At 36.8% G+C, this 72,089-nt stretch overlaps 1 protein-coding gene across 14 annotated transcripts; it reads left to right on the forward strand.

Moving 5' to 3' along the window:
* Nucleotides 1–1,703: 1,703 nt before the first annotated feature.
* Nucleotides 1,704–38,655, forward strand: LOC138330428 (troponin T, skeletal muscle-like). 14 transcript variants are annotated; one of them, XM_069278039.1, is made up of 16 exons: nt 1,704–1,762; nt 1,987–2,048; nt 20,290–20,336; nt 22,233–22,250; nt 24,751–24,789; nt 26,188–26,223; nt 27,530–27,566; nt 27,859–27,975; nt 30,586–30,672; nt 33,770–33,910; nt 34,221–34,430; nt 34,806–34,850; nt 35,177–35,202; nt 35,757–35,793; nt 36,731–36,991; nt 38,045–38,655. In XM_069278039.1, exons 3-15 carry the CDS (start codon nt 20,314–20,316, stop codon nt 36,950–36,952), a joined length of 1,038 nt encoding a protein of 345 aa, XP_069134140.1. In that variant the 5' UTR covers nt 1,704–1,762; nt 1,987–2,048; nt 20,290–20,313; the 3' UTR covers nt 36,953–36,991; nt 38,045–38,655. The 14 variants fall into 14 exon arrangements, 13 of the variants coding, with proteins under 13 accessions (XP_069134140.1, XP_069134150.1, XP_069134147.1 ...); XM_069278038.1 differs by lacking the exon at nt 1,704–1,762 and having other exon boundaries at nt 1,887–2,048; XR_011209567.1 differs by lacking the exons at nt 1,704–1,762; nt 1,987–2,048 and adding an exon at nt 17,257–17,415 and having other exon boundaries at nt 36,731–37,102.
* Nucleotides 38,656–72,089: the final 33,434 nt, after the last annotated feature.

Raw genomic sequence — 72,089 nt, forward strand, 5'->3', positions numbered from 1 at the left:
TGACATGTGAGATGTTTGGTGACATGTGAGGTGTTTGGTGACATGTGAGGTGTTTGCTGACTTGTGAGATGTTTGTTGACATGTGGGGTGTTTGTTGACATGTGAGATGTTTGGTGTCATGTGAGATGTTTGATGACTTGTTGGATGTTTGGTGACTTGTGGGATGTTTGATGACTTGTTGGATGTTTGGTGACATGTGGGATGTTTGATGACTTGTTGGATGTTTGGTGACTTGTTGGATGTTTGATGACTTGTTGGATGTTTGGTGATAAGTAAGATGTTTGGTAACATGTGGGATGTTTTCTGACTTGTGAGATGTTTGGTGACATGTGAGATGTTTGGTGTCATGTGGGATGTTTGGTGACATGTGGGGTGTTTGATAACTTGTTGGATGTTTGGTGACATGTGGAGTATTTGGTGACATGTGGGATGTTTGATGAATTGTGGGATGTTTGGTGACATGTGAGATGTTTGGTGACATGTGAGGTGTTTGGTGACATGTGAGGTGTTTGCTGACTTGTGAGATGTTTGTTGACATGTGGGGTGTTTGTTGACATGTGAGATGTTTGGTGTCATGTGAGATGTTTGATGACTTGTTGGATGTTTGGTGACTTGTGGGATGTTTGATGACTTGTTGGATGTTTGGTGATAAGTAAGATGTTTGGTGTCATGTGGGATGTTTGCTGACTTGTGAGATGTTTGGTGACATGTGAGATGTTTGGTGTCATGTGGGATGTTTGGTGACATGTGGGGTGTTTGATAACTTGTTGGATGTTTGGTGACATGTGGGGTGTTTGATGACTTGTTGGATGTTTGGTGTTATGTGGGATGTTTGATCACTTGTGAGATGTTTGGTGATAAGTGAGATGTTTGGTGTCATGCGTCATGTTGGATACTTGTCTGATGAAGGTTGACAGAGTAAACATGGTACTAGTCATGGAAATGTCACATATTAGAAATTCACTTGTTGTGAAACATAAAACAGAAAACAAGATAACTAATAGTACTAAGATCAGAGTAAAGATATCCTTGGAAACTACTTACTAATATCACAGAGTTAATGTATCCTTGATGTGTATTGTGGTATTATATCGCTGTGAAATCTAATGAGGGAGTTTTCTTGTGGTCATTTTTTGTCTCCATGAATTTCAGATTGGAAATGTTTAAAATCTTAAACATTTTGTTAGTAAAAAGGATTGTGTTTCAAAGAAGACAAAAATCGTTTTAATAGATTATTTTTAACAGAAATTGTAAATTGAAAAGGAAGTTTAAAAACTTTTGGAAAATATAACTAATTTCTGCCATTAACATAAAATGATATGTTTGAAAGCTTCTACCCAAACATCATTAAGAGACAAATCTCTATTTCAAAAATTGATGTTTTCATTAATTTTTTTAAAATAGCTAATTTTGCTTGAATTGATGAGTTAATGTTAAAGAGTTGTAGACACTTTTTAATTATTGCATGTTGTGTATTACAGACCTGCGGAGGTGATCCCCCCTATCTACTGTGAGGGGCCTACACCAGTCTGTGCTATCATACAGACTCCCCCTCTGAGGGGCTATAAATAGATGGGAGATGAGGTGCTCTCCGATTACTGGCTTGCTTTATAAGGAAGTGTCTGCTTCACCAGGCTGCCACCTATATGTGGAGAACAGGGGAACACAGCCTTCACTTCTTCTGGATCTGCGGAACAAACCATTCTCACCTGAGGAGGAGCAGGTTGGAAATATCCTGTTGTAATATCACTTTCATAATCAGGTATTTATATTATTTCTAACCATGAATTTTAATATTGACTGTTTAGAAATGATTTTTCATACTTTATAGTAAATTTTCTTTCAGTTTAGAACATTTGTGATAGTGTTTGTCCAAATGAACTTTGAATTAACCTGTGGCCCCCATTATTTGAGATTGGTACTTGAAGAATTGGTCTGAGGTTGCTAATGTAAAAGATGAGTCCATGCAACTGATTTCTTCTTCAGTCTACATTCCAGCTGCAGGCTTAACTCTCTCTGGCGGCCATTTTTGTTTTCGACATTTCTAGGTAGGAGATATTTCTATTTTTATTGAATGTGATGTTACCTTTCCTTCCTGCTGTAACTTGTCCGCCTGCAGACACAATTGAACCTCTCCCAACCCTGCCCCACCCAAACTCTCACAAACTTTTATATCAAATACTCAGTAAAATTATAGAGATGCATGCAGAGTTTAAAGAAATCTTTCAAACTTAGATGTTGTATTCACATGAGATTAGTACAAAGTGGACTTATGTTCAAATTATTGATTAATGTTCAGATACATGGGTTATAGGTTTGTGATGGAATGCATTTTGACGGTCAAAGTCATTTATGAATGACTGAATTTTCTTTGAATATTGTCAAACCATTTTCATAAATAATGTTAATTTTTATCACATGACCATGTCGATATACACCAAAGCCACTAGTGTGTGACTGTGTGTGATTGGTTGTTCATTAATCATTAATTAGAATAAAAAACCCGAAATCACAACTTCCTGTATATAGAATTATGTATTATAACTTTACTTTATTAACAATTTACCTATTATGATTGTCAGAATGATTGGCGACATTTCGACATGATTGAATATTGTAATGATACTTATTGAATAACACAGATAATTTGAATAGAATTTCTGAATTTCATACACCTGTATATATCAGGACAACCAATGTAAGGATTTCATGAAAATCAGATCATTTTTTTAATCAAGTGATTATCTTAATATTATCTTCTAAATGTCATTATGTTATCTGGACTTCTAAATGTCATTATGATATCTGGACTTCTAAATGTCATTTTTCAGATTATCTTTTATCTTGACAATTGAATATGCGATTGTTTTCTCTGAACTTCTGAATGACATTATGTTATCTGGACTTCTGAATAACATTATTTATCTGGACTTCTGAATGACATTATTTATCTGGACTTCTGAATGACATTATTTATCTGGACTTCTGAATGACATTATTTTATCTGGACTTCTGAATGACATTATTTTATCTGGACTTCTGAATGACATTATTTATCTGGACTTCTAAATGACATTATTTTATCTGGACTTCTGAATGACATTATTTTATCTGGATTTCTGAATGTTGTTATTTAATATGGACTTCTGGCTGACATTATTTCATCTGGATTTCTGAATGACATTATTTTATCTGGATTTCTGAATATTGTTATTTAATCTGGACTTCTGGCTGACATTATTTCATCTGGATTTCTGAATGACATTCTGTTATCTGGACTTCTGAATGACATTATTTTATATGGACTTCTGAATGACATTATTTTATCTGGACTTCTGAATGACATTATTTTTTCTGGACTTCTGAATGTCGTTATTTAATCTGAACTTCTAGCTGACATTATTTTATCTGGACTTCTGAATGACATTATTTTATCTGGATTTCTGAATGACATTATTTTATTTGGACTTCTGAATGACATTATTCTATCTGGACTTCTCAATGACATTATTTATCTGGACTTCTAAATGACATAATTTTATCTGGATTTCTGAATGACATTATTTTATCTGGATTTCTGAATGTCGTTATTTAATCTGGACTTCTGGCTGACATTATTTTATCTGGATTTCTGAATGACATTATTTAAACTGAACTTCTGAATGACATTATGTTATCTGGACTTCGGAATAACATTATTTATCAGGACTTCTGGCTGACATTATTTTATCTGAACTTCTGAATGACGTTATTTTATCTGGACTTCTGAATGACATTATGTTATTTGGACTTCTGAATAACATTATTTATCTGGACTTCTCAATGACATTATTTTATCTGGACTTCTGAATGACGTTATTTTATCTGGACTTCTGAATGACATTATGTTATCTGGACTTCTGAATAACATTATTTATCTGGACTTCTGGCTGACATTATTTTATCTGAACTTCTGAATGTTGTTATTTTATCTGGAGTTCTGAATGACATTATGTTATTTGGACTTCTAGCTGACATTATTTTATCTGGACTTCTGAATGACATTATACAATTATCGACCTATTTTCAGGTGGATACGGTGAGTTATCAACCCGAGTAAGTGATATATCCTGAGGCCAGAGGCCGAGGGTTATATCATTTTCGAGGGTTAATAACTCACCGTATCCACCTGAAAATAGGTCGATAACTGTTTTATTATATGACATTTACAGGATATTAATTAACCATGTTCTTCAAAAAGACTTAACTACAATAAACAGGATGATTTTTGCAAATGTTCCTTTTACAAAACTTCCGCCAAATATGTTGCCGACTATGTACAATGACGTCACAATAGATTAATCCGACGTCTTTGAATAAGGAAACTCCCGTAACGCTATATTTGGGTACGACTCGACGTCAAAAGTGATTATGACGTCATATCTAAAGGGAGTTTCCCTCGATCTATTTTTGACACAGGTTACTGGACTCGCGAGAGGTATCTGGACTGAGTCCAGTAACCTCGCGTGCTTTTCGCCGCCGATTTCGGGGTTGATATCGCAGTTGATGAATACTTCTGAGAAACGTATCAGCCAATCAAAATACAGCAAAAACACCAGTCATATAATAATATTTTATTTGGACTTCTGAATGACATTATTTTATTTGGAATTCTGAATGACATTATTTTATTTGGACTTCTGAATGTCATTATTTTATCTGGACTTCTGAATGACATTATTATATCTGAACTTATGAATATTATTATTTTATGTGGACTTCTGAATTACATTATTTGTTTGGACTTCTGAATATCCTCCAGGTCAAATAAGAGTGAAATTTAAGTTTACCTGAATCGCCCTATAGCTATGTGCAGTATATAGTATTAGGTTGTTTAAACTCCACGGCCAGTGTGACAAATGACTCTCAAACAGGTGGACACAACGCTAATTAGATTATCGGCCAGCACTTTTAAACCTATCCCAAGGAGACATACATTTTTGTTCACAGAATCAAATTTTACTATTATTGTCTGAACATTAGAGAGAAGTTCAGTGAATACACCAAGTGTCGCCTTGTGTAAACCTCTAACATTGTTTTTGTAGTTTGAATGCCACATTATGTGTATCTGGACCTAATTACTCCGTAAACAATCACACACAATGTTGTTGTTTCCTAGTTTATTGAATTGATAATATGATTCATATTTTGCCAGTGTGTAATCCTAATGTAGAACACAAATTTATACATAGAAATGTGATTTCGGTAGCAGGAGAAGAGATAAAATATTAGTCAGACTGGGGCTTGAACACTGGACCTGTGAACACTAGCCGGATGATCTACCGATGATCTGTCACTGGTCACAGATAATCAGCCCAGTCCACTGGAATTCTCTGACACACAACTAGCTCTAGCTAAAAATGTATTTGACATAGATTTAATCTGTATTCTACGTCTGCTTTTACTAATCAATATACATGGGTTTCTATTCCTCATGGAAATACAAAAGAGGTGTGTAACAATTACTGACTTCTACCAAGGTTAACATAAGATATTTCTATCCTTATTTAGAGGTAAAAATAGCAGTGAATTGGGATTGCTGTTGTTATTGGCAGGATTGTGACTTTTAATGAGATATTTCATCTGCTACGTGCCACAGTCAGGTACATGTGGGCGTATGTGCTCAACATCTGTTTGTCTGTGCGTGTGTGCACACTGTGTAGATTATAGAGGATAGGGTGAAGGAGAATATGAAGGACATTTCTCTATTTTCAAGGCATTTTCTTAATTGATATAAACAACCATTAAGGTTCATTCTGATTTGGTTGATATTGTTATGTAGAAGAACAGGGAAAATACACATTCCTGTCGAGTGCTTCAACCAGGAATTGAACCCAGGTCTCCGGCGTGGAAATCTACGGTTCTACCAACTGAGCCAAAGAAGTATGCTCTGTCGGCTGAGTGACAGAGACCATATTAACCACACCGACCCGCTCCTTTTACACTTGTACACTACTCCCCCTGTTTTTCTTGAGATTTACTTAATCTCAACTCTTTAACCATCTTCCATGGGTTATTTAGTTGGGTAACAATCTAGAAGAACAGGGAAAATACACATATGATTCCTGTCGAGTGCCCCGAGCAGGAATTAAACCTGGGTCTCCGGTTTGAAAAACTGTGGCTCTGCTGACTTAGAATAAGAAGCATGCTCTGTCAGCTGAGTGACAGAGACCATGTTTTAACTCCTTTTACAGATACAGGATTTTGTGTTAATGTCCTGTGATATAACAATGTAGTTGGCAACAATAGGTATTCAATTTTTGGGGTTGGAATCTCAACAATAGGTATTGGATATTTGGGATTGGAATCAGATGAATTAGATTCATCTGACTAGTACAGTGTTAAATAATTATAAGTCACTCAGTGACTTGTACATGGTATTAAATAAGTCACTCTGTGACTTGAACATGGTGTTAAATAAGTTTCTCATTGACTATTACATAATGTAAGTGACCCAGTGACTTGTACAATGTATTAAATAAGTCACTCAGTGACCTGTGCATATGGCTTGTACACTGTGTTAGATAAGTCACTCAAAGGCTTGTACATAGTGTTAAATAAGTCATTCTGTGACTTGTACATAGTATTAAATAAGTGACTTGTACATAGTGTTAAATAAGTCATTCTGTGACTTGTACATAGTATTAAATAAGTCACTCTGTGACTTGTACATTGTCACTCTGTAACTTGTAAATAGTGTTAAATAAGTGACTTAGTGACTTCTACATAATGATAATAAGTCACTCTGTGACTTGTACATTGTGTTAAATAAATCTCTCTGTGACTTGTACATAGTGTTAAATAAGTCACTCTGTGACTTGTACAGTGTCGTTCTGTGACTTGGTATTAAATAAGTCACTCTGTGACTTGTACATAGTGTTAAATAAGTCACTCTATGACTTGTACAGTGTCGTTCTGTGACTTGGTATTAAATAAGTCACTCTGTGACTTGTACATAGTGTTGAATAAGTCACTCTATGACTTGTACATAGTGTTGAATAAAGTCACTCTGTGACTTTTGGATCAGTTTATATGTTGTACATACATGCAGTGTTAAATGTGGTTTCTGTGGCTGGGCTTTTGGTTCAGTTTCTAGGAATATTGGTTTATGATGACCATGCTGGTTCCTGGTCAGGGTGTTCAGTAGGAATGTGTTTATACGACACACGACCAAAAGCTGGAGTAATAACCTTCACAGTCTTACATTGTAGTCTATCTGATCCCCATGTGTACCTCATTATCATCTATTTAGCTCAATCAGTGGGTAAGTTGGACCACATTCCTACTTCTAACACACACTAGTACTGATGGCTTCTGTGCCTAGCTGTTCATTAAGATATTGGACAGGGAATGTCTTAGGTCATAGTGGTGTTAACATGTGTTAATGCTGGTTAGGTTTGTGGCCTTTCTAGGGCTGTCAGAGGAGTCCCCAAGTCTTCCATTCCCATCATAGGGATTGGTCATCTCCAACATGTCCATAGGGTGATTGGTACATCTCCAACATGTGTCCATAGGGTGATTGGTCATCTCCAACATGTCCATAGGGTGATTGGTCATCTCCAACATGTCCAAAGGGTGATTGGTCATCTCCAACATGTCCATAGGGTGATGGTCATCTCAACATGTCCATAGGGTGATTGGTCATCTCCAACATGTCCATAGTGTGATTGGTCATCTCCAACATGTCCATAGGGTGATTGGTCATCTCCAACATGTCCATAGTGTGATTGGTCATCTACAACATGTCCATAGGGTGATTGGTCATCTCCAACATGTCCATAGGGTGATTGGTCATCTCCAACATGTCCATAGGGTGATTGGTCATCTCCAACATGTCCATAGGGTAAATGGCCATGGTCATCTCCAACATGTCCATAGGGGGATTGGTCATCTCCAACATGTCCATAGGGTGATTGGTCATCTCCAACATGTCCATAGGGGGATTGGTCATCTCCAACATGTCCATAGGGTGATTGGTCATCTCCAACATGTCCATAGGGTGATTGGTCATCTCCAACATGTCCATAGGGTAAATGGCCATGGTCATCTCCAACATGTCCATAGGGGGATTGGTCATCTCCAACATGTCCATAGGGTGATTGGTCATCTCCAACATGTCCATAGGGTGATTGGTCATCTCCAACATGTCCATAGGGTGATTGGTCATCTCCAACATGTCCATAGGGTGATTGGTCATCTCCAACATGTCCATAGGGTGATGGCATGGTCATCTCCAACATGTCCATAGGGGGATTGGTCATCTCCAACATGTCCATAGGTAAATGGCCATGGTCATCTCCAACATGTCCATAGGGTGATTGGTCATCTCCAACATGTCCATAGGGTGATTGGTCATCTCCAACATGTCCATAGGGTGATTGGTCATCTCCAACATGTCCATAGGGTGATTGGTCATCTCCAACATGTCCATAGGGTGATTGGTCATCTCCAACATGTCCATAGGGTGATTGGTCATCTCCAACATGTCCATAGGGGGATTGGTCATCTCCAACATGTCCATAGGGTGATTGGTCATCTCCAACATGTCCATAGAGTGATTGGTCATCTCCAACATGTCCATAAGGGGATAGGTCATCTCCAACATGTCCATAAGGGGATTGGTCATCTCCAACATGTCCATAGAGTGATTGGTCATCTCCAACGTGTCCACAGGGGGATTGGTCATCTCCAACATGTCCATAGGTTGATTGGTCATCTCCAACATGTCCATAGGGTGATTGGTCATCTCCAACATGTCCATAGGTTAATTGGTCATCTCCAACATGTCCATAGGGTGATTGGTCATCTCCAACATGTCCATAGGGGATTGGTCATCTCCAACATGTCCATAGGTTAATTGGTCATCTCCAACATGTCCATATATTGGTCATCTCCAACATGTCCATAGGGTGATTGGTCATCTCCACATGTCCAAGGGGATTGGTCATCTCCATGTCCACAGGGGGATTGGTCATCTCCAACATGTCCATAGGGTATTGGTCATCTCCACATGTCCATAGGGGGATTGGTCATCTCCAACATGTCCATAGAGTAATTGGTCATCTCCAACATGTCCACAGGGGGATTGGTCATCTCCAACATGTCCATAGGTTAATTGGTCATCTCCAACATGTCCATAGGGTGATTGGTCATCTCCAACATGTCCATAAGGGGATAGGTCATCTCCAACATGTCCATAGGGGGATTGGTCATCTCCAACATGTCCATAAGGTGATAGGTCATCTCCAACATGTCCATAGGGGGATAGGTCATCTCCAACATGTCCATAGGTTAATTTGTCATCTCCAACATGTCCATAGGGTGATAGGTCATCTCCAACATGACCATAGAGGGATTGGTCATCTCCAACATGTCCATAGGTGGGGTGGGGGTAGTGGTGGGGGTAGGGGTAGGGGTGGGGGTAGGGGTGGGCGTGGGGGTGGGGGTTGAGTTCAGCCAGGGACAGGGCAGGTTATCCTAGCTGTAGACAGATGGTAGGCCCTCCTCCCTTGGTACAGGACAGATGAGATGCTTGTGTAAACATGTGTTACTACTGCTGCACACATGCTGGGCACACACATGTGTGATAGGCAAGTTAGGAGTCAAAGCTACACTAAATCTATAGACTTTTCCTCTAGTGGAAAATAGAAAAATCACATTTCAATTCAAAATCAACATAAAATAAACTAGCACAATGATAAAAAATTAGAAAAATCACATTTTAATTCAAAATCAACATTAAATAAACGATAAATTAGGTATTAACATGAAGTAACATTCTGTATTCCTCCTTATTGTAGATTCTCTTCAGGTGTAAATCCCATAGATAAAACAATGTTTTACAACTGTTGATGTTTATTACCATTGTATCCCACGATACATGAAATAACATAAATTTTATGCACCTTGGACACTCATTATGGTGAATATGGCAATTATATGTTTGGTAGGCTTATTGTACTACTTATTGTGCTTTTAAGCTTATTCATTTGAAATTAACAATGTTGCTTTCGGGACATTTGCAGATTTGTAGGTATAAATCATAAAAGTTGCAGCCAACCTAATATTTTGTGTACAAGACTTGAAGATACTTTGATATATCAAAGATTTTCTGTTCACTAATCTAAAGTGTTTGTGTTATATAATTTGTATACATGCTGAATGTTTGTGCAGCCATCAAAATGATGTATGTAAATAATGTAGTGTTTTACTCTGACTCCCAGATTGTGTATATTTTACTTAGTACATAGACAGCGGGTTCTAGCAGGTTCTGGAATGAAACAACACATACCTCACCAGATACATGGCATCTACTGGTAAACACTGTACAAAAATACACCCCAAACATTCGGTCAATTCTGTCTGTGGGGAAAACATTGTAAGAACTGTTGAGTAAGAAATATTTGTCTCAGCTAAGTGACATGAGGTAGATTTAAAGGTAACATCTGTGTGACCTTTTACCTGTTTTGACCCGGAGGGTGAGGGTGAGGGTGGGGGTGGGGGTGGGATGGGGTGTCGGTGGGGTGGGGGTGGGGGTGGGGGGTGGGGGTGGGGGTGGGGTGGGGGTGGGGGTAGGAGGGGGGGCTTAGATGATAAATACATTTTGCTGATTACAATTTACATGTAGTATAACTCTGATATCTGAACTCATCTGTAAAAACTGTAATCATTTCATATAACTTACTACCCATAACATTTCCCAATGATAATGGATGTACACTCAACTTCAGCTGATGGTATGTCCACCTACACAGGGGCTTGGTAATTGATATGTAATCATATTGGTTATGATTAGGAAAGTTGTGCCCAATCCCTGTGGAAGTGGAGGAAGCCAGATGAGGACTCCTGTACTGTATATTGTACCACATGCATAGCCAATTAACCAATATATCAGTTATATCTGTTGGGGGTCCCCCCTGGGGGAGGTAACAGTTATATACATGTATGTTGGGGGCCCCCCTGGGGGAGATGCAGGACTGATGTAACAGTTTTATCTGATGGGGGTCCCCCCCCCCCCCCCGGCGGGGGAGATGCAAGACTGTTGTAACAGTTATATATGTTGAGGGTCCCCCTGGGGGAGATTCAGTGATACTGTTTCACACCCTCAAAGTACCCACCATTGGATGAACCAGATGTGTTGGTTACCATGGAAACTGGCTTCTGGAGGTTATACAATATGGCTAACTTATGTAAACTGACCACTACTTTGTTCTAGACTGACCACCATTGACCAGCTCCTTGGGTGTTTGGTTTTGTGTTGAAAGTTATCAATAAAATTGAAGTTCAAAAGGGAGTTTATCTTGTATTAAGAAAATTTAGTTGGAAAATTCATATCAGAATCTTCTGATCTGATTGCTAGTACACTTAATATATCAAACGAAGAAGAAAATCATTTTATTGTCCAAACTAAATGTAATAAAAATTATTTTTGGAGTGAATACAAAGATTCCAAACTAGGGTAAGATAATCTAGTGTCACTTGAGAAATACTGGTGGGCAGTCTGTTAGAGAGAGATGGGATCGGCTGCATGCTGATGGTATGAGGCATGGGGTATAACACATGTTAGCTGACTGGCGTGCCTAATTCTGGAATCCTTACATTTATAGTAGTGTTGATTGATTTCTCACTATCCCACATTTTAACTAAACCTTTTTTTTCAGAAATGAGTTTTATAAAAAGATCTGTTATGTCCCTATAAACAAGGTTCTAGCTATCTCTGTACAGTTATTTATCATAGAGGGACTGCAAATTACCAGATTACACATATATAGATTTGTACTGATCTTTGTATTTATACATGTATGTAATTTGTTACAACTGCTTGTGCTAAATCTTCAGATAAGGTTGATACATGGTTTTATCATCCTGTGGAAAAAATATATACTGAGTTTCAGGAACAGAGCTACACTATTATGTAGTATAGAAAATTAATTGGTATGAATCATCAACTGATATTGTTCAATATCAGAAAGACTTTCTTAGATATGAAAATTATTATTCAAATTGAGCCTAAATCGACTTTGATCAGTTATACATGTACTGGATTCTAAACTTTAAAGCTAGGGGGAGATAATTGTTTAGTAAAATGTAGCTGAAACTAGGGGAGATAATTATGTAGTAAAATTTGTCTCAAACTAGGGGGAAGTAATTGTCTAGTAAAATATATCTAAAACTAGGGGGAGACAATCTTGTTGTAAAATGTAGCTCAAACTAGGGGAGATAATTGTGTAGTAAAATTTGTCTCAAACTATGGGGAGATAATTGTGTAGTAAAATGTATCTCAATCTAGGGGGAGGTAATATATAGCCTACCAAATCTGTACACTTACACTAAAAGCCAGTGTAGATAAATATGGTATAAGAGATGTAGTGGTCCACATTCCACTGACATGCTGGGTGTAGAGTTAAAGCAGAGTTTGTTATCACCAGTTCCAGTAACATTACACATAGCACTGATAACAGATTGCTGGAGTCTGGATGAATGATCCCATGTTATCTCCACTGCAGTGGTTCCACCTCTATTAATGCCAATGGTGAATTTTGTCTAGCTTTGCAGAAACTTGCTACATATGTGTGTGATAAGTGCATCTGATGAGTTTATAACCTGTTTTTCAATGTCTAACTCTTTTTTGGTATGAGACTTGCAATTTTCAGTGCCTTGTAAAGACGTTTCTCACAGTACATGAGCAAGATTCTCACAATATTGAACATATTTTTCATACCAAGGCATACAAAACCTTTTCTGTTTTAGACAAGTATTTTGATTATACTGAAAATTATTGCATATTACCATAGTTTACGTGACGAATATGGCATCATTCAAAATTTCACGATTTGAAAAGTGCCTGGGAGGGAGCTTCACCAGAGGTTGTCATTCCTGTCGGTGTGTCAGTCTGCCTCTGTCATAAAGATAAAATTAATTTTTTGTCACATCATCATACGATGGTACTGCAATAGACAGCAAAATTATTAAAGCATGTGTCTAAAGTTTAAAGGTTCTGTATTCTTGTCACTACCTTCTTTCTGTGTAGTTCAGCACTCAATGAAGGACATTTATAACAGACGTTTATCAAGGTTACATGATCACTTCTGTCAACAGTTTCATCACAATATGTGCCGCTGTAGGGTCAAGATAGATAAACTGTTTTTATGGCCTTCTATCTAATATTCTATTCAACACTGAGGCAGCTCAGATGTATTGGTGTCTAGCTTAGAAATACCAGAAAGTACAGCAACATGATATAACGCAAGGAACTGATAAACATATTTATGATTACATATTTTTGAAAAAGGATAAAAAATTTAATGTAAGTAACTTTGTGTCCATTAATTAATTACTATAAAATCGTAAACATAATACTCAGTTCTAAACAAGACTCCAACAAATTTAGGGCAATGATTGTTTAAGGTTCATCACTCTCATATAATCATCGCCTTCATTCCCCGATTGAGATGGAAGGTTTGAGGGCGATGATTCATTTAGGTCCTTCATTCTCCTATAAATTAAATCCCCCCAAATTAAGATAGAAGGGTTGAGAGCTGAGGGCGATGATTCTGTTAGGTCCTTCATTCTCATATAAATTAAATCCCCCCAAATTGAGATAGAAGGGTTGAGAGCTGAGGGCGATGATTCTGTTAGGTCCTTCATTCTCATATAAATAAAATCCCCCCAAATTAAGATAGAAGGGTTGAGGGCTGAGGGCGATGATTCTGTTAGGTCCTTCATTCTCATATAAATTAAATCCCCCCAAATTAAGATAGAAGGGTTGAGGGCTGAGGGCGATGATTCTGTTAGGTCCTTCATTCTCATATTAATAAAATCCCCCCAAATTAAGATAGAAGGGTTGAGGGCTGAGGGCGCTGATTCTATACCACTGAAGGGTTGAGGGCTGAGGGCGCTGATTCTATACCACTGAAGGGTTGAGGGCTGAGGGCGCTGATTCTATACCACTGAAGGGTTGAGGGCTGAGGGCGCTGATTCCATACCACTGAAGGGTTGAGGGCTGAGGGCGCTGATTCTATACCACTGAAGGGTTGAGGGCTGAGGGCGCTGATTCTATACCACTGAAGGGTTGAGGGCTGAGGGCGCTGATTCCGTACCACTGAAGGTTTGAGGTGTTGTACTTAATTATTATAGATGTATCTTTTACACTGATTTAAACATTCACCTGAAAGAATCTGTAAAATGTTGCTATTTACAGCTTTATCAGTGAGGCTTGTGTTTACTGAGCGGCTGTGATATAAACGCTCCAGAGTCGGTGACAGGGAAGGTTTTAGCTGAAAAATCTAAGGTTTATTTTTAGATATATTCAAGATTTTGAATAACAGTGTCAAATTTTATACCTATATACCAGATCTGTTATAGTTTTTGACACATTATAAACACAAATAGCATGTAAAACTGTTGATATTGTTCCCTGACTAAGAACACTGCTAGGGGAGAACAGGTGCTTCAGGCTTCATAGTGGTTGTAACTGACACAGAAAGTCGATTAACCTACTCAAACATCAATGGAAGCACATTCCTACAAGTTCAGAGATCTACAGAGATGATCTGTTATACTGAGATCACAGTCGGTTGTAAAACGTACTGAGATCAAGGTCGGTGATATGGGATGAATTCGCTTTTATTTTCATAAGACTTTCAAAAATGAGACTTAAGATTTCTGTCTATGAAAACCATCCAAGTGACAAAGGACAAATAAGCCAAGTATAGTCTTTAGACACAGGTCCCTGTGTCAAATACTGATATTAACTAAAAACATGGTCTTTATACACATGTCAAACTAAAACCCAGGTCCCTGTGTCAAATACAGACTGTAACTAAATTAGTGGTCCTAATACACATGTCCCAGTGTCAAATACAGACTATTACTAAAATAGTTGTCTTTATACAAATGTCAAACTACAACCCAGGTCCCTGTGTCAAATTCACAAAAACTGCAACTACAATAGATATTTACATGTCTCTTGTGGTTGCCAAGAGGTTGAGATGTCCCAACATATCACCACCAGCCCTCCATCTCTGGGTTGAGATGTCCCAACATATCACCACAAACCCTCCATCTCTGGGTTGAGATGTCCCAACATATCACCACCAACCCTCCATCTCTGGGTTGAGATGTCCCAACATATCACCACTAACCCTCCATCTCTGGGTTGAGATGTCCCAACATATCACCACAAACCTTCCATCACCACAAACCCTCCATCTCTGGGTTGAGATGTCCCTACATATCACCACCAACCCTCCATCTCTGGGTTGAGATGTCCCAACATATCACCACAAACCCTCCATCTCTGGGTTGAGATGTCCCAACATATCACCACCAACCCTCCATCTCTGGGTTGAGATGTCCCAACATATCACCACCAACCCTCCATCTCTGGGTTGAGATGTCCCAACATATCTCCACAAACCCTCCATCTCTGGGTTGAGATGTCCCAACATATCACCACAAACCCTCCATCTCTGGGTTGAGATGTCCCAACATATCACCACCAGCCCTCCATCTCTGGGTTGAGATGTCCCAACATATCACCACAAACCCTCCATCTCTGGGTTGAGATGTCCCAACATATCACCACCAACCCTCCATCTCTGGGTTGAGATGTCCCAACATATCACCACAAACCCTCCATCTCTGGGTTGAAATGTCCCAACATATCACCACAAACCTTCCATCACCACAAACCCTCCATCTCTGGGTTGAAATGTCCCAACATATCCAAAACCCTCCATCTCTGGGTTGAGATGTCCCAACATATCACCACCAACCCTCCATCTCTGGGTTGAGATGTCCCAACATATCACCACAAACCTTCCATCACCACAAACCCTCCATCTCTGGGTTGAGATGTCCCAACATATCACCACAAACCTTCCATCACCACAAACCCTCCATCTCTGGGTTGAGATGTCCCAACATATCACCACAAACCCTCCATCTCTGGGTTGAGATGTCCCAACATATCACCACCAACCCTCCATCTCTGGGTTGAGATGTCCCAACATATCACCACAAACCCTCCATCTCTGGGTTGAGATGTCCCAACATATCACCACAAACCCTCCATCTCTGGGTTGAGATGTCCCAACATATCACCACAAACCCTCCATCTCTGGGTTGAGATGTCCCAACATATCACCACAAACCCTCCATCTCTGGGTTGAGATGTCCCAACATATCACCACCAACCCTCCATCTCTGGGTTGGTTGAGAATCTCATGTTGTCAGGCAGTGACCTCTGGTGGATGATTTTTATCAAGTACTCCTTCACCAATAAACCTGGCACATTAAATGACCCAGGCTGTTAATAGGATGTTAAACTAATAAAACCCTGAAACCAAACATGTCAAATGTTGAGCATTCCAAGGTCTTATTGAACAGGTGGTCAGGTTACAGAAGCTACATAACTATATGTGTGGTATATTGAATTTGGTTAAGACATCTCGACATATTACCACAGGCCATCCACTTCTGAATTCAAATCCCATGTGTGGCGATTGCCAGGTATTAACTACTGGCTGGTGGTTTTTCTCCAGGTACTCCGGCTTTCCTCCACCAACAAACCTGGCACGTCCTTAAGTTATCCTGGCTGTTGATAGGATGTTAAGCTGATAAAACTGATCAAACCAAACGAGCCAAATGGTCTTTAAGCACAGGTGAAATTGTGTTGACACTGTCTATTAGGGACCCCTAGAATGTGCACTTATTAAGCAGGTGGTCATTTTACAGAGGTGGTCTGTTATATAGAGGTGGTTGCTATACATAGGTGGTCATTATTCAAAGGTGGTCGCTATACAAAGGTTGTCACTTTTGCTGGGGTACTGTAGCAACACAAAAACATGAAACCTAATATTGATGTTACAGAAACCTATACAATACTTCTTCCTAAGTTCTCCATTGGGGTAGTGTTAGCCCTTGACAGTTATCTCCCCTGGGGTCTGTGGCTAGCCCCTGCCGGGGAAATGATCCATTAGTACATTGCAGGAGACAAACTCTTTTCCTCAGATTACACAAAATGTAGAAGCTATTTATTATACCAGCACATGTTATTACAAGGAATATTCTGGCCCTAACTACCCCCTGTAGGGCGAGCCCCTGTATGGGTTACTGACCACTCCTACTGGCCCTACCTGCCCTCTGTAGCTGAGACAGCCCTGTATAACTGTAGCTGTATGTAACCAGATAGCCTGCCTGTGTTGGGGAGTACATACCTCAGTGTATCTATACAGTCCTTGTCTACATCTCTTACTTCTCGATCCAGTTTCTCTTGGATTTAACCTCTCTCAGTTTCTCTTGGATTTAACCTCTCTCAGGTTCTCTTGGATTTAACCTCTCTCAGGTTCCCTTGGATTTTACCTCTCTCAAGATGTAAGTATCAAAATATATTCCTTGTATCATTATTCATTTTGCATTGTGAAAATGGATGTTACAAACTTTGGTTCATTCTAGCTGTTTCTGTCTGAATATAAATAATTTTGAGAAAGAAATCCCATAGGGAGTAGAATTTATTCTGTATTTAACAAATATCATATTCTGGGCATCATCATGACTGATTTCTAAGAATGCAACTCATCTGAAATAACTTCTTTATCTGTCTACAAGCTTAGCCTTAACACATTTACCCCTAAGATTTTATAATGAACTGTTCCAGGCTTTGAATTAGAAGAGTCCAAATGTATCTTCAAGGGTGAAAATCCACTGTATTTACCATTTTTATCCTAATTACCTACATCACACTCAGCCTTGTACCATAGTACATCCATCAGTTGTTGATAAGTGTTTCATAGCAGAATTAGAATACTAGATTATCTCGCCTTGGTGTGATACTTGCAATCTGAAATGTCGTGGAGACAAAACTTATTTAGACAAATTTTAATGATAAAATATATAAGTTTACAAGGACAACAACACGTGGGTACAGAGGTATAGCCACCAGCTACAACATCAACTTGTAAATACCCCAAAACATAAACCTATTATTACACTGCAAGTTTGGTTTAGTTTTTCTGTAGAACAAATTTACGAAATTTCCCTAGAAATTACATTATTATCAGATTTTTGCAAAAAATGATTTTGACTGTTGAAGAACTGTTGGCTAGGCTGAATATAGATCAGGTTCAATTCTTCATCTATTATTGCATCATTTCTCAGTTTCTTCAGTAATGAGCTACACATCTCCCCACAGTGGTACAGGGTCATCTCTGTTTCTTCTGTTCAATTAATGGAGGGGCAAATCTAGCAGTTCTGAAATGTGGCTAGGTTGTACCCTAAATGTACCCTGTGGTCAGGTTGTACCCTAAATGTACCCTGTGGTCAGGTTGTACCCTAAATGTACCCTGTGGTCAGGTTGTACCCTAAATGTACCCTGTGGTCAGGTTGTACCCTAAATGTACCATGTGGTCAGGTTGTACCCTAAATGTGTCTAGATTTTGAAGTTCCTAAGTGTGACTGCCATTCAATTTGGCTTTTTTCTTACAAATAGCCCTACACAATAAGGAATTGATAGTATTTACACCATACACCAAAGTGAAATTAAAGTGATGACTGATGCAAGTTCAGATGAAAGGGAGACAACCCTTACAACCCATTTCTGAACACATTTCTAGTTTCAGGTAGAAGGTTGTAAAATGCAACTTTCTAAAAATATCAAAGAGTAGAAAGATGCAGCTGGATGGTATGGGACAGGCTGAAAATAGCAGTCCATGTGTGTATCTGTGTAATGTAGACTTGGGTATAGGTTTCATGTGTTCCAGCTCACAGACACCATATTTCATTGGTTATCTCTCCTTACTTGTTAGTTTTCTGGACTCCTTCATAAAGAAGATACTGCAGCCTTGAACCTGGTATCATAAGGTTTATAGTGTATTTAGTTCATAGTACCTGAGTGGGGTTACACTTACTCCAAAACTATAGACAGAAACGTAGCCTAATTGTTTTGGAAGAATTTCCAATATAGTTTGTAGAAACTGACAAAGCATTTCTGTGTTGTATTAATAATTATAGCTGAAGTACTGGTATTAGCTACCATCAACACTCCTTGTTAGCTTAGATCTTTTCCTAACCGAACTTTTTGCTTCCCTTGATTTTCCTCAGTTTTAGCAAAAAATATCTGTACTGTGACAAGTCAGAAAATATTTTTGGGAAATCAACTCAAAGTATTTTAAAAGATTTGTCATTTTCTAGATAAATTGTGATGATTTTTGTTCTTCTGGAAGTCAGAAATTTTGTTGGCTGAAAGCTAACCAGCCATACAAGTTTTGGAGCAGGGGAGCTGGTTTGATTAGAGGCTACAGAAGAAGCTAGTACTAGTGAGAGAAATGCTCCCCCAGCTAACAATAAATATGGGGAGGGGGCACCCTCAGATCTCAGGACTCATACTGATAGGCAATAATGGTTGAATTTGCTCCAATAATTAATGCAGGGATCAGCAGCTATTCCTGGTGGCATGTTCACAGAGACATACCACAAGTCTTACACAATGTCAGGCAGTGGGCAGTGGGGGTGTTAGGAGTGGCTTCTTCATCAGAGCAATAGGGAGTCCAAGAGTTATCTCAGGAAGGTATCCTCAGAATAAGGGGGGGGGGGGGGGCTTGTCTCAGGTGGTGTCAGAGGGCTGGGGGAGGGGGGTGCTTGTCTCAGGTGGAGTCAGAGGGCCTGGGAGGGGGCTGGACTTGTCTCAGGTGGGATCAGAGGGGCTGGTGAGGGGCGCTGGTCAGAAATTATCTCATAATCTGCTCCCTGAAGTATACACACAAATAACATGTTGTTATTGTCTTGTTTCTTGGTCATTAAGTGTTATGTGATCATCTATATAACCATTATTGCACTCTAACACATGTAAACAGTTTGACAAAACTTACTTCAACTGATCACAAGGTTTCTTTCTGTTTTCATCAAATCAAAACTGACAACATCACAAGTATCCTGCTTATATTATATATATTTTAGTGCAATTTTACCATCAAATTATAAAAAAGATAAAAGAGAAGCAGGTACACTGAGACATTTACTTGCCTTTTTAAGGCTTGCAGAGTTATTTCCCCTGATGCTTATAATAGCTTATTAGAACCCAGTTTACCTGATAATTCTAAACGATTTGGAATTTCAATGGTATCAATCAAAATTGTTAACATTAATGTGAATCTCATCAATAATTTGCTTCCCTTTTTTAAATAATTATTTTTGAAAACTTGATGCACTTTTTTTTATCAAGAAATCTAACATTTTGTGTTTTTGTTTCAGTTTGTGTAACATATAAATCCCACAATGGATTACGAAGATGAACCAAGGTGAGTGATTTAACAATCTTTATTATCTTCTAGTGCAATGGAAATTGTTTAACTTTGGTTAGAAAATTTCCTTGATTTCATTATCTTCCTTTTAAAAATACATTTTATTTAAAATCTATTTATTGTATAATAAGCAAATTAGGAGTCTTATGTATTTAAAATGAACATCTGGTTCAATATTATATCTATTTACACTGGTAGAAATGCATGGCCCATTGTCTTACAGAAAGTTCTGTGGTACTTAGCCGTGTACTTACTGTAAATGTCCAGATTTTAGTGTAGTCTTTATTTGTGCCGGGGTTTTGTTACTGTGGTTTTCCTTTTTTTTTTACGAGGGTTTTTTAAATTAATAATTGGAACAGTTCAAGATATGTTTGATACTTAAGTTGTATAACTTAATTTGGCAAAACATAGAAGTTGTTCATGTTATTCCCTCATTCTGAATATTGGCAAGTATATATTGTTGGCAATGATTGACCGATCGCCAGGTGTAATATAGCCACGCCTCGTGCTCACAAACACACGTGTTTCTATTCAATTTCGGAGCAAACATCGTAGCACACACAATACAAAACACAAAGTCACGTGCGGTTTGATTGACAGCTGGCAATCCGTCAATTATCATGTCCTATGCTGTTTTGATGTATAGAGTAGGGACAAAGATTCTTCATATCTCTCTACAAGAGACAAGAAAAGTCCCCAATAAAACGCTGGCACAGATAAAGGATATAACATTGCACTTATGTTAGTTTAAGTTATCAAATGTAATGTTGGTGTCACTAATCTATGTTTTAATGTGTACAAACTTGAGGAGGCTCTGAAATTTTAATGATACAACCTACCTTACTGTTTTTTATAATAATGTTTTTTCTTCAATGAATTCTACACAATATCCTAACACTTAGTTATTTGAGGAGGAATCATATAAGATTAAACAACAAAATTCTGAGAATTGATTTGTACGATTCCATCACGGATCATCGTTTTATTGACATCACTGAGAACCTTTCTAAAGTTTTAATTAAAACTTTAATATCTTGGTGCTTATCAAACATATATTGTGATAACGTGTGCTACAGTAGGAAGTAAACATTTTGTAATTATAAGTTTAACATGTTCAACCTGTAAGATTATAGTACTACATAGGAAGGAATCAAGGAAACAATGAAAACATCAGAAGAATTTTCATGAGAAAAAACTATTACACCAAAACACAAAAAAATATTATTTAGGATGACATGCTAAGATAGTCCATTATTGTTTATATTAATTAATGCTAAGATCTGTCCAGGCATTATAACTTAATGCTAAGATCTTTCAATTATAATTTAATGCTAAGATCCGTCCATTACGATTTAATGCTAAGATCCGTCCATTATAATCTAATGCTAAGATCCGTCCATTATAATTTAATGCTAAGATCTGTCCATTATAATTTATGCTAAGATCTGTCCTTTATAGTTTAATGCTAAGATCCATCCATTATAATCTAATGCTAAGACCCGCCCATTATAATCTAATGCTAAGATCCGTTCATTATAATCTAATGCTAAGATCCGCCCATTATAATCTAATGCTTAGATCCGCCCATTATAAACTAATGCTAAGATCTGTTCATTATAATTTAATAATAAGATCCGTCCATTATAATTCAATAATAAGATCTGTTCATCAATCTAATGCTAAGATCTGTTCGTTAATCTAAAGCTAAGATCCGTTCTTTAATCTAATGCTAATATCCGTTTGTTAATCTAATGCTAAGATCCGTTCTTTAATCTAAATCTAATATCTGTTCTTTAATCTATTGCTAAGATCCATTTGTTAATATAATGCTAAGATCAGTTTGTTAATCTAATGCTAAGATCCATTTGTTGTAATCTAAATTTTTGCTTACAGAGAAGAGACCCAGGAAACGTAAGTTGTTATATTTGTAGAAATCTGTAGTTTGATGTTTCTAACCCTTTAACGATGATCTTCAGACAGCTCAGTCTCATAGTCAAAGGGAAATAACTCCCTTCACAAAATGTTTCATCCTTGTGCTTGCTTAATCAAATAAAAATAATTCCCTTCTAATGTGCTTGCCTAAAAAAAAAAAAAAAAAAAAAACTTTTCTTTTTTAAATTAGATCTAAGTGGTTAAATTTTTTAACTTGAAATACCACATACAAATTAAAAAAGAAAAGACAAACAAGCAAAATTTAAAAAAAAAATGTAAATCCTTTTCCTTTACAATCATGACCCTAGTGGTTGCTCTAATATATGTGTGCTTTCTGATTTCCTGGTAAAATACAATCACAATCATGTATTCAGTCATCAGCTTAAACCTTTCAAACATTACCATATTTGACCAAATTCAGCCTGGCTGTTTAATAAATTAAGAAATTTGAGGAGCTTTTTAAATGGGATTAGATATTTCACAAAGTTATTTATCATATATCATTTATGTTTTTATTTTACATTGAAGAAAAAAATTAATATTAGGTAAGGTTTCAATACTTACGGGCTGACGCTTATAGAGACAGGGTTGCTAATTTGGTCAAATATGGTATGTTTTAAAACATGAGCCAATAAAAGCTTTTTCTTCCAGCATGACTAAAATTTTGGGATTAAAGTTTGAATGCAGTCCAGCTTTATAATCGTGAGCTATGAATGTTATCATCAATACTTACTGAAAAGAGGGTAACTTTTAAAGGACTTAGCAAAAATTTATTCTGTAATGGCATATGACAGACTTATCTGCTCTTGTGGCTAGGTATTATTATGTCATATCTTTCTGAGGGTAATGTAAAAAAAAATATTGGAAAATCAAATAATTTTCACTCACAATGTTATGACATCATAATAAATACTGACACACAAGGGCAGACAACTCTATTAGTACACAGTGACAGAATATAGCTTAAAGATATTTGACTTTTACCTACGATAATAAGGTTCAGACTGTATTCTATCAATGTAGACAATTTCACAAGTATGATGTTTTACCAGTCTTGCATAATAATTCCATATTTCAGATTTAAAGGGCTGTAAATTTTGTATCCAGTTAATAAGACTAAATTTCTAACCAAATTTAAGCAAAATGCAGAATGGAGTGAAAAATTCTACCCAAGGAATCAAAGAATGAGTGTGAAGTAGAGGGGAATTAAATTCCTAAAACTCCTATTGACAGATCAAAACAGCAACATTCATATTGAAGGAAATTGTCTGACATTATTTTTATCAAGCTATTTTTGTTTAAATTTCACAATTTTTATTTTGTTGTAGTAAGTTAATTAAGGTTTTTTTTGCAGTATTCAAATTATGTGATTATTTATTCAGCTTAATTTGTAATGCTTTATGGTTGTGATGTAGTTCAGGCCAGGGAAACTGACACAAATGAAATGTTAAAAAGTTAAACGAAAAAAATTTTTTACAGTAATATTGTAACATGTTTATTGTTTGTATGGTGTTATATCTTTTATCTAACAGTAACACTCGCCCCAGATATGTTGTAATGAACTGTTCCAGTCTTTGAGCTAGAAGAATTCAAATGTGTTTTTAGGGGTGAACAATTGTTGAATCTACAATGGTTTCCTCTGTGTATCTAGCTAAACTGCATTCACTAGTATTGAACTAACAGCATAATAATTGCTTTTTAGCAGCATTTTTCATTTCATTGGTTAAAATTTCATTATATTTATATAATTCAATTTTGCTTGTTACGAGCATTTTCATTGGCTTAAAAATTTACTTTATCAGCCCATAAAGGAAAAAATGGCGTCGCCGTTTATAACGTTGCTTCTGATTGGCTGAGATGACGGCGTAATGATTTCATAGACAAAAGAGTCCCATAATGAATTTTGAATATTGAAGAGATTATCTTTAGTAAATTGAATTATAAGGATTAATTTGAATATATTTTTTATGTTATGGAGATATAACACAAAAATCTGAGTGTACTCTCATTATAGACCGCTTCGCGGTTTATTTAGAGTACACTCAGATTTTTGTGTTATATCTCCATAACATAAAAAATCTATTCAAGTTAATCCTTAATGAAACATTGTTTTGATACTTTTACTTGCTTAAATGGCGAAATTTAAGATAAACCAATTCATTTCCAGTTGACATATTTGTATGAATTTCATGTTGCTTTGTATTGTGTGTTGTATGTTAACACCAGATATGGCTTTACTCGGAGCTTTGTTATGAATTCTTTTCAGCTGCTCTGGCCACTTTCTAGGCATTTAATTAACTAGAGTTACCTCCCTTTGTTCCAAACTTGTCAGTACAAAGGGAAGTAACTCTGTCTTACTCTGATAGGTTAGCTATAGGAAATATAATTGTAGTGACATTTCTGGCTTACAATTATCCTTTACAAGATATTGTCTAATGTAAAAAAGTAACTACAATATGATGAATGGTTACATGTACAGTTCTTCTGAGGAGCCGACAGAACCACCCGCTGTAGAGACGTGAGTGCTACCATGGCAACTGTCTGGGTTATTTCCCTTTGTTGTAGATTTGTTATCCTTTTAGAAAAGTAAATAATTTCAAAATTAGTCTTTTCTCTCATTTACTAACCACATAGACAATATCATTTAAACAATATGATGAATACTTTTCATTTCTCCTGTAAATAAAGGGGAATTAACTCTGTTTTATCAAATGGAATGAAATTTTACAAGTGCTGAATTTATAATCTTCATTATGTTAAAATATAAGGGCTTTTGATCCACTTCCATTTATTTTGCTCGCACTCAGTTCATATTTCATACTCGATGTTTTGTATATGTTGTTTTTGGTCTGTACTGATTATTACATACATAAAGTAATTTGTTTCTGAGAAAATTCCTCTTCCTTCGTTTTTTCTCATATATCAACCAATGTCTGTTTCTGCATATAAACTAGTATAAAGAAAGTGAGGCATCTTATAAGTGATTTTTATATATATATAAAGGCTATGAAAACTTTTCATGAAAAATTCAAAAGATCCTTGTGTTTAGGACGTTTACTCATTTTCCAGTCAGTATAGAATTTAGAAATGGTTGATAATACAATGTGACACATGTTTGCAGATTGTTTTATCTGTGTCAATTATCATTAGATTTTAGATTTGATTTAGATCCAAATAAAAATATTAGGAAAAAAATCAATATTTGACAATACAATGAAATCATTGATATATTAATTGTATACTAAAATCCTTTCTTGTATCATCATTCTTTTACCAAAGTTAGATTAAAACAGGCTACATGTTATACCAATCAATCTAGGGAAGAAATCTGCTTACAAGGGCAATAACTCTTGAAAAGAAATACTTTTAGACTGAGTCACATTGTGTTTGGGTGTGGTAGTTAGGAACCTATAGTAAATTAGGAGTTTGATTGAGATATTGTGTGTGTGATAGCATCAGTAATAACACAAGAAATAATGTGTGTAAAGAACAAGTTATTCTGAACAAGTTAATTTTCATTGTCGACTGTTTGGACTAAAACTATCTGTTACAGGGTATATATATAACATGTTTTGTAGTATGAGATGCATAGAGCTTCATTTGTTAAAAAAACAATAATTGAGATACATCAATTATTCAAATAAAATATTATAAAACATATTTCAATGTAGTGTAAATTTCATTATAGAGAATATCTGAAATAAAATTCAATCTCATTATTCATACAACTTACGATATATGGAAATGTATCCATCCACGTTAAAGAACTAACTTTTAATGTCTTTACCAGAAGCCAGAACTGGCTTTCAACGATTCAACCCATTGATTGTTTGATTGATATAACTGTTACATATACAACAGTGTTTAGTTTAGACCTCCTGTCAATAGTTAATAGACTATATTACCTGGTTTTTAGGCAGAAATCAGTTGAGGAGACCAAAGTTGCTGTTAAGTAAGTCAACAGACCTTGTATGGAAGGTTTTCATTGGGTGTCCTTAGAATTTCAGATGGTGTTTTGATTGGTTAGAATTATTGAGATGAGAATTTTGATTGGCTAGTTAGTGACTCTCTTAACTGACATGGACATTGAATTGATGTGGACTGTCGAGGTGTTTTTCAAGTTTTGCTGATTTTCAACGACTTTCTCAAAGTGGTAGCTAGCTCCTATGGTAGATTTTTGGTATGTTTTTACTTGCATGATTTCTTGGTAAAGAAAGACTTTTTTATGGGGAGGATCTGCATGTTTTCTAGGGTTATTAATGCCTTTATCTTATGACAAATAGAATTATAATATCTAGTTTTTAGTCTCCAAAGATTTTTTTATTTTTATTTTCAAACGATGATTTCATTAAAAGTATTTGTGTTCAAATTACAACAAATTAAACATTTCTTATTTGCCTGCAGGCATAATTGATGAGATATTATATAAAAAGAAAGTCACTCTCGACTGTGGAGACAACATGTGGACCAATACATGGTTGTTACTTGTATACAGAGTAAGATTCATAATCTCTGATAATCTCATTGGCTACATTAGTTGTCCTAGTTACGGTGCTGTATTTGATCATGAATACCGTATCTGAACGCCAACATTGATATGCTGGGAATCATTTCCCTGGTGCTATAACTTCATCTTAGGTATTCCGAAATTACATTATTTTCACAGTTTAAATATTGTTAACTGTTAAATGTTTCGAACCATTAAAAGTTGTGAACCATTTTGTGAACGTTTGTAGGACTTGACTGTGTAAGAGGAAATGTAGGCTTTGTAACTTTGATCATTGGACTCATATATGTCTTTTTCTGTAGCTCCACGTGTGTCTGTGTTGTATGATTTTGCACTGTAGTGTTAGCATGCAGGTTTTTCAATAAAGGGAAGGAAATTTAAGGGGAAATAACTCTAAATGAGATTATTGAATTGTGTTATTGGGATTTGCAATAAAATGATATTTATATAATAATTGTATTGTATAAATGTGTGAGAATGTGGCTGTCATTGGTTCTTGTTTTGTTGATACATTTAACTTTAGATTTGACAAATCATTTGTTTCTCAATAGTTATGTTCATATTCTCATACAAGAAAATTAACAAAGACAATGTTTGTATAAAACATGTGTTGCAATGAAAAACAGGATTAAGTTCCAAACCACCAGTTCATATGATGTCTATGTATACTATAACATAGCATACATATGAACATTTGGTTTGTCCTTGTGAGTTTGCTATTTCATTGATTTGTTTTCTCTATGTGTTCCAGAAGTGGAGATGGAAATGAAGCCAAACTAGCGATGGAGGTAAGCTCATAGAGAAATTTAGTTTGAAAAGAATTTCATAATAGCAATTTTCATGGATCTTGTATTTGTAGCAAAAAATAAATCCTTGATATAATGATTAAGTGATGACCAGTCAGCCAAATTCACAAAAATTTAATTCTCTGTAAAATTCTTGTTTTTTTGTCAAAACTTCCCAAATTGTGAGCCGCTGAAATAACTGACTGTAGAGTAGGATTCTCCCTACCTTGAGGTAACAGCGTAGGTGAGAAAGTCTATGACGTTTTTATCATTAAATTATTTGTGACATTAACAGGAGGCCGCCAGGAAGAAGAAGGAGAAGGTCGAAAGTGAGATTGCTGAGTATGAAGAGATGAGACGGGAACAGCGTGAGAAAGAGGCTGACGACTTGGAACAACTTAGGCAGAAGAGGGTGAGTATTGTCGTTTAGAGGAACAACTTAGGCAGAAGAGGGTGAGTATTGTCGTTTAGAGGAACACCTTAGGCAGAAGAGGGTGAGTATTGTCGTTTAGAGGAACAACTTAGGTAGAAGAGGGTGAGTAGTGTCGTTTAGAGGAACAACTTAGGTAGAAGAGGGTGAGTAGTGTCGTTTAGAGGAATAACTTAGGTAGAAGAGGGTGAGTATTGTCGTTTAGAGGAATAACTTAGGTAGAAGAGGGTGAGTAGTGTCGTTTAGAGGAATAACTTAGATAGAAGAGGGTGAGTATTGTCGTTTAGAGGAACAACTTAGGCAGAAGAGGGTGAGTAGTGTCGTTTAGAGGAATAACTTAGGTAGAAGAAGGTGAGTATTTAAGGATTAACTTGAATAGATTTTTTATGTTATGGAGATATAACACAAAAATCTGAGTGTACTCTAAATAAACCGCGAAGCGGTTTATGATGAGAGTACACTCAGATTTTTGTGTTATATCTCCATAACATAAAAAATCTATTCAAATTAATCCTTATAATTCAATTTACTAAAGATAATCTCTTCAACATTTAAAATTCATTTTGGGACTCTTTTGTCTATGAAATTATTACGCCGTCATCTCAGCCAATCAGAAGCGACGTTACAAACGGCGACGCCATTTTTTCCTTTATGGGCTGATAAAGTAAATTTTTAAGCCAATGGAAATGCGCGTAACAAGCAACATTGAATTATTGTCGTTTAGAGGAATAACTTAGGTAGAAGAGGGTGAGTATTGTCGTTTAGAGGAATAACTTAGGTAGAAGAGGGTGAGTATTGTCGTTTAGAGGAATAACTTAGGTAGAAGAGGGTGAGTATTATCGTTTAGAGGAACAACTTAGGCAGAAGAGGGTGAGTAGTGTCGTTTAGAGGAATAACTTAGGTAGAAGAGGGTGAGTATTGTCGTTTAGAGGAATAACTTAGGTAGAAGAGGGTGAGTATTGTCGTTTAGAGGAATAACTTAGGTAGAAGAGGGTGAGTATTGTCGTTTAGAGGAATAACTTAGGTAGAAGAGGGTGAGTATTGTCGTTTAGAGGAACACCTTAAGCAGAAGAGGGTGAGTAGTGTCGTTTAGAGGAATAACTTAGGTAGAAGAGGGTGAGTATTGTCGTTTAGAGGAATAACTTAGGTAGAAGAGGGTGATTATTGTTGTTTAGAGGAACAACTTAGGCAGAAGAGGGTGAGTAGTGTCGTTTAGAGGAATAACTTAGGTAGAAGAGGGTGAGTATTGTCGTTTAGAGGAATAACTTAGGTAGAAGAGGGTGAGTATTGTCGTTTAGAGGAATAACTTAGGTAGAAGAGGGTGAGTATTGTCGTTTAGAGGAATAACTTAGGTAGAAGAGGGTGAGTATTGTCGTTTAGAGGAATAACTTAGGTAGAAGAGGGTGAGTATTGTCGTTTAGAGGAACACCTTAGGCAGAAGAGGGTGAGTATTGTCGTTTAGAGGAACACCTTAGGCAGAAGAGGGCAAGTATTGTCGTTTAGAGGAATAACTTAGGCAGAAGAGGGTGAGTATTGTCGTTTAGAGGAACACCTTAGGCAGAAGAGGGTGAGTAGTGTCGTTTAGAGGAATAACTTAGGTAGAAGAGGGTGAGTATTGTCGTTTAGAGGAATAACTTAGGCAGAAGAGGGTGAGTATTGTTGTTTAGAGGAACACCTTAGGCAGAAGAGGGTGAGTAGTGTCGTTTAGAGGAATAACTTAGGTAGAAGAGGGTGAGTAGTGTCGTTTAGAGGAATAACTTAGGTAGAAGAGGGTGAGTATTGTCGTTTAGAGGAATAACTTAGGTAGAGAAGAGGGTGAGTATTGTCGTTTAGAGGAATAACTTAGGTAGAAGAGGGTGAGTATTGTCGTTTAGAGGAATAACTTAGGTAGAAGAGGGTGAGTATTGTCGTTTAGAGGAATAACTTAGGTAGAAGAGGGTGAGTATTGTCGTTTAGAGGAATAACTTAGGTAGAAGAGGGTGGGTATTGTCGAGTAGAGGAATAACTTAGGTAGAAGAGGGTGAGTATTGTCGTTTAGAGGAATAACTTAGGTAGAAGAGGGTGAGTATTGTCGTTTAGAGGAATAACTTAGGCAGAAGAGGGTGAGTATTGTCGTTTAGAGGAACACCTTAGGCAGAAGAGGGTGAGTAGTGTCGTTTAGAGGAATAACTTAGGTAGAAGAGGGTGAGTATTGTCGTTTAGAGGAACAACTTAGGCAGAAGAGGGTGAGTATTGTCGTTTAGAGGAACACCTTAGTTCAGTCCTGTGGACAAATGCTAGGTGTATATGTACATGACTGGGGGCACGTGTGTGGTTCACACACTTTATATAGGGGACCAGTACCTGGTGTTGTATCTAAGCAGAGTTAAAACAAAATGGCGACTGGCCGTCCTTAGAAACACAAAAGGGTTGTCTCAGAAACGAATTGGAAAAAAACATTGAGAAAAAAAACTATAATTTTTTTTAATCTCAAATGTATACTTTTTAACTTGCATTATCAGCTCTAAGCTCCTCTCACTCTAGGTTTTTCACATATTATTGTGTTTTTCTCTGATTTTACATTTCATAATTGTTTTTTTGTTTTTTTTACAGGAACAAAGAAAGCAGGAGCGGATAGAGGAGGATAGACGGCTACAGGAGGTCAGAAAGGAGGAAGAGAAACGCCGAAAGGCCGAGGAGGTCAGTTAGGACAGTGGTCTAGTGGTCACTGATTATAATCTGGGGACAGTGGTGAAGTGGTCACTAATTATAATCTGGGGACAGTGGTGAAGTGGTCACAAATTATATTCTGAGGACAGTCATCAAGTAATCACAAATTGTAATCTGAGGACAGTAGTATAGATTTCACTGTTGTTGTACAGATTTGACTGTTGCACAGATTTGACAGATTTGACTGTTGTACAGATTTGACTGTTGTACAGATTTGACAGATTTGATTGTTGTATAGACTTGACAGATTTGACTGTTGTACAGATTTGACTGTTGTACAAATTTGACTGTTGTACATATTTGACTGTTATTCAGATTTGACTGTTGTACAAATTTGATTGTTGTATAGATTTGACTTGTAAAGATTTGGCAGTTGTTGTACAGATGTGACTGTTGTTGTACAGATTTGACTGTAGTACAAATTTGACAGATTTGACTGTAGAACAGATTTGACAGATTTGACTGTTGTACAGATTTGACAGATTTGACTGTTGTACAGATTTGACTGTTGTATAGATTTGACTGTTGTACAGATTTGACTGTTGTATAGATTTGACTATTGTACAGATTTGACTGTTTTACAGATTTGACTGTTGTATAGATTTGACTATTGTACAGATTTGACTGTTGTACAGATTTGACTGTTGTATAGATTTGACTGTTGTATAGATTTGACTGTTGTACAGATTTGACAGATTTGACTGTTGTACAGATTTGACTGTTGTATAGATTTGACTATTGTACAGATTTTACTGTTGTATAGATTTGACTGTTGTACAGATTTGACTGTTGTACAGATTTGACTGTTGTATAGATTTGACTATTGTACAGATTTTACTGTTGTATAGATTTGACTGTTGTACAGATTTGACTGTTGTACAGATTTGACTGTTGTATAGATTTGACTGTTGTACAGATTTGACTGTTGTACAAATTTGACAGATTTGACTGTTGAACAGATTTGACTGTTGTACAGATTTTACTGTTGTATAGATTTGACTATTTTACAGATTTGACAGATTGGCTGTTGTATAGATTTGACTGTAGTACAGATTTGAATCTGGTACAGATTTGACTGTTGTACAAATTTGATAAGATTTTACTGTTGTACAGATCTAGCTGTTGTACAGATTTGTGTGTTGTACATATTTGACTGTTATTCAGATTTGACTGTTGTACACATTTGATTGTTGTATAGATTTGACTTGTACAGATTTGGCAGTTGTTGTACAGATTTGACTGTTGTACAGATTTGACAGTAGTACAGATTTGACTGTTGTTGTACAGCTTTGACAGATTTGACTGTTGTACAGATTTGACTGTAGTACAAATTTGACGGATTTGACTTTAGAACAGATTTGACAGATTTGACTGTTGTACAGATTTGACTGTTGTACAGATTTGACTGTTGTACAGATTTGACTGTTGTATAGATTTGACTGTTGTACAGATTTGACAGATTTTACTGTTGTACAGATTTGACTGTTGTACAGATATGACAGATTTGGCTGTTGTACAGATTTGACTGTAGTACAAATTTGACAGATTTGACTGTTGTACAGATTTGACTGTTGTACAGATTTGACAGATTTTACTGTTGTACAGATTTGACTGTTGTACAGATTTGACAGATTTGGCTGTTGTACAGATTTGACTGTAGTACAAATTTGACAGATTTGACTGTAGAACAGATTTGACATATTTGACTGTTGTACAGATTTGACTGTTGTACAGATTTGACAGATTGGCTGTTGTATAGATTTGACAGATTTGGCTGTTGTATAGATTTGACTGTAGTACAGATTTGACAAATTTGACTGTTGTACAGATTTGACAGATTTGGCTGTTGTACAGATTTGACTGTAGTACAAATTTGACAGATTTGACTGTTGTATAGATTTGACTGTAGTACAGATTTGACAGATTTTACTGTTGTACAGATTTGACTGTTGTACAGATTTGACAGATTTGGCTGTTGTACAGATTTGACTGTAGTACAAATTTGACAGATTTGACTGTAGAACAGATTTGACATATTTGACTGTTGTACAGATTTGACTGTTGTACAGATTTGACAGATTGGCTGTTGTATAGATTTGACAGATTTGGCTGTTGTATAGATTTGACTGTAGTACAGATTTGACAAATTTGACTGTTGTACAGATTTGACAGATTTGGCTGTTGTACAGATTTGACTGTAGTACAAATTTGACAGATTTGACTGTTGTATAGATTTGACTGTAGTACAGATTTGACAGATTTGACTGTTGTACAGATTTGACAGATTTGGCTGTTGTATAGATTTGACTATTGTACAGATTTGACAGATTTAGCTGTTGTACAGATTTGACTGTAGTACAAATTTGACAGATTTGACTGTTGTATAGATTTGACTATTGTACAGATTTGACAGATTTGACTGTTGTACAGATTTGACATATTTGACTGTTGTACAGATTTGACAGATTTTACTGTTGTATAGATTTGACTATTGTACAGATTTGACAGATTGGCTGTTGTATAGATTTGACTATTGTACAGATTTGACAGATTGGCTGTTGTATAGATTTGACTGTAGTACAGATTTGAATCTGGTACAGATTTGACTGTTGTACAAATTTGAAAAGATTTTACTGTTGTACAGATTTGTCTGTTGTACATATTTGACTGTTATTCAGATTTGACTGTTGTACAAATTTGATTGTTGTATTGATCTGACTTTGATCAGATTTGACTGTTGTTGTACAGATTTGACTGTTGTACAAATTTGATAAGATTTGACTGTTGTACAGATTTGACTGTTGTTCAGATTTGACTGTTGTATAAATTTGACTGTTGTATGAATTTGACTGTTGTACAAATTTGATAAGATTTTACTGTTGTACAATTTTGACTGTTGTATAGATTTGACTATTGTATAGTTTTGACAGATTTAACTGTTGTACAGATTTTACTGTTGTACAGATTTTACTGTTGTACAGATTTGATTGTAGTACAAATTTAATTGGATTGACGGTTGTATACATTTTATAGATTTCACTGTAATTATGATTTGATTATGTCACAGGAGGAGAGGAAAAGGAAGAAACAAGAAGAGGAAAGGAAGAGAATTGAAGCCAAGAAGGCCAAACTGAGAGAAATGGAGGAGAGAAAAAAGGCATCTAAAACTCCTAACTTTGTCATTACAAAGAAAGGAGCTGCCAATTTGGTGAGTGGTGTAAAAAAAACTTTAGATAAAACTCCTAAAATTCAAACTTTGGATCAAACTTCCTAAAAGCCAAATTTTGGATCAAACTTCTCTAGGAATGGAGCTACACAATCTTTACAACTGGAAACGTGGCTTGAATTTATTTATGAAGTATTGACAAATTCTTCATTCTTTTCTAAAATGAACAAAACCCTTTTTCTTCAATAGTAACAACATTTGACAAACAAATTAACTCTTAACGAATCAACGATACAATTTAAATGGAATTGATATTTTACACGGAATACATGTAGTTGTTGTTTGTGTGTAGGAGGAGGCTAGTAAGGACATGGCTAAGTCTAAGGAACAGCTTGAGGAGGAGAAGAGAGCCATCCTCGCTCAGCGTATCCAGCCCCTTACAGTCGAGGGACTAGATCTGGCTGCACTGGCTGAGAAGGCCACCGAGCTTCACAACAAGATTAAGAACCTTGCTAATGACAAGTATGAGTTGGAGGAGCGCTTTAAGAGCCAGCAATATGATGTAAGTTCAAAAGGTCGCGTCTTTGGTGGGTAGGTTTTGTCATGTAGATACACGTATCTCCTACCTATACCAAGGCTGTCCTAAAATGGTATTATCACTGGCCATGATGTAAGTTCAAAAGGTCGCGTCCTTGGTGGGTAGGATTTGTAGATATCTCTTACCTATACCAATACCATTATAGTATAAGGTAATATACACTTCTCCATTATCCTCATTTCAATGTCCTTTTCCATTATCCTCAGTTCAATTTCGTTCTCTATTATTCTCATTTCAATGTCATATTTCATTGTCCTCATTTCAATGTCATATTTCATTATCCTCATTTCAATGTCATATTTCATTATCCTCATTTCAATGTCCTTTTCCATTATCCAGATGATTGAGCTGTCTGAGAGGGCTAGACAGATGAACAAGGGGCAAGTAATTCCTCAGGAATTTCTGTTGATGAAAACTCTTATTTAGATTAATTATTAATTGAGCCAATTTTCTTCAAAATTAAATAAAAATGAATGGCTCTTTAAATTGATTTGATATTGCTTAGTAGATTTTTGTAATAAGTTCGCTTTCAAAGCTCATACAGTGTAGATGTAAAAGTTGTTAATCAATGTGATCCAGAGGTATTCAAACAATCTCATTAGAATGGTTTTGTGAAAGATATTGTGAGAAGATAATCGAAAAATAAGAAAATGTATAAGTTTTAAGTAATTTGTACATTCTGTTTATAACATTGTATCTATTACAGAAAGAAGAGGGCTGTCCAGGTTGATGACTCGTAAGTATCCTCCACGGATTATCTCCCTTGTTATGGAATCAGTAATCTCCCTTACCTGAGGAATGACAGTTAAAGTTGTCAATATTGATAAACTTGATGTAAATTATACAACCTGTTTTGAATCTTCTGATTATACAAAAATTCTTTTCACTCCATAGAAGAGGAATATACATGTACATGATAATAAATGCTCCAAGTTTGCCATTGTTGACATTCCTAACATTCCTAACCAGTCAGATTTTCTGTAATTTGTTAATTAAAAACTTTGGGACCAATACCATACAGCAGATCATTTTTATGTAAATCAATATTTTCATGACTTTGAGTACATTTATAATTGATTTATTTCTCAATGATTTGAGGATGTGTCCAAAGATTAATGTACATGTACAGTACATATTAACTCTGGCCTATACTGTATGTAGGCAGTTGTGAATAGGGAGTTCGTTGCAAATCTATGAACTGTCACAAGTGTTGTAACAGGCTTATATACATTAATCAGATTGATAATGGGTGGAAAGATGCAAGTTTTAACTTTTTATATTTATTTACAGATTTGATCCCATGGCAGAAAAATACAGCAGTGCTCCCGTAAGTTTGTTGTCCAAAATTCTTCTGATAGAATGTTGACAGGTGTTCATAAAGTGGTGGCCAGAAACCATAGCTAAACATTAAACAAATAGTTTCCTCATAATGGCAATGAAATGTAGTTGTAAATGTCACTATTAGGCGAGGGTACATTGAAATTATATTTGTATAACCATTGAAAATATTAAAAACATTATGTTTCACAATATATGATACCTACTCTATTAGCTTATTAGGATTAAAATTTAATTAATCACATTTATGTTCGTGCATTTTTGGCTGATGGGAACATCTTTTGTTTTAAGTAAATTGATTTCTAAAAATAACTTACTAATATCAGATAATGACAATATGAAGTTTAAATTGTAGTTATATTTGAATGATACAGAATACTCAATTCAGTTAAATTTTTACAATGACTTTAAAAAGAATTGGACAACATTTAAACTTTTCAGCCAAAGATACAAGTTGCAAGTAAATTTGAACGTAATGTGGATAGACGCACATTTGATGAAAGGAAAAACTTGTTTAAGAAGGTAGGAATGTATGCTATATAATGATAAGATATATAATGGTATATCTCTTTTTTCTTTTCTCTCACTCTGCATCCATGTATCGGCACACCTGTAATCCTCGCACTGACAACGCACATAATTATACCGACTGCTGGGTCCTACCACAATACTCCGCTCCTTGGATATTCATATTGGTGGATATTTCATCAAAAATTGTACGGCCATGTTTCTCTCCTCGACTTACATACGTCACTGTGGAAACCTTGTCATGACTTCTAACTACATCAACATGATGGAAAATTTTCACCATCATTGCAATTTTTTTTTATAAAATGATGAATGTATAACCTGCATCAAATGGATTGAAAACAACAATCAATTGAAACGGCTATAAAATCTGGATAATGTGTGTGAACCCCGTACAGCCTAAAGTTCAGATGTACAGCAAATACGAGAGACACACCGACCTACGGTCGTATGGTAACAGAGTAGATTATTTCGAAACAAAAGCCAAACAAATAGAGTCAGAATTGGCAATTGGTAGGAAAAAGGAGGAAGACATCCTCAAAGAAATTGAAAATGAAGCAGCAGAATCTGAACCTGCTCCCGAGGCAGAGGCTGCTCCCGCCGCCGTCGAGGAGGAATAGAGGTCATCAGGTCAAGGTCATAGCCTAGGAGGTCAACAGGTGACCTATCGTTGTTGTGTGGTGTGGTGGAGTAGTTGTCACTAGAGCATGCTGTTACCTTGGAAACCTCATCCTCTCACATCATTCTAGCATATCCCTGTACATCACCAGGTAGCTGGTTACTATATATAGTAACACTTACTGTAACTAGGAGTTAAGCACAGTTTTAAAATATATTCTAACCAAAATTTACTGGTGAAAATGTTGCAGCTTGTACACTGGTTTCTATATTTGTGTCCTTTAATTACCCTGGGTGTTTATTGGATCACATACTGTAGATTAGTTAACTTGCATGTTTCAATTCTTTATTGTAAAAAAAATAAATTTGGATCAAAATGAGATTATTTCATTTCACTATTAGTAGAAGAAAATAAAAAAAAAAATAGTTCGCATGCATCATGGTGTGGTTAGATATCATTGCACGTTAAAGATGTCGTAGTTTATTTCATATTTCATCTTTTGCAAATGTTCGAATAAAAGTTTTTATAGAAACATTTTTGTATGTAGATACATATGTACATGTATGTTCATTACAAGATTATCTTAAGGTGTGTACCGTTTGCTCAAATTCTTAAAAGTAAATATTCAACTTATCTTGTCATGTTCATTGGAATGTCATTTCACTCCCATTCCTTCACTTACATTAGTCAAATAATCTTCTATTTGTTTTTTTATATTTCTGTGGTCAAATAATCTTTTGTTTGTTTGTTTGGGGTTTTTTTTGGCACAAAAAACCCAATATTTCAATATTAAAAATGATAAAACAGTCATCGCAAAAGTTAAAAAGGAGATGGAGAAAGAATTTGTAAGAAAACGGATATAGATACAGTGTGCAAAAAGAAAAATTTACTCGGTAGATGACATACATGTAGGTTTAATCAAGATACTTTATGATATGAAATATTAATTAGTGCTTTAATTTTGAATTTGTACAAAAAAAAATTGAGTTGTAAATAAGTTGATTACATTTTATGAATTTTTTTTTTAATTAATGAATTAAGAAAATATAGTTTTTAATTAATTTCTAATTCTCTTGAACTTTTTTACTTTCAGATTGAGTCATAGATGTTGAAATAAACACCATGTGTATCGTTGTCAGAGGGTGTGTTACATGGCGTAGCTTGAGACAGCAAATGTGTGTGATTTCATCCTAGTCACCATAGTAACGACAACTGTTGTCGTTAGCAACAGTGAAACATTTGTTGTCAGTAGCAACAGTGGATCATTCATTAGTTAACCCATCATAATGGTATTAGAGATAAGAACCAATGGTCGCCACCAGAAACCTTATCCCTTTGGCCATAAATGTATAAAGCTTGTAATTTTGTTTCCTCTTAATCTAATTAATTATTTAATTTTGTGCAGTAGATAACTATTTAAAAGTTCTAGATTATTTCTTCCCTTTTCTTTAAAAAAATGAACAGCGGCTCCTCAGAAAACGGAAGGTATATATAGAACTTTTGCATTTTCGGTTGTATATTTTTTCTTTCCATATTTTGCCCATTTTATAGAAACCATTTTCTGCGGAAAGATCACGCTGACACAGTAGGCTGAACCTAGAGGCTGGTCCCAGCACCATGGCGGTCTAGCTGTACTAAAGGATAGTCCCTCGTGTTATATTTAATATATAATAAAGATAAAAGGCTTGACTATCCCGTCATCTATCCGAGTTGTTTGTTGTCATTTTGTCTCAATTACCTTGATCTAAGTGTCAATATTGAATATCTGGCATATGCCTAGTGCAGATATTTTAACAAATCATATACGATGTTGCATTAAAACAATCAATATTTTAAAAACAAGAGGCCACATGGGCCTTAATGGTCATAGGACTGTATTGGCACAAAACAACAGGGTTTTGACGACTTCGACTTCAAAAGTAGGCCAAATTTATTCATTTGAACAATCACAGTAGCCCTTCATCCTAGTATGCTACAGGCCCAATATACCATATTCGACCCAACAAGCGCCCACATCTCTGTAAACGCCTCTCCCCTTTTTACCGGTACTTCGAATTAAATACAGACTGAAAATATGAAATTTTTGATGGTTTCCTTACGGTTTTGTTTTTACTTCCTTTGCTGAATAATTTTATGAAGGGTTAGTGCAAATTTGTTTCTATTAAGCGCCACTTTAAATGTCTCGATTTTTAAGCGCCCTGGGCACTTATTGGGTTGAATACGGTAGGTACTTTAGGCCTCTTAGTTATTGACAAGAAGTTGTTTCAAGATTTAAACGTATTTGAACCCTGTGACATTGAATGAAGGTCAAGGTCATTAATTTGAAATAACTCGATAGCCCTTCATCTCAGCATGCTACACGCCATCAGTACACCAGGCCTTTCGGTTGTTGAGAAGAAGTCGTTTAAATAAAAGGTTACGGGTCTATAACACTGCAATGAATAGGAAAAACAAAAGGCACAGAGGACCTGCAACAATGGCACCGCGAAATACCTTTCCATTGAAACACTTAGGAATTTTATAACAAAGGGAGTCTACACATGAATAAATCAGCTTTCCAAATTCAAGATGGATACATATGGAACAGAATTGCAAGTCTAATTTTAATTACAAATCAGTAAGTCTTCCTGTTTTCTGTTCGGCCCAAAATTGCAATACATTGTATGCATAACTACTTATAGGCACCGAGTCTATGGCAGGACTATGCATACTTTGGGCCCTTATTGTCCCCCAAATCAATCAATTTTCCACCTAAGTGATACATAATTAAGCTATTATATTTAATATTTGGATAATCTCCGAGGTATATAAGATGGTAGTTATCTATTATTACAGTTCTAGTTGCCATGGTAACCAACCGAAATTTGCATAAATTGGACGAAATATTGCCATTTTTATAGTTTTTTTTCTACATGAAACAATAGAGCGTAATCTTCTTCAAGAAATTAGACATTTACTGTGAATATGCAGGCACTTCAAAATCAGATGCTTCTTTAGAAGAAATACAGAGTTGTTCAAGGATGCGCTCTATGGTTTCTAGAAGAAAGACGTGGCAAAAATTGGACAAAATGGACTAAAATCAAACAAACACAATTGTAAATAACAGGTTTGACAAATTAATAATTGGGAAAAAGTCTATACAAGTGACTTTGTTTTAACATTGATGTAGTTTTATATATCGCCCAACGCTAAGTACTGTTTATTTTGATGACTATTATTAAGTTTCAGATGCCATATCTGATGCTAAAGCAAACCAGAAGATTTAATAGCCAGAAACAGAAATACAAGAAATTATGACAATGCACAAATAGCCAGAAACATAGAAATATCAGAAACAAGGAACAATGCACAAATAGCCAGAAACATAGAAATCTCAGAAATAAGGAACAATGCACGAGTAACAGAAACATCGAAATATCAGAAATATCATTATTAATTTCTGGTTTTATAGATTTTACATTTTGAAGATTGTAGGAGGCAATAGTTTCCCTATCAGTTATTGCTTAGTCCTTGTCAAAATGTTGATGCTTGTTTTTTCACTCGTGAAGTAAAACTTACAGACACACAAACGTATAACTGGGCAGAAATCTGACTTTCAGTGATAGAAGGTAGAAGACCGAAATACATTGCCGGAAATGTCAATACAGCCGTTTATTTTATCCATCGATTTGATATATCAGATTCGTTAAAGACAAAAAATAGAATACTTTAATTAGTATTAACATTGGAAATGGATTGTGAAGAACTAACGTTTGATATCAACATATCGTTTGACATTTGATAAATATCAGGCGATGTTTTATAAGCATCATTGATGCTTGCTTTATCTATTTACGCATATTTACATGAAATAGGTGAAAATGATTTTTATTTACTTTTTTAATTAGATTTTAAAATTAAAATTCGACTTGTAATTCCGCTCCACTACAGTACACACGACTGAATTAGAAAGAGTTACCTCCCTTAGAACAAGAACCGACATCTCAATATGGGTCTAAACTTTACAATTCACGTACTTTGTCTAGTACACATATGCATTCATCGATTAAAAAACTACGAAAAACAATGTAAATATTTAATTACAGTCTAATAAGTACATTTAATATTGATCAGACAAAGCGTCCGAGAATACACTAACCACGCCTGCCTACATGTAGCTATGTGATGAAAGGGCCGGAACAAATCCCTTCTGGTCCCGAATTAAATATGTGCGGACTCCAAACCTAGCCCCTTTTATCGAGCCGTTTGTCATTTGTCCTCTGTATAAGGTGGACACATCGGATCGCCATTTCCATAAATCTGTAATTAATTTGTCCCCGTCCGCCTTTATGAACAGCACGTCCCGACATGGAGTATTTTCAAATTCATGATTAAACCTTTTTTCCCTGTGTTATCAATAAGGTTGACAAATTGTCACTTCCTGTGCTAGCAGTGGAATCCGTGTTTGTTAAAACAACAAAGCAAAACCGCCTCAAAGATATCGTTTTATTTAAACCGGTATCAACAAACCCTTCTAAATCGTTGTGTATCTATATTTCCCTTTCAATTAGGGAATTTCAATGTTCAAACATTGGGCATCTTTTTGAACGCGATTAATCAATCAAAGATGCATTGAAATAGTGTTATTGGTGTGAGCATGGTATGAATACAGATTTCTGGATTACAGTAAAAGGGTACTAAATGACTCTCTTCACGAACGTTTTTCTTGATAAATTCGGCTTACAAAAAAGTTATCTCAGAATGTCAAACTAAGCTGGATTGGTCAGAGGCATCTGGCGAAAAGAAAAGAAAGCCAAACCCACTCTGAACAGTTTTTGTTACCGTGTGTTCACGTATATTTTCCACAAACCTGCTCCATTTTTGTTGTTTTGTAAGACGTGGCGTTACTACTAAATATCAAGTAGGACTTATACAAAACATTCATAAAATTACAGAAAGAAATGGACTTCAAAATCGGTGTTCCTTTAAAAAGTTACAGTCACACATGTACATGACGTATGTACCCATCAAAATACACTGTACATGTATGACTATATATACATATGTATACATAAAAGTTACATGTCATATGTAACCCATATACATATGTTCCATTAAAAAGTTACAGTCACACATGTACATGTATGTAACTATATATACATATGTACCTCAAAAGTTACAGTCACACATGTACATGTATGTAACTATATATACATATGTATCCATTAAAAGTTACAGTCACACATGTACATGTATGTAACTATATATACATATGTATCCATTAAAAGTTACAGTCACACATGTACATGTATGTAACTATATATACATATGTATCCATTAAAAGTTACAGTCACACATGTACATGTATGTAAACTATATATACATATGTATCCATTAAAAGTTACAGTCAACATGTACATGTATGTAACTATATATATATGTACCCATTAAAAGTTACAGTCACATTACATGTATGTAACCTATATATGTACCCATTCCATAAAAGTTACAGTCATACATGTATGTAACCATATATATACCATTAAAAGTTACAGTCATACATGTATGTAACCATATATAATACCCATTAAAAGTTACAGTCATACACTATGTAACCATATATATATACCCATTAAAAGTTACAGTCATACACGTATGTAACCATATATATATACCATTAAAAGTTACAGTCATACACGTATGTAACCATATATATATACCCCATTAAAAGTTACAGTCATACACGTATGTAACCATATATATACCCATTAAAAGTTACAGTCATACACGTATGTAACCATATATATATACCCATTAAAAGTTACAGTCATACACGTATGTAACCATTATATATACCCATTAAAAGTTACAGTCATACACGTATGTAACCATATATATATCCCATTAAAAGTTACAGTCATACACGTATGTAACCATGTATATATACCCATTAAAAGTTACAGTCATACACGTATGTAACCATGTATATATCCATTAAAAGTTACATATATACCCATTAAAAGTTACAGTCATACACGTATGTAACCATATATATATACCCATTAAAAGTTACAGTCATACACGTATGTAACCATATATATATACCCATTAAAAGTTACAGTCATACACGTATGTAACCATATATATACCCATTAAAAGTTACAGTCATACACGTATGTAACCATATATATACCCATTAAAAGTTACAGTCATACACGTATGTAACCACTATATAACCATAAAGTTACAGTATACACGTATGTATATACCATATATATACACCCATTAAAAGTTACAGTCATACACGTATGTAACCATGTATATACCCATTAAAAGTTACAGTCATACACGTATGTAACCATATATATACCCATTAAAAGTTACAGTCATACACGTATGTAACCATGTATATACCCATTAAAAGTTACAGTCATACACGTATGTAACCATATATATATACCCATTAAAAGTTACAGTCATACACGTATGTAACCATATATATATATATATATACCCATTAAAAGTTACAGTCATACACGTATGTAACCATATATATATACCCATTAAAAGTTACAGTCATACACGTATGTAACCATATATAACCATATATATACCATTAAAAGTTACAGTCATACACGTATGTAACCATATATATATACCCATTAAAAGTTACAGTCATACACGTATGTAACCATATATATATACCCATTAAAAGTTACAGTCATACACGTATGTAACCATATATATATACCCATTAAAAGTTACAGTCATACACGTATGTAACCATATATATATACCCATTAAAAGTTACAGTCATACACGTATGTAACCATATATATATACCCATTAAAAGTTACAGTCATACACGTATGTAACCATAATATATAATACCCATTAAAAGTTACAGTCATACACGTATGTAACCATATATATACCCATAAAAGTTACAGTCATACACGTATGTAACCATATATATAACCATTTAAAAGTTACAGTCATACACGTACAGTATGTAACCATATATATATACCCATTAAAAGTTACAGTCATACACGTATGTAACCATATATATATACCCATTAAAAGTTACAGTCATACACGTATGTAACCATATATATATACCCATTAAAAGTTACAGTCATACACGTATGTAACCATATATATACCCATTAAAAGTTACAGTCATACACGTATGTAACCATATATATATCCATTAAAAGTTACATATATACCCATTAAAAGTTACAGTCATACACGTATGTAACCATGTATATACCCATTAAAAGTTACAGTCATACACGTATGTAACCATATATATATACCCATTAAAAGTTACAGTCATACACGTATGTAACCATATATATATACCCATTAAAAGTTACAGTCATACACATGTATGTAACATATATAGTATCCCATTAAAAGTTACATACCAGTCTACACGTATGTAACCATATATATACCCATTAAAAGTTACAGTCATACACGTATGTAACCATATATATATACCCATTAAAAGTTACAGTCATACACGTATGTAACCATGTATATACCCATTAAAAGTTACAGTCATACACGTATGTAACCATATATATACCCATTAAAAGTTACAGTCATACACGTATGTAACCATATATATACCCATTAAAAGTTACAGTCATACACGTATGTAACCATGTATATACCCATTAAAAGTTACAGTCATACACGTATGTAACCATATATATATACCCATTAAAAGTTACAGTCATACACGTATGTAACCATATATATACCCATTAAAAGTTACAGTCATACACGTATGTAACCATATATATATACCCATTAAAAGTTACAGTCATACACGTATGTAACCATATATATATACCCATTAAAAGTTACAGTCATACACGTATGTAACCATATATATATACCCATTAAAGTTACAGTCATACACGTATGTAACCATTATATACCCATTAAAAGTTACAGTCATACACGTATGTAACCATATATATACCCATTAAAAGTTACAGTCATACACGTATGTAACCATATATATATACCCATTAAAAGTTACAGTCATACACGTATGTAACCATATATATATATACCCATTAAAAGTTACAGTCATACACGTATGTAACCATATATATACCCATTAAAAGTTACAGTCATACACGTATGTAACATATATATATATACCCATTAAAAGTTACAGTCATACACGTATGTAACCATATATATAACCATTATACAATTATATATACCCATTAAAAGTTACAGTCATACACGTATGTAACCAACATATACCCATTAAAGTTACAGTCATCACGTATGTAATATATATACCCATTAAAAGTTACAGTCATACACGTATGTAACCATATATATACCCATTAAAAGTTACAGTCATACACGTATGTAACCATATATATATATACCCATTAAAAGTTACAGTCATACACGTATATAACCATATATATATATATATATACCCATTAAAAGTTACAGTCATACACGTATGTAACCATATATATATACCCATTAAAAGTTACAGTCATACACGTATGTAACCATATATATACCCATTAAAAGTTACAGTCATACACGTATGTAACCATATATATATACCCATTAAAAGTTACAGTCATACACGTATGTAACCATATATATACCCATTAAAAGTTACAGTCATACACGTATGTAACCATATATATACCCATTAAAAGTTACAGTCATACACGTATGTAACCATATATATACCCATTAAAAGTTACAGTCATACACGTATGTAACCATATATATATACCCATTAAAAGTTACAGTCATACACGTATGTAACCATATATATATACCCATTAAAAGTTACAGTCATACACGTATGTAACCATATATATACCCATTAAAAGTTACAGTCATACACGTATGTAACCATATATATATATACCCATTAAAAGTTACAGTCATACACGTATGTAACCATATATATTATACCCATTAAAAGTTACAGTCATACACGTATGTAACCATATATATATACCATTAAAAGTTACAGTCATACACGTATGTAACCATGTATATACCCATTAAAAGTTACAGTCATACACGTATGTAACCATATATATACCCATTAAAAGTTACATTAAAGTTACAGTCATACACGTATGTAACCATATATATACCCATTAAAAGTTACAGTCATACACGTATGTAACCATATATATATACCATTAAAAGTTACAGTCATACAGTATGTACCATTATAATACCCATTAAAGTCATACGTCATACACGTATGTAACCATGTATATACCCATTAAAAGTTACAGTCATATACCGTATGTAACCATTATATACCCATTAAAAGTTACAGTCATACACGTATGTAACCATATATATACCCATTAAAAGTTACAGTCATACACGTATGTAACCATATATATATACCCATTAAAAGTTACAGTCATACACGTATGTAACCATATATATATACCCATTTAAAAGTTACAGTCATACACGTATGTAAACATGTTTATACCATTAAAATTACAGTATACAATGTAACCATATATATTACCCATTAAAAGTTACAGTCATACACGTATGTAACCATATATATACCCATTAAAAGTTACAGTCATACAGTATGTAACACCCATAAAGTTACAGTCATACACGTATGTAACCATATATCCATTACCCATTAAAAGTTAAGTCATACACGTATGTAACCATATATACCCATTAAAAGTTACAGTCATACACGTATGTAACCATATATATATATACCCATTAAAAGTTACAGTCATACACGTATGTAACCATATATATACCCATTAAAAGTTACAGTCATACATACATGTATGTAACCATATATATACCCATTAAAAGTTTACAGTCATACACGTATGTAACCATATATATACCCATTAAAAGTTACAGTCATACACGTATGTAACCATATATATACCCATTAAAAGTTACAGTCATACACGTATGTAACCATGTATATACCCATTAAAAGTTACAGTCATACACGTATGTAACCATATATATACCCATTAAAAGTTACAGTCATACACGTATGTAACCATGTATATACCCATTAAAAGTTACAGTCATACACGTATGTAACCATATATATATACCCATTAAAAGTTACAGTCATACATACGTATGTATTACCATATATATACCCATTAAAAGTTACAGTCATACACGTATGTAACCATTATATATACCCATTAAAAGTTACAGTCATACATGTATGTAACCATGTATATACCCATTAAAAGTTACAGTCATACACGTATGTAACCATATATATATACCCATTAAAAGTTACAGTCATACACGTATGTAACCATATATATACCCAGTCAACATGTACCATATTATACCCATTAAAAGTTACAGTCATACACGTATGTAACCATTTATATATACCCATTAAAAGTTACAGTCATACACGTATGTAACCATATATATATACCCATTAAAAGTTACAGTCATACACGTATGTAACCATATATATATACCCATTAAAAGTTACAGTCATACACGTATGTAACCATATATATACCCATTAAAAGTTACAGTCATACACGTATGTAACCATATATATATACCCATTAAAAGTTACAGTCATACACGTATGTAACCATATATATATACCCATTAAAAGTTACAGTCATATACCCATTAAAAGTTACAGTCATACACGTATGTAACCATATATATACCCATTAAAAGTTACAGTCATACACGTATGTAACCATATATATATACCCATTAAAAGTTACAGTCATACACGTATGTAACCATATATATATACCCATTAAAAGTTACAGTCATACACGTATGTAACCATATATATACCCATTAAAAGTTACAGTCATACACGTATGTAACCATATATATATACCCATTAAAAGTTACAGTCATACACGTATGTAACCATATATATATACCCATTAAAAGTTACAGTCATACACGTATGTAACCATATTATATACCCATTAAAAGTTACAGTCATACACGTATGTAACCATATATATACCATTAAAAGTTACAGTCATACACGTATGTAACCATAATATACCATTAAAAGTTACAGTCATACACGTATGTAACCATTATATACCCATTAAAAGTTTACAGTCATACACGTATGTAACCATGTATATACCCATTAAAAGTTACAGTCATACACGTATGTAACCATGTATATACCATTAAAGTTACAGTCATACACGTATGTAACCATGTATATACCCATTAAAAGTTACAGTCATACACGTATGTTACCATATATATATACCCATTAAAAGTTACAGTCATACACGTATGTAACCATATATATATCCATTAAAAGTTACATATATACCCATTAAAAGTTACAGTCATACACGTATGTAACCATATATATATACCCATTAAAAGTTACAGTCATACACGTATGTAACCATATATATATACCCATTAAAAGTTACAGTCATACACGTATGTAACCATATATATATACCCATTAAAAGTTACAGTCATACACGTATGTAACCATGTATATATACCCATTAAAAGTTACAGTCATACACGTATGTAACCCATATATATACCCATTAAAAGTTACAGTCATACACGTATGTAACCATATATATATACCCATTAAAAGTTACAGTACAGTCATACACGTATGTAAACCATATATATATACCCATTAAAAGTTACAGTCATACACGTATGTAACCATATATATACCCATTAAAAGTTACAGTCATACACGTATGTAACCATATATATATACCCATTAAAAGTTACAGTCATACACGTATGTAACCATGTATATACCCATTAAAAGTTACAGTATACACGTATGTAACCATTATACCCATTAAAGTTACAGTCATACAGTATGTAACCATATATATACCCATTAAAAGTTACAGTCATACACGTATGTAACCATATATATACCCATTAAAAGTTACAGTCATACACGTATGTAACCATATATATATACCCATTAAAAGTTACAGTCATACACGTATGTAACCATATATATATACCCATTAAAAGTACGCCTGATCAGCTGTTTGGTTTCCCAATGTTTTATAACATTGCAGATTCCAGCATTTCAAATTAACCATGTTTCTGAAATCTAATGAAGGATTGTTTAATTGTCTCATTACTTTTTATTTGCAATCATTGTAACATTGTACCAATGCAGTGTACGCTGTGTAAGAGTGATACAGTAAAAACTTGAGTAATTTTGTATACAATCCAACACTTTTCAATTACAAGCGAGCACCACCAGAGGTAAGTATTTTGACTGTGGACCTTCTGTTACGTGTTTGATACGAGTAAACTAGTCATGATATATTTCCACTATTATGGAAACTGACATAAAAATTGGCTTTCATAAAAAAAGATAAAGGGAAATCGTTGAAACTCTAACGCCCGATTCAAATTTAAAACCCAGTTAGATGTTATTGCATCATTTCTTTTTAAAACGTTACCTGAGGATTTTCAAAGATAAGATATTTCGGCACATCTATATATAAATCTTGCCTTTATTTGTTTAACACAGGAAGGGCGTGATTACGTTTGCCTTTGAGAGTCGGTCGAGTGTCTTGGCGTATAACCACCTGTGTTTATCTCTACACGGCGGGACTGAATGAAATTAACGTTTCATATAATTTACAAATTTGAAAACGTCAACGTATTTTTGTAAGAACAATTTGTGGTATATTTTCTTGGATAGAAAAGTTACGGCATTAACCCGTTCTATTCAGAAATTACTCGTTCGTAAATTTGAATGGTTAACAAAACTAAACATGTACAGTGTATTTTTCACTCCTTAACGTTGCGTGAAATATAACATCTATTTAGGGCAAAAATAACAAAACAGTTTAAACCAAATATTTGATTTCTGACATGTTTACAACAACACTACTGTGAATTGCCTCCCTTGAATTATTGGTTCATTGTACGAAAATGAGATATACTTTTCAATGTCAAATTAATTTAAAGATGCTCCACCGCCGACAGAGCATAAATTGATATTCATCATTTGAACAATAACTGGTGTTTAAGCGTGTATATATGTATATATATATGTCTAATTAACACAAAAAAATAATATAAAATAATTTATATCTCATTTGGTGCATGCGCAATCAGTACTTCATTCCATATAGGATATAGTGACACGGATTCATATTTTTAACTTGAATTAAAATTAGAAGCTCAAACTTTTCAATGGTGATAATTGTATAAAGTAAGTAACTTTTGTAACTGAAGAAAAATACTAAATCGTCTGCTCCTGTTTTTGAAGTACTGATTGCGCATGCACCAAAGGCGAAATAAACTATTTCATTTTATTTTTTGTGTTAATTAGGCATATATATACACGATTAAACACCAATTATTGTTCAAATGATGAATATCATTTATGCTCTGTCGGCGGTGGAGCATCTTTAACACTATACTTCATACTGTCCATTGAAATACAAAAGGACGTAACTCTAACCAAAATGCTAGTACTTTGCTTTGATCAACAGTGTAACTGTACACTATCTCCGAGATGTAAAAAAAAAAGACAACTGGCCTACGTCTATACCACACAATACTGTTTGCCCTGTTTTGTAAGACTGGGCAAGAGTTGTGGTTTTAACGAGAGTGTAAGGCAGTAATTATATCGCTAATCTAACCCTAATTAACGTTCAAACGCCTTCACTAGTATCAGCTCATGTAACACAGACTTTGGGGTAATTTCCAGGTAACGCATGGATATTTCATTCTGATTTTTTATCAGATAACTTTCTTGTCCGTGGCCTTCGGAACGTTAAATGCTCGAAAGACGGAATTTTGAATATGTATATATACAATATGTGTAAATTTTTGCACTTAGTTTCATATTAATAAAATTATTAAGAACCATAATTAATAAAGTGAACAGAACATCATTTAAATTAAATCGATTAGGAATGCAATTAGCCCGCATGATAATGTCAGGCCAAACTAGTTCTATACAAAAGATCGCAATATTTTAAATTCAAAACATCAAATTTATCCAGGAAAGAAACATAAACATTTTTAAAACGTCAAAAAAAAATCGTGTCTCCGTGATAACGAAAGGCCTTGACTCTGCTGTCACGAGATGTAAATAAACTAAACCAGTGTCAGATGATGATATATGTTTTTGTGACCAGTTACATTTGTTTACTTATCTATCACCCATATCAACATGTACGAGATACAGCCGAGCTAACCAAATAAACAGACATTGAAGCTCTAACGAGTTCGCCACAACACCAGGCAAAGTTCCATAGCGAGAAAGGGTTCCATAGCGAGAAATGATATCTAGAACGGCACGATTTCATCGAAGTTTTCAGTCTAAAGTACATAATGTACGACTACGTTGATGATTCGTTTTTAATAAAATATCCCCTAGACTGGCTACCAGGCTCTAGAATATTAAAAAAAAATCACTTACATTGTATTTGGCTTGATTATTTTTGTCCCTACTACATGTCTGATTTCTAAGTTTCAAACTAGGGGGAGATAATCTAGTAAAAAACTTAGGGTCTGATGGCCAGTCTAAATAACCCACTCTGTCTCAAAATGTTGAAGCTGCGTCCGACAGTTTCCATGTAATATCAGTATAAATGGATTTCCAGCGAAAAGTCAGGTGACTTAAGTCAGTGTAAATTGAGGAGGTCAACAGGTATTGTTGCCTATATAGACCGAAGATCATGTAAATCAGGTTAATCAGTATGTGCAACTTACGGTCGATGTTTTTTCTCTATGACTTCTGACTCCAGATTCTTTCACCAATAAACACATACAACATTTTCTCTTGATAAAATAAAAAAAATATGTTACCGATATCAATACTTTCAAATACAAATACATTTCCTGTTTATATATATCTTCCTTTGATAAAAGGACTAACAGATAGATAGATATTTTTGTTTACAAGCATTTGAGGTTGGAAGCCGCCGCACTAGGCCTGGTAACACCACTGAGAGTAGATATATATATGGTATGAGTCATACAGCGATCCCTCCTAGAGGAGGAATTCTCACGGATATACTTGTTACAGATCGTACCAACTGACCACTTCGACCAACAACTGCACGTGCGTGAAAGCATGCTGTACCGAAAACGCTAATGTTCTTGCCAAGATACAAGGAACTATATAAATTGACCATCGTACTTTCATATAAGAAACTATATAAATCGTACTTATAAATAATAAACTACATAAATTGACCATCGTACTTATAAGTAGATGTAGAAACGAAAATATGCAATGTGTGATGTAATATTTATAAGATATATCGCAGGGTCCTAATTGATATATAACATACAGGAATTAACATTACTTAATCTGAAAACATTTCCAACGCCAACGCTGGTGAATTCCAGGAATGGTTCCTGTTACGGATGGTGTGTGTTTGTAAGCTATACACACACATATATAATATCTTCGAATTGTGTACAATTTGACGTACGATGTTTTTAGGGAGATATCTATCGAATTTAAGATGTAAATTTGTTTGTCGGTATCAGTAATATTTTAGCATCTCGTTACATTGTTACGTATCTGTTAAAACTACGGACACTTGGGATTCTCAAAGCCACAATGGTCAGACCAGTACCGTTTCTCGACAAAACTAATGACAATGAAATGCCATTGTTTTGACACTTTTTACCCAGGCCAGGTGACATGATGACAGGTCTGTGCTGTTGGTCGTAGTTTGTGTTCATGTACAAGACATTTTATCCTGATTTTTAAATGGTATGCTCAGGGATCCCCGTCTGAGGAAGCAATGTTCGAGCGGTATATTTAACATTTACATGATTTTAGGAAAATATCAAAATTGTAGATTTTAATTTTATAAATATTTTCGGTTTTTTACCATTTTTTATCAATCTAAAATAGTGAAAATTAATTCAAAACGAGGAACCGTGGATAAATTACAGACAATATAAACAGATACATTCTTTAGAAGCTCATGTCGTAATATCAAAAGTTTCTGGCGCACAGAAAGTCTAGTAAATGTAATCCACTTGGAACAGAAATTGAATTATCTCGATGTTGGACAGACATTAGTCTAAATTCTTACAATGAAAAGGAAAGTTATGTATCCGACACCAGATTCGGGTTGAAGGCATCGGAGATACGCCACTGGGCTCTCGTTGAATTAAATTTGATATGTAAGGTTTCCTCAGACACGGCCCTACTTGGTGAATTCTGAAAATTGAAGGAATGTGTGTTTGTATGTAACTCGAGCCGAGAAAAATCTCACTTTATCTGCTTCTAATTTAGAGCAAACGAACTCGAACACGAAATGTACGCCGGAGTTTAATTGCTTTACTTACAAAACCTTCAATACTCATATCGGGTTATATAAAGGGTCCTCAGAAATAAAGACTGTGGTTTTGTTATCAAAATCTGTACACACATTTTCCTGTGTCGCCTAGCCCGACTTTCCTTTGGCCCTGGCACCAGACTTATACAATATACGAAATAGATTGCTGATGTATGGCAAGATAGAAAAGTTTCTCCTGACCTCGGCACCAGACTTAGACATAGCCATCAAATGTTCCCCTGACCCCGGCACCAGACTTAGACATAGCCATCAAAGTTTCCCCTGACCCCGGCACCAGACTTAGCCATAGCCATCAAAGTTTCCTCTGACCCTGGCACCAGACTTAGACATAATCATCAAAGTTTCCCTGACTCCGACACCAGACTTAGATATAACCATCAAAGTTTCCCCGGATCCCGGCACCAGACTTAGACATAGCCATCAAAGCAGCTCCTGACCCCGGCACCAGACTTAGACATAGCCATCAAAGTTTCTCCTGACCCCGGCACCAGACTTAGACATAACCATCAAAGTTTCCCCGGATCCCGGCACCAGACTTAGACATAACCATCAAAGTTTCCCCGGATCCCGGAACCAGACTTAGACAAAGCCATCAAAGTTTCTCCTGACCCCGGCACCAGACTTAGACATAACCATCAAAGTTTCCCCGGATCCCGGCACCAGACTTAGACATAGCCATCAAAGTTTCTCCTGACCCCGGCACCAGACTTAGACATAGCCATCAAAGTTTCTCCTGACCCCGGCACCAGACTTAGACATAACCATCAAAGTTTCCCCTGATCCCGGCACCAGACTTAGACATAACCATCAAAGTTTCCCCTGATCCCGGCACCAGACTTAGACATAACCATCAAATGTTCCCCTGACCCCGGCATCAGACTGAGACATAACAATTTTGCTAGATTTGGTTATCACGTCTATATTGTGAAGAGTGTATTACAATACTGGATGGAAACTAGTCTGAGTTTCCTCTGACATTGACACCGCATTTTGACCATATTGCATTGGTCTTCAAGGGACATTACTCCTTGATCTGTTTCATAAAACACTATCTTTTGTGAGAGTATAACTCCAAAATAACCTATTTACTGTACGTGTGTCTATTCACATTTCCATGGCCGTCTGGAATTTTAGAAAAAGAAACCGATCAAATGAAGGGGAGATAACTATTATGAAATATGAAATTATGATATTGCCCTTTTGAAATGTGAAGAATGTAAATGTAATTTTTAATTCCATCCCCTACCGCCAAACAGTTTATCTCTGATGATATAAAGAACCCCTATAAACTCTTCAAACAGATAATCTCTCCGGAGATTCTGTCAAGTAGGGTTAAGTTACCAGGGCCTGGAGGTTAGAGCTCGACCATAAGCCTGCCCAGCGTGTGGCCTCTGATCCATGTAAACAAAACTTATCGCCGGTGTTCACGTGGCGGATCAGATTCCACCAGGGGGAGACACCTGTCCCACCAGGCACACAAAAAAAGTAAATGACAAATTTTGCCGAGTATTGCATTGAAAGCTAATTGTCTCAGACTTAATGGATTTGAAGTACGTTACTTATCGTAAACATCTTTCATGACTTTTTCTAGAGGTTATCGTCCGCTGTGAGAAACTAGGGTTTGCTAAACACGTGGCTTTGGACGGACATTCACGTGGAAACGGAAATAAAAATTCTCATTGTCATCACTTTCAGTTTCCTCAGCCATTTTCTATACGAAAAAAAATGAATTATAATCAGAGTCTACATGTATCCCGTTTGATACATCAACAAGAATGAAAAAAAAGGGAATTGAATTTCAAGGGACACTTGTATACAGGAATCTCCGATATGTAACAATGGAGTAACTTTTCACGACACTATTCGGAAGACTTCGGCTGTTTCCGTACGAAAAATATTGTGGGATGAGTTTGCGTGTGTATGGGAGTCTGTGGTGTGTTAGTGTGGTGCCTTTTTGCGATAGGGGAATTCCTGTCCAATATAGTGGTTGTCAGCACAACCGAACAGCACATACCGCTTGATCACATTAAAATGACAAACCAGTCGTCCAAATCCAATGATTCCCTTTTCGTTTAACATTAAGTAAGAACAGACTAAGGTTTTTGTCTTTACTGGGAAACGTAACTTTATTGTGGACAATACAACATAGACTAAGGTGTGTCTCTACAAGGGGACATAACTCTACATGGTGACAATACAACATAGACTAAGGTGTGTCTCTACAAGGGGACACAACCCTACATGGTGACAATACAACATAGACTAAGGTGTGTCTCTACAAGGGGACATAACCCTACATGGTGACAATACAACATAGACTAAGGTGTGTCTCTACAAGGGGACACAAACCCTACATGGTGACAATACAACATATACTAAGGTGTGTGTCTCTACAAGGGGACATAACTCTACATGGTGACAATACAACATAGACTAAGGTGTGTCTCTACAAGGGGACACAACCCTACATGGTGGACAATACAACATATACTAACGTGTGTCTCTACAAGGGGACATAACCCTACATGGTGACAATACAACATAGACTAAGTGTGTGTCTCTACATGGGGACATAACCCTACATGGTGACAATACAACATAGACTAAGGTGTGTCTCTACAATGGAGACATAACCCTACACTTGGTGACAATACAACATATACTAAGGTGTGTCTCTACAAGGGGACATAACCCTACATGGTGACAATACAACATATACTAACGTGTGTCTCTACAAGGGGACATAACCCTACATGGTGACAATACAACATAGACTAAGGGGACATAACCCTACATGGTGTGTACATTACTAACGTGTGTCTCTACAAGGGGACATAACTCTACATGGTGACAATACAACATAGACTAAGGGTGTGTCTCTACAAGGGGACACAACCCTACATGGTGACAATACAACATAGACTAAGGTGTGTCTCTACAAGGGGACATAACCCTACATGGTGACAATACAACATAGACTAAGGTGTGTCTCTACAAGGGGACATAACCCTACATGGTGACAATACAACATATACTAACGTGTGTCTCTACAAGGAGACACAACCCTACATGGTGACAATACAACATAGACTAAGGTGTGTCTCTACAAGGGGACATAACCCTACATGGTGACAATACAACATATACTAACGTGTGTCTCTACAAGGGGACATAACTCTACATGGTGACAATACAACATAGACTAAGGTGTGTCTCTACAAGGAGACACAACCCTACATGGTGACAATACAACATAGACTAAGGTGTGTCTCTACAAGGGGACATAACCCTACATGGTGACAATACAACATAGACTAAGGTGTGTCTCTACATGGGGACATAACCCTACATGGTGACAATACAACATAGACTAAGGTGTGTCTCTACAAGGGGACATAAACCCTACATGGTGACAATACAACATAGACTAAGGTGTGTCTCTACAAGGGGACATAACCTACATGGTGACAATACAACATAAACTAAGGTGTGTCTCTACAAGGGGACATAACCCTACATGGTGACAATACAACATATATACTAAGGTGTGTCTCTACAAGGGGACATAACCTACATGGTGACAATACAACATATACTAAGGTGTGTGTCTCTACAAGGGGGACATAACCCTACATGGTGACAAATACAACATAGACTAAGGTGTGTGTCTCTACAAGGGGACATAACCCTACATGGTGACAATACAACATAGACTAAGGTTTGTCTCTACAAGGGGACATAACCCTACATGGTGACAATACAACATAGACTAAGGTGTGTCTCTACAAGGGGACACAACCCTACATGGTGACAATACAACATAGACTAACGTGTGTCTCTACAAGGGGACACAACCCTACATGGTGACAATACAACATATACTAAGGTGTGTCTCTACAAGGGGACACAACCCTACATGGTGACAATACAACATAGACTAAGGTGTATCTCTACAAGGGGACATAACCCTACATGGTGACAATACAACATAGACTAAGGTGTGTCTCTACAAGGGGACATAACCCTACATGGTGACAATACAACATAGACTAAGGTGTGTCTCTACAAGGGGACACAACCCTACATGGTGACAATACAACATATACTAACGTGTGTCTCTACAAGGGGACACAACCCTACATGGTGACAATACAACATAGACTAAGGTGTGTCTCTACAAGGGGACATAACTCTACATGGTGACAATACAACATAGACTAAGGTGTGTCTCTACAAGGGGACACAACCCTACATGGTGACAATACAACATAGACTAAGGTGTGTCTCTACAAGGGGACATAACTCTACATGGTGACAATACAACATAGACTATGTTGTGTCTCTACAAGGGGACACAACCCTACATGGTGACAATACAACATAGACTAACGTGTGTCTCTACAAGGGGACATAACTCTACATGGTGACAATACAACATAGACTAAGGTGTGTCTCTACAAGGGGACATAACTCTACATGGTGACAATACAACATATACTAACGTGTGTCTCTACAAGGGGACATAACTCTACATGGTGACAATACAACATAGACTAAGGTGTGTCTCTACAAGGGGACATAACTCTACATGGTGACAATACAACATAGACTAAGGTGTGTCTCTACAAGGGGACATAACCCTACATGGTGACAATACAACATAGACTAAGGTGTGTCTCTACAAGGGGACACAAACGGGGGACATTAACAACCCTACATGGTGACAATACAACATAGACTAAGAGTGTGTCTCTACAAGGGGACATAACTCTACATGGTGACAATACAACATAGACTAAGGTGTGTCTCTACAAGGGGACATAACCCTACATGGTGACAATACAACATATACTAAGGTGTGTCTCTACAATGGGGACATAACCCTACATGGTGACAATACAACATAGACTAAGGTGTGTCTCTACAAGGGGACACAACAACCCTACATGGTGACAATACAAAACATAGACTAAGGTGTGTCTCTACAAGGGGACATAACTCTACATGGATGACAATACAACATAGACTAAGGTGTGTCTCTACAAGGGGACATAACTCTACATGATGACAATACAACATAGACTAAGGTGTGTCTCTACAAGGGGACATAACCCTACATGGTGACAATACAACATAGACTAAGGTGTGTCTCTACAAGGGGACATAACTCTACATGGTGACAATACAACATAGACTAAGGTGTGTCTCTACAAGGGGACATAACTCTACATGATGACAATACAACATAGACTAAGGTGTGTCTCTACAAGGGGACATAACTCTACATGATGACAATACAACATAGACTAAGGTGTGTCTCTACAAGGGGACATAACCCTACATGGTGACAATACAACATAGACTAAGGTGTGTCTCTACAAGGGGACATAACCCTACATGGTGACAATACAAACATAGACTAGGTGTGTCTCTACAAGGGGACATAACCCTACATGGTGACAATACAACATAGACTAAGGTGTGTCTCTACAAGGGGACATAACTCTACATGGTGACAATACAACATAGACTAAGGTGTGTCTCTACAAGGGGACATAACCCTACATGGTGACAATACAACATAGACTAAGGTGTGTCTCTACAAGGGGACATAACCCTACATGGTGACAATACAACATAGACTAAGGTGTGTCTCTACAAGGGGACATAACCCTACATGGTGACAATACAACATAGACTAAGGTGTGTCTCTACAAGGGGACATAACTCTACATGGTGACAATACAACATAGACTAAGGTGTGTCTCTACAAGGGGACATAACCCTACATGGTGACAATAACAACATATACTAAAGGTGTGTCTGTACAAGGGGACATAACTCTACATGGTGACAATACAACATAGACTAAGGTGTGTCTCTACAAGGGGACACAACCCTACATGGTGACAATACAACATAGACTAAGGTGTGTCTCTACAAGGGGACACAACCATACATGGTGACAATACAACATAGACTAAGGTGTGTCTCTACAAGGGGACATAACTCTACATGGTGACAATACAACATAGACTAAGGTGTGTCTCTACAAGGGGACACAACCCTACATGGTGACAATACAACATAGACTAAGGTGTGTCTCTACAAGGGGACATAACCCTACATGGTGACAATAACACATAGCTTTAGGTGTGTCTGTACAAGGGGACACAACCATACATGGTGACAATACAACATAGACTAAGGTGTGTCTCTACAAGGGGACATAACTCTACATGGTGACAATAAACATAGCTTAAGGTGTGTCTCTACAAGGGGACACAACCATACATGGTGACAATACAACAAAGACTAAGGTGTGTCTCTACATGGGGACATAACTCTACATGGTGACAATACAACATAGACTAAGGTGTGTCTCTACAAGGGGACATAACTCTACATGGTGACAATACTACTAGACTAAGGTTTTTGTCTCTATGGGACACTAACAACAACACAGACTAAGGTGTGTCTCTACAAGGGGACATAACCCTACATGGTGACAATATAACATAGACTAAGGTGTGTCTCTACAAGGGGACATAACTCTACATGGTGACAATACAACATATACTAACGTGTGTCTCTACAAGGGGACATACCTCTACACGATGACAATATAAACCATAGACTAGACTAAGGTGTGTCTCTACAAGGGGACAAAACTCTACATGATGACAATACAACATAGACTAATGTGTGTCTCTACAAGGGGACATAACCCTACATGGTGACAGTACAACATAGACTAAGGTGTGTCTCTACAAGGGGACACAACCCTACATGGTGACAATACAACATAGACTAAGGTGTGTCTCTACCAGGGGACATAACCCTACATAGTGACAATAACACATAGATTTAGGTGTGTCTGTACAAGGGGACATAACTCTACATGGTGACAATACATCTACTATTTGCTATCATACGATTAGTTATGCTAGGTTTACACTATGTTCCCGGCGACCACGGTAGTCCCGTTCGCCCGGAACGTGGTGCACCGTGGAATTTTGGCTATTTTTGTCTTTGTATTCAAGTTGAGCTAGGTCCTGTGAAGTTTTGCCACGGTCTTTTACGGATTACATGGTAGGACGTTAATATAGGGGAACGTGCTGTTCTCAGAGGTTTAAGGTACACTATGGCTTAAGCACGGTCTATCAAGGATAACAACTACGTTCTCTCTAGGCCTTTTACGATCTGATGAGGTCTGCTACGTTTTACACGTTTTGATCAAGCTCCGATACGTTTTTCACGGTCCGCCAAGGCTTACTAGGGATGGAAGTCTGATGCCGGGCTTTTTTGGAGCAAATGAAACAATATTTATTGCCGAAAATGTAATTTCAAACACGTTTTGATTACAAAATCATAATTATCATAGCCAAGTGTTTCTACGCAAATAATTTTTTTTTTCTGTAATGGTTCTCACTTAATCTGCCTTTTGCTGGTTTAAATGTGTTTGATAATGACTATTTTTACTTATTAATACAAATAACTCCATGAAGTAGCAAATATGAACCAGGCCAAGCAATGATACTCCATCATATATTGCTTGCAACGCACGACCGTAATAAGACGCAACACGCCGTATCACGTCGGGCTTTCAACCGCTACAAGCCGTGATGTGCCTTGACAGAACGCATCGAAACGGCTATCTCCAACCTTGGCTTGCCGTCAAAACCTTGACAAACTTGGACAAAACGGTACAAAACGTGCAGCCAATCTGCATCAATCGTGATAAAACGTGGAAAAAACTTAACAGAACGTCACAAAACCTTAAATCACCGTGAGATTCCGGGGAAAGTGCTTGGTGCCCGTTCCACTACGGACCGTCTGGAAGTTTTGTTACGGCCTCGTGCGCACTGTTACGTTTTGTCACGTCAATCCCGTTTTATTACGTCCTGTGGCGTTCACCATCTGTACCGTGACTGCCGTGGCAAATTTTTTGACAGTTTTAAAAATCTGGCACTGCATCCACGGTTATCACGACCGCTCACGTTTGTCTATCACGTCCTTCTACGCTGTCTCACGTTGTCTCGCGGTCACCACGTTTTGTCCACGGTGGTCTGAAACGGGGCTGCCGTGGCCGCCGGGAACATAGTGTAAACCTAGCATTAAAGATGCTCCACCGCCGACAGAGCATAAATGATATTCATCATTTGAACAATAATTTGTGTTTAATCGTATATTCTTATGCCTAATTAACACAAAAAATAATTTAAAATAATTTATTTCGCCTTTGGCGCATGCGCAATCAGTACTTCATTTCATATAAAATATAGTGACACGGGTTTTTTTCGGGATGCAATTAATTATTTTTCATATTTTTAACTTGAAGTAAAATTAGAAGCTCAAACTTTTCAATGGTGGTAAAGGTGTAAAGTAAGTAACTTTTTTAAAAATACTAAATCGTCTGCTTCTGTTTTTGATAGTGAAAAAAATACAATTTGTCAGCGGTGGAGCATCTTTAAAGTAACATTAGGTTGTTATAATAACATAAGCTAACACCTGGAATTAGTTAATCAGTTAAAAACAATGTATGTTCATTTCAAGTGATCTGCACTTATGTATTAATCCTTTTCTATAGAGGTGTACGTTTAAAGGTTGAGTAAGGAGAGGAATGCAGATTTAAACGTGAAACAAGGCTGTTTGAAGAGTTGTCTTGTTTGCTTTTATTGCATTTTGGAAGAAACGGTGTTAAACAACTCAGAGAGGAATTTTGATGGAAATGAATAAAGAAGTTGACCTTCAACTTCTAAAATCTACACAAATTAGACCCCTTATTATATGTTAACAATTATTTAGATTATCTTGTCTTAGAAGTTATTTTAGAATTCCGGATATACAACCGGTTTTAAATGGTTTCTAATTTATAATCTACGTGAAATGTACAACACACCCAGTTGAGAGATATCCCAGAGGATACTGAAATAGACATTCCTGGTAATATAACTCAAATAAACTCTCCTGTTTCCGGTAGGGTTTTAAACAAACACTGTATCACAAACTTTTATTGCACAACTTGCATCTCCAAAATGAAGTGCCTGTTTGGTTGGTGTAGGGGGAGGGGGCGGTGGTAGAACAGACCAGGTATCCGGCAGCACAACCTATATATTCGCCAGCACAGGAAGAGGCTACACCTGCAGAATGTAAAGGGCCAATTACAGAACTCTTTGTAATTAGGATATATCGTTTTCTGCGGGGGCGTCTCAGAATGCATATTTTTTTCATAAATAGTATTCATCAAATGGAAACTAAATCCTGTTTTGAGTAATTTACTGAGTGATCGTGTGGTGTAGTTTTGGAGTGACTCGTCTTTCACCTAGCCGACTGGGGTTCGATCCCCGACATTGACCTGAAAAGATGAGGGGTCACCTATCCCATCACGCGTTTTTCTCCGGGCACTCTGGTTTTTTCCCCCACTCTAAGACCCCTCGCGCGCTTACATCCGGGCCATCGAAAGTGGTTTGAATAAGTTATGTACGCAATCAATGTAAAATATTCACTTGGATAACACCTATGCAAATAATTCATAGACATTTTAGCTTTTGAGACGCCCCCTTTATAGAAATTCCATTCAGTCATATTTCTGTGTTACACACAATGGCAGTATATAATATTTTCCTGTACCACCCCCGCCCTATTGGGTGTCTGCTGTGATGGTTTATACCTCCACCGCCAACACTAAGATGCATGCCCCTAAATATCCACCACCAGGTAGGCGATAGACATGTGCAAGTTAGACAATTTCCTCATTCTTCCTACTGAATTCTCGATAATTGAATGAACACTCATACATGCATATAAACCATGATTGATAATGTGGAATTCATAAAAAGACTTTCGTCCGGTAATAATTTACAAGTGCACACGGAAGAATTTCCGGTTAAATGTGTAGATGCACATATAAACTAAAAATGCTATCATGTCTCACACATTTAAAGTGTATAGCTTTAAATATGGGATGCTCCTTTTCATTCATTCGTTAACTTACGTGGTAAAGTCATGTTCACAATAAGTCATTCAGGGAGTGGCAGGAATGAGAATGTTAAGTTCATTGAGTGAGTGACAGGAATGAGAATGTTTAAGTCATTGAGGGAGTGACAGGAATGAGAATGTTAAGGTCATTGAGGGAGTGACAGGAATGAGAATGTTAAGGTCATTGAGGGAGTGACAGGAATGAGAATGTTAAGGTCATTGAGGGAGTGACAGGAATGAGAATGTTAAGGTCATTGAGGGAGTGACAGGAATGAGAATGTTAAGGTCATTGTGGGAGTGGCAAGAATGAGAATGTTAAGGTCATTGAGGGAGTGACAGGAATGAGAATGTTAAGGTCATTGAGGGAGTGGCAGGAATGAGAATGGTTCAGGTCAGGTCATTGAGGGAGTGACAGGAATGAGAATGTTCAGGTCATTGAGAGAGTGGCAGGAATGAGAATGTTAGGTCATTGGTGAAGAATGAGAATGTTCAGGTCATTGAGGAGTGAAAAGAATGAAAATGTTCGGGTCATTGAGAAAGTGACAGGAATGAGAATGTTCAGGTCATTGAGGGAATGACAGGAATGAGAATGTTAAGTTCATTGAGAAAGTGACAGGAATGATAATGTTAAGGTCATTGAGAGATTGACAGGAATGATAATGTTAGGGTCACTGTGGGAGTGGCAGAAATGAGAATGTTCAGGTCATTGAGAGAGTGACAGGAATGAGAATGTTCAGGTCATTGAGAGAGTGACAGGAATGAGAATGTTCAGGTCATTGAGGGAGTGACAGGAATGAGAATGTTAAGGTCATTGAGGGAGTGACAGGAATGATAATGTTAAGGTCATTGAGGGAGTGACAGGAATGAGAATGTTAAGGTCATTGAGGGAGTGACAGGAATGAGAATGTTAAGGTCATTGAGAGAGTGACAGGAATGATAATGTTAGGGTCACTGTGGGAGTGGCAGGAATGAGAATGTTAAGGTCATTGAGAGATTGACAGGAATGAGAATGTTCAGGTCATTGTGGGAGTGGCAGGAATGAGAATGTTCAGGTCATTGAGGGAGTGACAGGAATGAGAATGTTAAGGTCATTGAGGGATTGACAGGAATGAGATAATGTTTAGGTCATTGTGGGAGTGGCAGGAATGAGAATGTTAAGGTCATTGAGAGTGACAGGAATGAGAATGTTAAGGTCATTTGGGAGTGGCAGGAATGAGAATGTAGGTCATTGAGGGAGTGACAGGAATGAGAATGTTAAGGTCATTGAGGGAGTGACAGGAATGAGAATGTTAAGGTCATTGAGGGAGTGACAGGAATGAGAATGTTAAGGTCATTGAGGGTGTGGCAGGAATGAGAATGTTAAGGTCATTGAGGGAGTGACAGGAATGAGAATGTTAAGGTCATTGTGGGAGTGACTGGAATGAGAATGTTAAGGTCATTGAGAGGGAGACAGGAATGAGAATGTTCAGGTCATTGAGGGAGTGGCAGGAATGAGAATGTTCAGGTCATTAAGAGGGTGACAGGAATGAGAATGTTCAGGTCATTGAGGGAGTGGCAGGAATGAGAATGTTAAGAATGTTAAGGTCATTGAGGGAGTGGCAGGAATGAGAATGTTAAGAATGTTAAGGTCATTGAGGGAGTGGCAGGAATGAGAATGTTAAGGTCATTGAGGTAGTGACAGGAATGAGAATGTTAAGGTCACTGAGGGAATGACAGGAATAAGAATGTTCAGGTCTTTGAAGGAGTGACAGGAATGAGAATGTTAAGTTCATTGAGGGAGTGACAGGAATGAGAATGTTTAGGTCATTGAGGGAATGGCAGGAATGAGAATGCTAAGGTCATTGAGGGAGTGACAGGAATGAGACTGTTAAGGTCATTGAGGGAGTGGCGGGAATGAGAATGTTCAGGTCATTGAGGGAGTGGCGGGAATGAGGATGTTCAGGTCATTGAGGGAGTGGCAGGAATGAGAATGTTAAGGTCATTGAGGGAGTGGCAGGAATGAGAATGTTAAGGTCATTGAGGGAGTGGCAGGAATGAGAATGTTAAGGTCATTGAGGGAGTGGCAGGAATGAGAATGTTAAGGTCATTGAGGGAGTGGCGGGAATGAGAATGTTCAGGTCATTGAGGGAGTGGAAGGAATGAGAATGTTAAGGTCATTGAGGGAGTGGCAGGAATGAGAATGTTAAGGTCATTGAGGGAGTGGCAGGAATGAGAATGTTAAGGTCATTGAGAGAGTGGCAGGAATGAGAATGTTAAGGTCATTGAGGGAGTGGCAGGAATGAGAATGTTAAGGTCATTGCAGGAATGAGAATGTTAGGCAGTGCAGGAATGAGAATGTTCAGGTCATTGAGGGAGTCGCGGGAATAAGAATGTTAAGGTCATTGAGGGAGTCGCGGGAATGAGAATGTTAAGGTCATTGAGGGAGTCGCGGGAATGAGAATGTTAAGGTCATTGAGGGAGTGACAGGAATAAGACTGTTAAGGTCATTGAGGGAGTGGCAGGAATGAGAATGTTCAGGTCACTGAGGGAGTGACAGGAATGAGAATGTTAAGGTCATTGAGGGAGTCGCGGGAATGAGAATGTTAAGGTCATTGAGGGAGTCGCGGGAATGAGAATGTTAAGGTCATTGAGGGAGTGGCAGGAATGAGAATGTTAAGGTCATTGAGGGAGTGACAGGAATAAAACTGTTAAGGTCATTGAGAGAGTGGCAGGAATGAGAATGTTCAGGTCATTGAGGGAGTCGTAGAAATGAGAATGTTAAGGTCATTGAGGGAGTGGCAGGAATGAGAATGTTAAGGTCATTGAGGGAGTGGCAGGAATGAGAATGTTAAGGTCATTGTGGGAGTGGCAGGAATGAGAATGTTAAGGTCATTGAGGGAGTGACAGGAATGAGAATGTTCAGGTCATTGAGGGAGTGGACAGGAATGAGAATGTTAAGGTCATTGAGGGAGTGGCAGGAATGAGAATGTTAAGGTCATTGAGAGAGTGACAGGAATGAGAATGTTAAGGTCATTGAGGGAGTGACAGGAATGAGAATGTTAAGGTCATTGAGGGAGTGGCAGGAATGAGAATGTTAAGGTCATTGAGGGAGTGACAGGAATGAGAATGTTCAGGTCATTGAGGGAGTGACAGGAATGAGAATGTTAAGGTCATTGAGGGAGTGGCAGGAATGAGAATGTTAAGGTCATTGAGAGAGTGACAGGAATGAGAATGTTAAGGTCATTGAGAGAGTGACAGGAATGAGAATGTTAAGGTCTTTGAAGGAATGACAGGAATGAGAATGTTAAGGTCATTGAGAAAGTGACAGGAATGAGAATGTTAAGGTCATGGAGAGAGTGACAGGAATGAGAATGTTAAGGTCTTTGAAGGAATGACAGGAATGATAATGTTCAGGTCATTGAGAGAGTGACAGGAATGAGAATGTTAAGGTCATTGAGAAAGTGACAGGAATGAGAATGTTAAGGTCATTTAGAGAGTGGCAGAAATGAGAATGTTAAGGTCATTGAGGGAGTGGCAGGAATGAGAATGTTCAGGTCATTGAGGGAGTGGCAGGAATGAGAATGTTAAGGTCATTGAGGGAGTGACAGGAATGAGAATGTTAAGGTCATTGAGGGAGTGACAGGAATGAGAATGTTCAGGTCATTGAGGGAGTGACAGGAATAAGACTGTTAAGGTCATTGAGGGAGTGGCAGGAATGAAAATGTTAAGGTCATTGAGGGAGTCGCGGGAATGAGAATGTTCAGGTCATTGAGAGAAAGACAGGAATGAGAATGTTAAGGTCATTGAGGGAGTGACAGGAATGAGAATGTTAAGGTCATTGAGGGAGTGGCAGGAATGAGAATGTTCAGGTCATTGAGGGAGTGACAGGAATGAGAATGTTAAGGTCATTGAGGGAGTGGCAGGAATGAGAATGTTCAGGTCATTGAGGGAGTGACAGGAATGAGAATGTTCAGGTCATTGAGGGAGTGACAGGAATGAGAATGTTAAGGTCATTGAGAGAGTGACAGGAATGAGAATGTTTAGGTCATTGAGGGAGTGACAGGAATGAGAATGTTAAGGTCATTAAGGGAGTGGCAGGAATGAGAATGTTCAGGTCATTAAGGGAGTGACAGGAATGAGAATGTTCAGGTCATTGAGGGAGTGACAGGAATGAGAATGTTAAGGTCATTGAGAGAGTGGCAGGAATGAGAATGTTAAGGTCATTGAGGGAGTGGCAGGAATGAGAATGTTCAGGTCATTGAGAGAGTGACAGGAATGAGAATGTTAAGGTCATTGAGAGAGTGACAGGAATGAGAATGTTAAGGTCATTGAGGGAGTGACAGGAATGAAAATGTTCAGGTCATTTAGAGAGTGGCAGGAATGAGAATGTTAAGGTCATTGAGGGAGTGGCAGGAATGAGAATGTTCAGGTCATTAAGAGGGTGACAGGAATGAGAATGTTCAGGTCATTGAGGGAGTGACAGGAATGAGAATGTTAAGGTCATTGAGAGAGTGGAAGGAATGAGAATGTTAAGGTCATTGAGAAAGTGACAGGAATGAGAATGTTTAGGTCATTGAGAAAGTGACAGGAATGAGAATGTTAAGGTCATTGAGGAGTGGCAGGAATGAGAATATTAAGGTCATTGAGAGAGTCGCGGGAATGAGAATGTTAAGGTCATTGAGGGAGTGGCAGGAATGAGAATGTTCAGGTCATTGTGGGAGTGGCAGGAATGAGAATGTTCAGGTCATTGAGGGAGTGACAGGAATGAGAATGTTAAGGTCATTGAGGGAGTGACAGGAATGAGAATGTTAAGGTCATTGAGGGAGTGGCAGGAATGAGAATGTTAAGGTCATTGAGGGAGTGGCAGGAATGAGAATGTTAAGGTCATTGAGGGAGTGGCAGGAATGAGAATGTTCAGGTCATTGAGGGAGTGACAGGAATGAGAATGTTTATGTCATTGAGGGAGTGGCAGGAATGAGAATGTTAAGGTCATTGAGGGAGTGAAGGAATGAGAATGTTAAGGTCATTGAGAGAGTGACAGGAATGAGAATGTTAAGGTCATTGAGAGAGTGACAGGAATGAGAATGTTAAGGTCATTGAAGGAGTGACAGGAATGAGAATGTTAAGGTCATTGAGGGAGTGACAGGAATGAGAATGTTCAGGTCATTGATGGAGTGGCAGGAATGAGAATGTTCAGGTCATTGAGAGAGTGACAGGAATGAGAATGTTAAGGTCATTGAGAGAGTGGCAGGAATGAGAATGTTAAGGTCATTGAGAGAGTGACAGGAATGAGAATGTTAAGGTCATTGAGAGAGTGACAGGAATGAGAATGTTAAGGTCATTGAGGGAGTGACAGGAATGAGAATGTTCAGGTCATTGAGGGAGTGGCAGGAATGAGAATGTTCAGGTCATTGAGGGAGTGACAGGAATGAGAATGTTAAGGTCATTGAGGGAGTGACAGGAATGAGAATGTTAAGGTCATTGAGGGAGTGCAGGAATGAGAATGTTAAGGTCATTGAGGGAGTGGCAGGAATGAGAATGTTAAGGTCATTGAGGGAGTGGCAGGAATGAGAATGTTAAGGTCATTGAGGGAGTGACAGGAATGAGAATGTTAAGGTCATTGAGGGAGTGACAGGAATGAGAATGTTAAGGTCATTGAGGGAGTGACAGGAATGAGAATGTTCAGGTCATTGAGGGAGTGACAGGAATGAGAATGTTAAGGTCATTGAGGGAGTGACAGGAATCAGGTCATTGAGGGAGTGACAGGAATGAGAATGTTCAGGTCATTGAGGGAGTGACAGGAATGAGAATGTTAAGGTCATTGAGAGAGTGACAGGAATGAGAATGTTTAGGTCATTGAGAGAGTGACAGGAATGAGAATGTTAAGGTCATTGAGGGAGTGACAGGAATGAGAATGTTCAGGTCATTGAGGGAGTGACAGGAATGAGAATGTTCAGGTCATTGAGGGAGTGACAGGAATGAGAATGTTCAGGTCATTGAGGGAGTGACAGGAATGAGAATGTTAAGGTCATTTAGAGAGTGGCAGGAATGAGAATGTTCAGGTCATTGAGGGAGTGACAGGAATGAGAATGTTAAGGTCATTGAGAGAGTGACAGGAATGAGAATGTTAAGGTCATTGAGGGAGTGACAGGAATGAGAATGTTAAGGTCATTGAGAGAGTGGCAGGAATGAGAATGTTAAGGTCATTGAGGGAGTGGCAGGAATGAGAATGTTCAGGTCATTGAGGGAGTGACAGGAATGAGAATGTTAAGGTCATTGATGGAGTGACAGGAATGAGAATGTTAAGGTCATTGAGGGAGTGACAGGAATGAGAATGTTAAGGTCATTGAGGGAGTGACAGGAATGAGAATGTTAAGGTCATTGAGAGAGTGACAGGAATGAGAATGTTAAGGTCATTGAGGGAGTGGCAGGAATGAAGAATGTTAAGGTCATTGAGGGAGTGGCAGGAATGAGAATGTTAAGGTCATTGAGAAGTGACAGGAATGAGAATGTTAAGGTCATTGAGGGAGTGACAGGAATGAGAATGTTGTTAAGGTGAGAATGTTAGGTCATTGAGAGAGTGCAGGAATGAGAATGTTCAGGTCATTGAGGGAGTGGCAGGAATGAGAATGTTAAGGTCATTGAGGGAGTGACAGGAATGAGAATGTTAAGGTCATTGAGGGAGTGGCAGGAATGAGAATGTTCAGGTCATTGAGAGAGTGACAGGAATGAGAATGTTAAGGTCATTGAGGGAGTGGCAGGAATGAGAATGTTAAGGTCATTGAGGGAGTGACAGGAATGAGAATGTTAAGGTCATTGAGGGAGTGACAGGAATGAGAATGTTAAGGTCATTGAGGGAGTGACAGGAATGAGAATGTTAAGGTCATTGAGGGAGTGACAGGAATGAGAATGTTAAGGTCATTGAGGGAGTGACAGGAATGAGAATGTTAAGGTCATTGAGGGAGTGACAGGAATGAGAATGTTAAGGTCATTGAGGGAGTGACAGGAATGAGAATGTTCAGGTCATTGAGGGAGTGACAGGAATGAGAATGTTCAGGTCATTGATGGAGTGGCAGGAATGAGAATGTTAAGGTCATTGAGGGAGTGACAGGAATGAGAATGTTAAGGTCATTGAAGGAGTGACAGGAATGAGAATGTTAAGGTCATTGAGGGAGTGACAGGAATGAGAATGTTAAGGTCATTGAGAGAGTGACAGGAATGAGAATGTTAAGGTCATTGAGGGAGTGACAGGAATGAGAATGTTAAGGTCATTGAGAGAGTGGCAGGAATGAGAATGTTCAGGTCATTGAGGGAGTGACAGGAATGAGAATGTTAAGGTCATTGAGGGAGTGACAGGAATGAGAATGTTAAGGTCATTGAGGGAGTGGCAGGAATGAGAATGTTCAGGTCATTGAGAGAGTGACAGGAATGAGAATGTTCAGGTCATTGAGGGAGTGACACAGGAATGAGAATGTTAAGGTCATTGAGGGAGTGGCAGGAATGAGAATGTTAAGGTCATTGAGGGAGTGACAGGAATGAGAATGTTAAGGTCATTGAGGGAGTGACAGGAATGAGAATGTTAAGGTCATTGAGGGAGTGGCAGGAATGAGAATGTTAAGGTCATTGAGGGAGTGACAGGAATGAGAATGTTCAGGTCATTGAGAGAGTGACAGGAATGAGAATGTTAAGGTCATTGAGGGAGTGACAGGAATGAGAATGTTAAGGTCATTGAGGGAGTGACAGGAATGAGAATGTTAAGGTCATTGAGGGAGTGACAGGAATGAGAATGTTAAGGTCATTGAGGGAGGTGACAGGAATGAGAATGTTAAGGTCATTGAGGGAGTGACAGGAATGAGAATGTTCAGGTCATTGAGGGAGTGACAGGAATGAGAATGTTAAGGTCATTGAGGGAGTGGACAGGAATGAGAATGTTAAGGTCATTGAGGGAGTGACAGGAATGAGAATGTTAAGGTCATTTGAGGGAGTGGACAGGAATGAGAATGTTAAGGTCATTGAGGGAGTGACAGGAATGAGAATGTTCAGGTCATTGAGGGAGTGACAGGAATGAGAATGTTAAGGTCATTGAGGGAGTGGCAGGAATGAGAATGTTAAGGTCATTGAGGGAGTGGCAGGAATGAGAATGTTAAGGTCATTGAGGGAGTGACAGGAATGAGAATGTTCAGGTCATTGAGGGAGACAGGAATGAGAATGTTCAGGTCATTGGAGAGTGGCAAGAATGAGAATGTTAAGGTCATTGAGGGAGTGACAGGAATGAGAATGTTCAGGTCATTGAGGGAGTGGCAGGAATGAGAATGTTAAGGTCATTGGCAGGAATGAGAATGTTAAGGTCATTGAGGGAGTGACAGGAATGAGAATGTTAAGGTCATTGAGGGAGTGACAGGAATGAGAATGTTCAGGTCATTGAGGGAGTGACAGGAATGAGAATGTTAAGGTCATTGAGGGAGTGGCAGGAATGAGAATGTTAAGGTCATTGAGGGAGTGACAGGAATGAGAATGTTAAGGTCATTGAGGGAGTGACAGGAATGAGAATGTTAAGGTCATTGAGGGAGTGGCAGGAATGAGAATGTTCAGGTCATTGAGGGAGTGACAGGAATGAGAATGTTAAGGTCATTGATGGAGTGGCAGGAATGAGAATGTTCAGGTCATTGAGGGAGTGGCAGGAATGAGAATGTTAAGGTCATTGAGAGAGTGACAGGAATGAGAATGTTAAGGTCATTGAGGGAGTGACAGGAATGAGAATGTTAAGGTCATTGAGAGAGTGACAGGAATGAGAATGTTAAGGTCATTGAGGGAGTGACA

Source organism: Argopecten irradians, chromosome 8, assembly GCF_041381155.1.
Source record: "Argopecten irradians isolate NY chromosome 8, Ai_NY, whole genome shotgun sequence".
Classification (NCBI taxonomy): Eukaryota; Metazoa; Mollusca; class Bivalvia; order Pectinida; family Pectinidae; genus Argopecten; species Argopecten irradians.

Coding starts and splice junctions, on each gene's coding strand:
- LOC138330428 (XM_069278039.1), top strand. CDS start 20,314: ATGGATTACGAAGATGAACCAAG. Junction 26,224..27,529: donor GAGACCAAAGTTGCTGTTAA/GTAAGTCAACAG, acceptor TATGTGTTCCAG/AAGTGGAGATGGAAATGAAG. Junction 27,567..27,858: donor AAGCCAAACTAGCGATGGAG/GTAAGCTCATAG, acceptor TGACATTAACAG/GAGGCCGCCAGGAAGAAGAA.